Raw genomic sequence first — 67,269 nt, forward strand, 5'->3', positions numbered from 1 at the left:
CACCACCAGCGCCTGTAAAGAAGAATTCTCCTATCACACCTTCCTCTAGCAGCTCTTCTAAAGTTGTGTGCCACCGCTGCAAGGGCATGGGACATATTGCTAAAGAATGCCCCAGCAAACGCGCATATATTGCTACTGATGATGGTGGGTATGCTAGTGCTAGTGATGAAGAGAATGAATTTGCACTTGCAACTGATCTTTATGCAGATTAATTTACGGATAGTGCTGAAGATCCTGATGAGGTAATTGATAGTGTGGCATGCACTGCAGACTACAAATCAATCCTTGTTCAGCGTGTTTTGAGTACACAAGTTGAGCCAGTAGACAAGCTACAACGCCATAATTTGTTTCAAATGTTCCTCATTGTCAATAATTTCCATGTCCGTGCTATAATTGATGGAGGGAGCAGCAATAACTTGATAAGTTCTGAGCTTGTCAAGACTCTTGGTTTATCTACACGTGCTCTTCCACATTCATACCATGTTCAGTGGTTCAACAATAGTGGTAAGGTAAAGGTAACACGATCTGCTCATGTGCAATTTTCTATCGGGTCATACCATGATTATGCTGATTTTAATGTCGTGTCTATGCAAGCTTATTCACTTTTGTTAGGCCACCCTTGGCAATATGATAATAATGTTATACATCATGGTAGGCAAAATAGATATACTTTTATGTTTAAAGGAAAGACCATTGCTTTACTTCCTTTATCACCTGCTGAAATTGTGCAATATGAAAAGGAACTTGCTGAAAAAAAAGAGACCATGATAAAGACTTTAGCAAACCAACAAATGAACCATCAAGTAACATGAAAGAAGTTTTATTTGCTCTTAAATTTGTTCTTGTTGATCATGATGAACCATGTTATGCTCTAACTTGTACATCGCCTATATGTCCACTTGATCCTACTCCTAGTGCTATGCCTCTTGTTGGTACTAACCTTTTGCAGGAGGAGGATGAATTCCCAACAGGGAAGCCACCATGGCAGCCGCCTTTGCGAAGGATAAGGCGCCAAGATGAATGTCTTCTTCTAGAACCATCGTTGCTGTCATCCAATGGAGGAGACGATCTACTTCAGTTGAGGACTTCAATTCAAGAAAGGGAGGATGATGAGGACATCACTACTTCATCGCATACAAGCCAAATAGAGGAGGAGGTCCAGCATGGGCGTCCAATTCATCTATTTCATGGTGGAAGCCCAATCCAACTCAAGTTCGAGTCCAATTCGGGCTTCAGGACCAGTCTGCCTTAAACTGGTCACCCAGGACGTATCCGGACTCCGTTTTCGACGATCCATATATGGTTGGAAAGCTAATTTGATAAGGAAGTCAATCCAAGTAGTTTCACGTCAAAAGACCTTCGGAATCAATGGGAATCGTCAAAACAAGTCAGCGTCCAGAATCTACCAGGATGCTGCGACATCGTCTTTTGGTCCGTTGGACCGTGTATCGTGTTTGGGCCCATTAGGGGGCGCGTCCAGGGGGTGACGCCCAAGACTCTATAAATAGCAGCCGTCGCTCTCCTTAAGGTTTGTGTTTTGTTTAGTTCTTGATTTCCTCATGAAACAGACATCGTTTTGCTGCAACTGTCGCCGCCAAGGCCGCTTGCTGTGAACTAGGGCCCCAGTTCTTGATCTTGTTCACCTATGGCGATTAGCCCTTTCAAATAAAGACTTGAACTCCTTGATTTCATAAGCCTCATATTTATTTGCAATTTCAAATTGCGTTCATCCCGTTCTTGCTTGTGTTCTCAATTCGCTTGTAGGAAAGCCTTCTCGGCAAGGTCAATCGCGTTCGCGTGGTTGATAACCAACGGAGCAGTGGTGTAATGGTTGCGGGGGTCCGAATCAATCTTGGTTTGAAGCCTAGATCGTGAACGTCGAGTCTCCACCAATCGACGCTATCATACCTTTTGAAAGATCGGGTCTAGTCTACATCATGAATTTAAGCATCGATGATATAATGGCAACTTAGAACTTTGAGACTCCCATAGCAATGCACGGGCAAATGCTAGTCAAAGGAAAAATCAAAACCTAGTGTAGTCTTCAGCTGCTCCACCCTCGTCTTGTGCACTTAGTCTCCTTGTCGGGGACCAATACTAGGGTACCCGAAGAAGAAAAGTTGATACCCATCAACACTAATTCATCAGAGCGATTAAGAACACGACTACATTTCCTAGTGGGGCCCGCCTCGTCCAAACCACCAAGGCCGCAGGCTCCGTTTCGTCCGACCCCCGAGGGTTGGGAACGCCTCAGGCTGACTCCTAAGGGATGGCTCCGCCTCGCTCGACGTCTGAGAGCTGGCTCCGCCTCGCTCGACCCCTGAGGGGTGGCTCCGCCTCGTCCGACGTCTACGTGTGACTCCTTCCTAACACCGCGCGTAGTTAAGGCAGGGCACTCAAGTCAACCGCAATACCGAGGACCATACCCTACACGCCTGTAGGAAAGAACCATCAGGATATGACAAGAAGGGCGCTTTGAGACCTTCCAGGCATGTCAGAGCCCAAACAGTGTTGTAGGCGCCGACATTTGTCTTACAGTGTTGTGGGCGCCGCCATTTGCCCTTGGGCACGGATCCTGACGGAAGCTCACAACAACCACTACGGTCCAGGAGGAAACTCGCATCACCTACAGTAACGGACGTGCAGTCACTGCGTCGTCTGCTCCCTGTATGGCCGTAGATCAGCACCCTGGTCCACCGCGCTACCTGCCAGGGCGGGATGGGACATGACAACTTGCTGACAATGCCAGGACATGGCATCATCAGTGGACAGACGCCCAGCGTGGCCTTAACAGGATCAACGGACATGCACCCAGCGTGGAGCTATCCCTAGCACCGCCTGCCATGTCAGCGGGGCCCGCATAAAGGAAAAGAAAGACCTGGCATCTTCGAAGGACCTCATTTGCCTCTGGTTTTTCTTCTTTTTCTCCCATATCTAATCCCTGCTCTCCCTTGGCCTATAAAAGGAAAAGCAGGGCACCCCACTAAGGGGATCAAAAAAATATATCACGCATCACATCACACACAGCTGAGCAGCAACCAAGCTCTCAGCACCCATTCGACCTTTCCATCAGAGACTTGGGACATGTCCCTCTCTCGCCCGTTTGTAACCCCTACTACAAACTTTTTAATGCTAATAACACGAGCAGTAGCCATGAACTGGACGTAGGGATATTCTACCCAAACTAGTATAAACCTTGTCTTTTTAGCACACCATCTGGGCCAGACGCGTAATAAAACAAATTTACTCGTTGGTGTTTACTCGAAACACCGACAGTTAGCGCACTAGGTAGGGGCCTTTGCGCGTCCTGACATTAACATCGGGCCTCGGATGGCTAGTCATGGCATCAGCTAGGTCCTGGGCGCACACATGTGCTTCGGGGACCTAGACTTCATCATCACGGTGGGAGGAGAGTTGGCATTGGCTCACGCCGCCATCCAACCTCTCCCCTCCATCGGCCTCGACACGGTCGACGAGGTGGTTGAGGAGCTGCATCTGCTTGCACCGAGGGCCCGCGCCCCCGGAAACAACCAACTCCTCAACCACGAGAGGCTTAAGCGCTAGCTCGGCGTCTTCTTGGGACCCCAGCCACCCCGGGAAGACCTGCGCCACCTCACCTTCTCTTACGCCAACTACATGGCTTGGTTCGCCGGAGGGGAACCCCTCTCTCAGGAACACCTCATCCGGAGCGCCCCGACAGTGCTCCTGTTCGGTCTCCGCAACGCTGCGAAGACTGTTAGGCACCTTGTGGCGCAACGCAGGATTCCACCTCCCACGAACAACGAATTCGTGGGGGTGATCGAGCACGTCGCGGAATCTTTCCATGACATCCTCACGGAGGAGCCAGAATCGCCCTCTGGCTCTAACTCTAGTAGGGGGAGTCATCACACCTCTCACGAATGCTTCATGATAGGTACCCCTAAGGGACACATCGAAAGCATCCATGAGGATGAGGCTACCCCAACAAACGACCTCAACGACGAGGCCGAGAGGGAGACAGCAACCCCACCATGCATGCGGGTGGAGTAGCTGAAAGCCCAACACCAAGAGCTCGAGGAAGCGCGACTCCAGCTCGAGCAGGAACGCACGGAGCTTGATCGGGAGATCGAGCGCCATGGAGACGATGGGCACGCACGCGCCATGGACCGTGATGTGAATCGAGGTATCATCACGGACTATGAAACTCTCCCTCACTTCGTTCGGGCAAGCCAGAACATCGCCGCCACGATGGCCTTGCTCCATGGCCTTCTAGAGGTCGCGATGCCTGAGGATCATTAGGCCCACCGCGAGATTCGCACGCTGCTCGAGCGTGCGGTGGCACAGCACGCCGAGAGCTCGTTGTCTCGGCGACGTGAGCTCGACGCCAGCCAACGCACGCTTTCTGAGCGCCCCGGCAGGGACGTGTCGGTCCACAAGGCGGCAGGCAGCGCGCCGTGGTCCTGGTGCATCAGCGTCTTGGCCATAACCATGACGCACACGACACCCTCGATGCTCGCAGGCGTACCCACGACGACCATGGAGATGGAGCTAGCCACGGCTATCACCCTTGCCATGGCGGACGCTACGACAGCGGTGAGGACCAAAGCCCGAGCCCAGGCCTGCCGGGGCCTCAGGCCTTCGACAGACACATCCTCAATGATGCCTTCCCGCCAAGGTACCGACCACCAACCAACATCCTGAAGTACTCTGGGAAGACGAACCTCGGACTATGGCTCGAGGATTATCGGCTTGTCTACCAAGCCAGTGGTGCGGATAATGACGTTTTCATTATCCGCAACCTTCCATTATTCTTGGCCGATTCGGCATGAACATGGTTGGAACACCTGTCGTCCAACAAAATCTAGAGTTGGGCGGATCTAAAGGAGATCTTCGTGGGGAACTTCCAGGGCACATACAAGCGCCCTGGGAACCCATGAGACCTCAAGAACTGCCGACAGAAGGCCGGTGAAACCCTCCGTGGGTACATCCGGCGTTTCTCTCGGCAGTGCAATGAGCTACCTAACATCGCCGACGCCGACGTTATAGGAGCTTTCCTGTCTAGGCCCACCTGCGAGTCCCTTGTCCACAAACTAGGATGCAAGGGCCCGTGAACCACCAAGGAACTCCTAGACATCGCCACCAGCCATGCCTCGGGCGAAGAAGCGGTCGGAGCGGTCTTCGACTGCCTCAAAGGCAAGGCGGGACGGGACGAGGACGTCGACGAAGGCGCCTCCAAACGTCCCACTAAGAAGAAGAAAAAGCAACGGCGCGAGGGCTCACTCGTGGTCGTCGCTGACCGCAGGTGTGGTCGGAAGCCCGCCGAGAGTACCCCAAACCACTTCGAAAAACTACTTGAGGGGCCATGCCTGAACCATGCCTTCCCCGTCAAGAATCTATACAAGGATTGCGGCCTCATGAAGCGGTTCTTGTCCGGAGACTCCAACAAAGGGGAGCACGGGAAGGATCCTAACCCGACCACGGACGACGCCGAGGGGAAAGACGGTGGCTTTCCGATGCCGGATGGCTGCCTCATGATCTTCAGAAGGTCAGTGGCCTACGACTCCAAGCGTCGCCAGAAGGTCACGCGCCGTGAGGTCTATACGACCGAACTGGCCATGCCTGCCTTCCTCCGATGGTCAGAGTCCGCCATAACCTTTGACCGTACCAACCACCCGAAGAGCGTCCCGCAACCGGGGAGATATCCACTCGTGGTCGACCCAATTGTTGGTACGAAGCGGTTCACCAAGGTACTAATGGATGGGGGCAGCGGCCTCAACATCATGTACGCCGAGATGCTCGACGCCATGGGCATCGACCGAGCACGCGTCCGGCCGACCAGGGCACCTTTCCACAGGATCGTGCTTGGAAAGCAGGCCTTGCCACTTGGGCAGGTCAATCTGCCCGTCACCTTCGGGGGTCCATCCAACTATAGGACAGAGACCCTCACCTTCGAAGTGGTTGGGTTCCACAGAACCTACCATGCCATCCTAGGACGACCATGCTACGCGACGTTCATAGCCGTCCCCAACTACACCTACCTCAAGCTAAAGATGCTGGGCCTAGGCAGGGTCATCATCGTCGGCACCTCTTTTCAGCGCGCCTACGAGTACGAAGTCGAGTGCTGCGATCATGCCGCAACAATCGTCGCCTCTACAGAGCTCGTGGCTCTCAGGAAGGAGGTCGCCGAAGAAGCACCCGACCCCAAGCGGTTGACCGGGTCCTTTGAGCCAGTGGAGGGCTCCAAGGAGGTCCTTATAGACCCCAGGAGCGCCAAGGGCAAAACGGTGTGCATTGGTACCACGCTTTCCTCCGAACAGGAAAGCGCACTCGTCGGCTTCCTCCGCACCAACAGAGACATCTTTGTATGGAAACCCTCGAACATGCTAGGCATTCTAAGGGAAGTCGCCGAGCACGCCTTGAAAATCCGCCCAGGCTCCAAGCCGACGAAATAACGCCTGTGTCGCTTCGACGAGGGGAAACGCAGGACCATCGACGAGGAGATCGCAAAGCTTTTGGCGGTCGGATTCATCAAGGAAGTGTACTACGCGGAGTGGTTAGCCAATCCCATTCTTGTACAAAAGAATAGTGGGAAATAGAGGATGTGTGTTGACTATACGGGTCTCAACAAAGCGTGCCCAAACGATCCATTTCCTTTGCCACGCATAGACCAAATAGTTGACTCTACCTCAGGATGTGAAACCCTCTGCTTCCTTGACGCGTACTCCGGATACCATGAAATCACGATGAAAGAGTCCGACCAGCTCGCGACATCTTTTATCACCCCTTTCGGATTGTTTTGCTACGTCACCAAGCCATTCGATCTGAAGAGCGCTAGGACTACATACTAGCATTGTATGCTTAAGTGTTTTGGGGACCTCATCGGGCGGACCGTTGAGGCCTACGTTGATGACATCGTGGTCAAGTCTAAACGGGCGGACCACCTCATAGCCGATCTTGAGCAGACCTTTGCAAAACTCTGACCAAACGGCATCAAACTCAATCCTGAGAAGTGCGTTTTTGGGGTCCCGAGGGGCATGCTACTTGGTTTCATCGTCTCCGAGCGTGGCATCGAAGTGAACCCGGAGAAGATCTCAGCCATCACAAGGATGGGCCCAATTCAGATGAAGGGAGTACGGAGAGTTATAGGGTGCCTCGCCGCGCTCAGCCGCTTCATCTCATGCCTCGGCGAATGAGGTCTCCCCCTTTATTAACTTCTGAAGAAGGCCGACCACTTCGAATGGACATCCAAGGCCCAGGAGGTACTTGACATGGTCAAGCTGCTTCTAACGAAGGCCCCGATCCTGGTTCCTCCTACCGATGAGGAATCTCTTTTGCTCTACATTGCGGCCACCACACAAGTGGTCAGCGCCGCCCTGGTAGTGGAGCGGGAAGGAGGGGCACGCCCTCAAAGTACAGTGCCCAATGTACTTCATTAGCGAGGTCCTATCCGACTCAAAGACCCGCTACCCCCAAATCTAGAAGCTTTTGTACGTCGTCCTCCTCACCAGGAGAAAGCTACGCCACTACTTCGAGTCGCATCCGGTGACAGTCGTGACGTCCTTCCCCCTCGGCGAGGTCATCCAAAACCAGAATGCCACAAGAAGAACCACGAAATGGGCACTCGAGCTAATGGGTCAGGGCATTGTGTATGCCTCTCGGACGGCCATCAAGTCCCAAGTGTTGGCTGATTTCATCGCGGAATGGACCGATGTCCAAATGCCACCAGCAGTCGTTGATCAAGAGTACTGGGTATATTACAAACTAACAGATCAGCCCAAAAAAACTAAACTTTACAACACAAGAACCCTATGTAATTGAAGAATGGACGTGATGCATGAAAATTTTAGTAGAGTTACCATTCGTAAAAACAAAATTCAGCAATGACAGAGAAAATATGACCAACTTGAAGAAATTTGGCAATGGTCTGCAGTAAGGATTATATATTTCGCTTTTAAGGTTAGGGGTTTAGCATTGCAACCACATGAAGCAACCCTACAGGCTACAAAACCATCGCCCACAGGATAAACATTAATTAAAGATGCCCCGAATAAAAAACAGCAAGCACTAAAAATATCCTTGAAGTGGCTGCAGTAATTGATTTTGATCATCGTATTTGGTTATTACAAAACCACACAAGGCTTACCCATGTGAGCTCCTCAAATGCCTCCACCTTGTTGGTTGTGAAAAATGCAAACTGTACTTACAAAAATAAATAAAGAAAAATCATCAACATGGCACTCTTTCATAGCTGACACAGACTCATCAAATTTAGAAGTTAGAATAACTTACATGATAATAGTGATGATCTGGCGTCTCCACTTCAACAGGGATCTCAACTAAATTTGCATCATAGCATCTAGGTAACGTAAAGAAAAATGAGGGGGGGTCAATGGCTCATATTTGCTATCATTTATTACATTTAGAATAACATCACAATGAACAGGTTGAGAATAATCAGAATCAGACAACACCTGTGGTTGATGAATCTCCCAACATTCCCACAAAATGTCGCATCCAGGCATAAAGCTTCTTCATCCTTCAGCACCCCAACCAGCATATAAGAGCACTGAGTACCTAGCACTGTGCATGTTTTGAGTAGTCATTTCATGTAGCTTCGTATTTGTTAGCAACTCCCCAACATATTCACAGACAAAAGCTCCTTTTAGAAGTTCATCAAGTGTGTGAAGCCCCCACCCCTTCCCTTCCCGTGTTGAAAACACCTTGGTAAAAAGAACAAGAAAGTTATGACAATTCAACTAACCAGCACAAGTATAACATGGGGGATGCACTGCACAAGACAATAAAGCGCACATGCCACCCCACTCCAAAAAAAGGGGGGAAAACAAAAAATAGAAGGCAGCATCAGATATTACCTGCAGATTGCATGTTATACCAAGGCCCTGTTTAGTTCCACCAAATTCCCAATTTTGACACTATGCAAAAAGAAGATTCCCCATCACATCAAACTTGCGGTACATGCATGGAGTACTAAATGTTGACGAAATAAAAAACTAATTGCACAGTTTGGTTGTACTTTGCGAGACGAACGTTTTGAGCCTAATTAGTCAACGATTGGACAATTATTACCAAATAAAAACAAAACGACACTGTACCTACAGTGACACGGTTACCACATTCCTTGTTACAACCACATTTACTCCAGCATTCCTTGATAAATTTCCTAATAATATGGCCCCTGCAAAGCTCTGGTGAAGGCTGGTTCCTGATCCTCTCAAGTGGACAAGATTTACAAAAGAACATATTATGTTTTTCTGGAAATCGGTTCATAGAGACACACTTATCAAGGAACTCTGTCCTAACCAATCCATCTGGTGTATATGCAAATTCACCACCAGTTTTTCTTGCACAGGCACATAGTTCAGGGGCATATAAGCAGTTGCCAAAGCAATCAGAACAACAGTCCTTGTCGCCAATTGTTTCAACAGAGTTAACATAGGACTCTTGGGAAACAAGATTTCTTGGTATATAATAAAAGAAAGGTAAACAATTCTCACTACCAAATTCGTTTACTGCTGATATACTTGATCTTTCTTTTCCCTTTGATATGTCAGATAAATCATGGGTAGACCCATTGGGAGAAAGTGCCCAATGGGCCTGCTGATCGGTAGTTGAATTTGGTGGGCCATTCTCTGAAGCTTCCATATTCAATGATTCTTCTATATCTTTATATTTCTCGCTTCTGTTGTTCATGCAATCAATTGGTTCCAAGGATGGGGCACTACTCGTTGTTGGCTTATTCTGCGAGCTTCCCGACATTTCCAAAAGCATCTGATTGTTTATTATGTTCTGCAGCATGATCACTGCCTAGTTGTGCGACACACTGGCATATCTGCTTGATGAGACCAGCTATGGAAAAATCAGGTGGGAGGCTCTTGTGTGAGCGAAGGCATTTTTCCTCAACCATCTTGAAAACTGCTTCTAAATCAGGCATGTGGAATTTTGATGGGTCTATGCTGCATTTGATTGACATCTCGACCTCACCCATAGCGGATGAAGCTACAACAGTGTGTAAACAAGGTGCTTCCTGAGTTTTTCCACCTGCAGATCCTGTCCCAGATTTGTGCATCACAGTTGCATGGTCCAACCCATTTCCCAGACTTTGAGGTTGCTTCGTCATGCTATTTATAGGTTCAACAAAGGAAGTAGACACCGCACTTCTTCTATAATGCTGGACTGTCCTGCCATTAGCACCTACATAAGGTTCAGCAGAGTCCAATCAGAATAATGACGTTGGACGTAGAAGCCAAACAGCAAGAAAGCAGTAGTTCCACAATCAGACCGATTGATAAAAAAAATAAACGAACTGATCTTGCAACACAATAAGTCAATATAACAAACACTGGAGTTTTATGGCCTACAATATATGAAATATGAAAACCTCCACAGCACAAAAACTTGAGTAATAACAGATTAGCATGATGTACGGAACCAACCTGAAATCTTTAATGGAGCGTGAACAGGTGGAGTATCTGAGGTGCTAGCATTGAACGGATGGGAAGTAATGTGGCCAAGTTGAGCATTCTGACAGCTGGATGCAGGGGCACTGCATTGTAGATCATCAGTATCAGGTTCAGGTTTAGGCTCTCTCAAGAAGACGGCATGTTGGAAATCTTCATCCATCATCTGTAATGCCCTCTTTTGTGCAGCATTCCCCGGTGAAGGCACACCATCTGCAGTGGGCCGATGATATCCGGTTGAGGCCCCGATTTGTGGATGGTTCAGCTCAGACGAAACGCATATAGGTCCATCTAGCACTTCTGCAGCGGAGGCAGGAGACTGGGGATCAATAGATCGACCTGCTGTGACACTAGTAGCGCTGATCCTGGGCCTCTTGATGCGAAGGGCCTCGGTCCCACTATCCAAGTCCCAAGGACCGCCGTGGATGGCACGGGAAGTAGAAGGCCGGGGCCGGCAGTCCTCCCCCTCCGGCGGAAGCCGAACCCCTCTTGTACTGTTGCTGCAATGCTCCTGGTCCCCATCAGCCTGAACCCCAGCCGCAAGTGATGCGATGGAATCGTCATAATAATTAGTAAGAAATCAAAAAAAGGCGATCTTAAAAAAAAATGTCTTCTCTATTCCATTTGGGAATGAAGAGTGGATGAAGGAGGAATACCTGGGGGCGGTCGCGGGCTTCGAGGATGGCGTTGGCGAGGGCGCGGTAGCCATCATCCTCGATGAGCTCCCAGGAGTTGTCGAAGAGCTGGAGGAGGTTCTTGAGGACGGGGATGACCTCCTTCTTGGAGCAGCCCAGAGGCTTCATGGTCTCGAAGGCGCGGCGTGCCCGCTCCCTCCGACTCTGGGAATCCATCCTAGCCCTACCGAGAAACTGGTGCTCAGTCCAGCAACCTGCCGGGGCGGGTGCCGGCGCCGCGAAAACAGAAGAAGAGTGTCACTCGAATCAAGGAGGGGAATCTCCAACTCAGGCCTTGTTTAGATACCCTCAAAATTTCAAGTTTTTTCACTCTCTCTTCATCACATCAATTTTTAGCCATTTGCATGAAGCATTAAATGTAGATAAAAAAAATAACTAATTGCACAGTTTAGTTGGAAATCACGAGATGAATCTTTTGAGCTTAGTTGGTCCACGATTGGACAATATTTACCAAATAAGACGAAAGTGCTACTATTCATCGAATTGAAATTTTTTTCAATCTAAACAAGGCCTCAAATAGCGTCCTTCAGTAGTTCGGTGTTCTTACCAAATAGGTCTGTGTACCGATGACCTGTTCGCTTGGCCTGATTTACAACGGGAGAAAATAGAGTTTATTAGCTGAAAAATTACGGCTTATAACGTAAAGACGTGGAGTTCCACTCTCAACATATTTATTGCTACAGTATCTTACCAAAATTTTAAGTTTTTTTTTCAACACAGTGTCTTCTGAATTTTTAGTTTTTTTCCTATTTTTGTAACACAGTGTCTTCTTCCATTCTTCATTTTTTTTCTATTTTTTGCAACAGTCTACTGAGTTTATGGTTTTTTTTGTAACAGTGTCTTCTAAGTATATATTTGTCAATACACAGAACAACTTCCATTTTTCGGTTTGTTTTCTATTTTTGCGACACATAGATAGTCTTATGAGTCTATAGTTTTTTTTACTTCTGTAAGAACCTTCTTAGTTTATATTTGTCAATACATAGTACAACTCCAGAACAAGAAGGTAGAAGGTGGTGTTAATCTTTAGAGTCACACTCCTTCCATCCAGCAATGATCGCCGCCTAAGCAAAAACGGAGCCTAGCGCCTAGACACGGCTCCTATTCGACGCATCCGCCGCTCCCCCTCACGTAAATCAAAACAGAATTGCGTCCGCTACGCCCGCGTAACAGGAGAACGCACCCGCCGCGCCCACGTCACCACGCCCCTGCTCCCAACCGCGATGTGTGTATCCCCCTCCGAGCAGCGCCTATCCCACTCCGAAGGCAGCGTCCGTCTGTACGGAGCTCCCTTGCTTATGCTCGACGCTGCAGCTCCCTCATCCCGTGCCCATCGCCCATCTCTTGTTCGTATGGATGCCCTGCTGGCTCCGGGAGAGACGATGCAGTAAAAGGTGGGAGGAGAGATGCAACACTCGATCTACTTTTGAAACATCCAAATACAACAGTTGCAACATACGTCTAAAAGGCAGTTGAAACATGCTTCTGAAACATTTGAAAAACACACCTGAAACACACTTGAAAACCATTGCAACCATACGCAATATCCGAATAAAACACATACAACATATGTGTGAAACATATGCAACATCCAGATAAACACAATTGCAACATGCGTCCGGAAAACACAGATGAAACATTCCTCTGAAACATCTGAAACACTCGAAACATAGTTTTGCAACATGCCTCTGAAACAATTGCAACATATGCAACATGTGCAACATCCCCTGATCTACTTTTGCAACATTCATATGAAATAAAAGCAACATGCATCTAAAACATCTAAAATAATTGAAACATACAATTGCAACATAGGGAGAGAGAGAGCCTGGCGCGGGGGGAGTGCCATGGCCGCTGGATCTGCGGGCATTGGGGGCTCCCGGTGGGGGAGGACGCCGGTATGGGGGGAGAGGCGTTGCCGGGGTGGGGGAGGAGCTGCCGGAGGTCGGCGGCGTCTACTCCAGAGCCTGGCCATCGCCGGTGGTGGCGACGAGGACCACCGCGATGGTAAATGGCGACGGCCCGCAAGCTGCCGTGCTGCGGCCACCGCTTCCACATCGAGTGCCGAGGTAGAGGAAGGGTCCGCCAGGGTGGGAAGGAGAACGCCAGGGTGGGGGACTACGCCGCCAGCGGCCAAGCTCCAGGGAGGCGGCCATGGCCTGGCGTCGGGGTAGCGCGAGGGGCGCAAGCCGTGAAAGGGAGAAAGTGAGGGACTGAGTGGATGGATGCGGGAGTGAGCGAGTGAGGCGAGTTGAGCAACGATGACCGCACATCGATGTTGGGCCGATCAGCGCACAGGCCCAGAGCGATGTGTCCGGCGTGGACACGCCTGGACCGGCGACCTCACAGAAGTATTATCGAAGTAAAAAAAATGAAAAACCCAACATTGTCCCTTTCGCATGCCAACCAATGGAAGGAGACCTAACAATTACTTGAATCATCTTTTATTGTTTCTCCCTTGTTGATTAACGTAAATTCAACCTAGTGTAACTTTCTCTCCTTTTTTGGAGGACCGTCTCCAAAGACGGCCAACGGAAGCGGAGACGACGCTCAATGGCCCAGGAGCCAGGACCATGACGAAGCTCGCGATTGCTCTGGAAGCTGATGACGAGCTCCGTACGAACGTTGCCAGATCATGCCCGCCATGGATCGGAAGTTGTCAGATCCGCTACTACAGGAGGCAAAAGATTCGACTATACACAAACCAAATAGCCAAAGGATTCGTAAAACTTCATGAATTCAAGTTCGTTCCGTAGCCACAAGGATTACAACACCAATTTATCACCTTAGCACCCATGACCATCAACTGCCTACAGGTGCAATGCCATTTAGGCTTGCTGTAGCCTCAACCTAAATATCAAACAACACATGTGGCAAATAAATTTCCCCAAAACTTGTAAGGAAAGGTAGCAAACCATGTAGTGGTCAGAGGACTTACTTTATGCCATATCATTCCATCAGTGCCAGCATTCAGGAGTAGCATCGGTTTTTTCTCTCTGTAGTTAACTATATACTGCGTCCGTTAAAAAACATGACAAGAGTCCAATCTGCAAGTTTGGCCCTCATATTGTACCCTCTCTTTTCCATGCCCCCAACAGTTTGGATGGCTTGCTACATGGTATCATCCATATCCCTCAGATTCAGATCAAAAGGTCTACCATGTTCCTGCAGTACCCTTTTGATGTATACCAAACAGCTTAGATTGCTTCCTATCATGACTTACTTTGAAAAAGGATCGAATGTGTTACACTTTGTACATTAAGCTTCGTGGTGTACAAATACATCCTCTATGTTCAACGTGCAAGCAATATCAACTCAGGTGTTGCATATGCTAGTCAGTTCTGTTTCAGAATTAGACTCACCACACACGATCACCCTATCTCAGGAGAGCACTTCACCCAGGAGAGACAGAGTCTTAGCATGGCCTCCATAACTTCAAATTTTCTCGATGCAGAACAGAATAGATCAATCTGTGGTTTCTTCAACTTTGCTCAATCCATATTCTTGGATGCCTGCCTCATCCCATTTCCCAACAGTCTGGTGAGAACTTACTGAGAAAGGAGCCATAGTTAGTTTGTCATCTTGGATTAATACCTTAAAAAAGTGTTGCATTTCAAGCCAAAGCAATAAGAGGGTGCTTAGACAAATACAACAACAACAACATAGCCTTTCAGTCCCAAGCAAGTTGGGGTAGGCTAGAGTTGAAACCCACCAAGAGCCCCAAGTCACAGTTCAGGCACTTCAATAGCTGCTTTCCAAGTACTCCTATTCAAATATAGATCTCTAGGTATATCCTAAGCTTTCAAATCTCTTTTTATTGCCTCCCCCCATGTCAATTTCGGCCTTCCTCTACCTCTCCTCATATTATTAGCTTGAATTGAGAATTATATATCAAACACTCTACAAACTAGAGCTGGTGAGTTACTGTTATCATGCTGTTAATTTGGCCGTCTGACAGGCTACTCATGTCAATTGGTTTGAGCTTCATCCCTTTGAACTTTGTAACAATCCGGTGTAATCTTAGATGGCACATATACCATTTCATATACCTTTTGTTTTGTTCCTTGGTTAACGAGTGGCTTTTTTTTTTGAACGCCAAACGAGTGGCTGTCAGATGTCCTCCAGGAGAAATTGAATTCTATAACTTTATTATAAGTATATGTTGAACATGTGTCCAAAAAGGAAAATAGAACGGGTTAGCTATGGTAACATGGTTGAATGGATATTTTGATAAACCAGGGTCGCATGTAATAAAGGAGTGGGTTGAAGGTACATCCGTACAGCCCTTATGCAGAGCAAGAAGGTTTACAACTTTACACATACTTGAGTGGGTACATATGTAGTGCAAGCCACTAATCAGATGCTGGGAAAATTCTAAGAATAATGAGAATTAGCGTTCGGAGTGCAACTAATATGACTCAAGTCCAAACTAAATCCGTGCTTAAAAGGGAAACCATAGTAAGGAAAATGAGTTAAGTTGCAATACAGACACATTGCCAAACTTACAAGAAATAAAAACACCACAGACAAACTCCTACAAGTACCACAAGTGACAGCTAATGTTATAACAGAATGTTGCCAAAGATTTGCAAATACCTTGAAAAAGATGAATGCATACAGCAGCAAGCGTTTGAATGATTTTGCTGCTACAAATTAAGTTGAGCCATGAGGTGGGAAGACGAAATTGGCCAACACAAAGCAGCTAGTGTCGATGGAGGGCATGAGTCCAGATATTTTGTGTGTAAGAATATCACACTTCCCCAACAGCTACCTGCAGAGCATAATACAGGATAAGTTATCCTTATAATGCACAGAACTTTAGCTAAACTTGGAGGACGAGATACAAGAACAGCATGCTTCTGGTAAACAAAGTAGTACTAATAAGATTTGAGCTTATAGATCACTAAAATTGTAAATGGACTGTATGCCTGCGCAAACCCCACAGGTTACCAGTAAATCAGCACAGCTGATCTGAAATGGACTACATGCAAGTGCAAAGCTCACAAATGTATACAAGTAAACCGGTATAATGGAAATGGATATTTATGTACAACCATCTGACTATATTTTTTTATATAGGAAACATCAATCCTTTTCTTTCAAGTGTAAAAAGAGCTTAAAGTCTCAAGGGTTGATGTACCAAACCTTAGTAGACTGAAACCATGCTGCTGAACCGCATTCATGTTTCAGTGTTCTGAATGGACCACTCATGGAAACCTCAGCTTTAAACTCTGTCCCGGACAAGTCAAGGTCATGGAGTTCGAAATGCTCACTTGCTTTCCCATTAGGCATAAACTTTTTTTCTCGAACACGCAGGAGAGCTGCGTATCAATATATTAAGAAGAAAAAAGGGTAAAGCACCCAGGTAGTACACTGTTTTTTTTTTTTTTTTGAAAGGAGAGAAAACCAGACAAAAAAACTCCAACAAATACACACACTCTAGATCACCTATTACATCCAGGAACTAAATTAGGCATAAACTTACCATTAGGTACTCCAGAAACTTCATGTATATCCTTTTCCTCACCTGCATAGTTTCAAAATTATGAGTATTATGGGCACACAAGCAAATGGAAGGAGGTCATGGTATGCCCAAATCCATAAACCACAAGGCACAAATGTGGCTAGTGGTAAGCAAGCAGATAATGAACCTGGTTTTGTGGCCATAATAAATCCATCCAATCTCTTTGTTAGTAAGGATGTTCCAGGAAACAACATCAAGTTTACATTATGAAGTTGTTTCCTTTCAGCATCTTCGATAGGTTTGAAGCCAAATCCTGACACCCATGTGCTAACCAACTCTGGGATGGCAGAAAGGACCAACATCTTAACATTAAATGAACGGAGCATCTGCAGTAGAGGAAATGAGGAAATCACATAGTGACATGTAGATAAAAGTTATTAGCAGTAACATAAAAAATAATATTGATTCAGTAAGAAATCAGGTATTAGCAAAGAATGGATCCGACAAGTAGATGGGAGGAAAACCATATCTTAACATTTACACACAGCTGAATTCCAAGTTAATGCGATACATGGTCATGGGAAACCATAACTTGTTTCCGTACTGTTGTACAGTTTTGTACTTTTGTCTGATTTCCTATTCCAGTGTACCTTTTCAATGATGTTCATTAGAATTCGGCACATTCCTTGCCGTCGATAGTCTACAGAAGTAGCAATAAAAGGCAGCTCAGCGGCTTTAGTCCCATGTACTCTGCATGAGAGAAAAAAAAAGATTTAGTTATAAGTATTTTTTTCTCGAATACACAATGAAAATGAAAGAAACAGATAGTTATTTTTTATTATTATTGTTTATGGTTATCTCATTATGTTATTCTATACTATGTGGAATTTTTTTGAAAGCTAACATGGCATATGCTGAAAACATGCATGTTTTAGTAGTAAAAGATTATATTAAACTGATAAAGCCAAAACGGCAGTTAATGACAAGCAAATTGGTAGAAATAACACGCATAAATTCATTAAAAGAATACTTCAGACAGAAAAGTAGGTTCAATTTCTAACAAAGACCTGATTAAAAACAATTTACCTGATAGAAGCCACACATAAAATTTCATCACCTTTCTCCAGGATTACAGTATAGAATCCCTGATAATCCACACGAGCAAAGTTTGATCTGATAAGAAGTGAACCATGTAAGTAAACCTTGAAATTACTCAGTAAAATATATATACATATTCCAGTTTCTTCTATAATATCAAAGAGAGAGAACCCTATATGAATTGAAGTAGATTTGAAAAGAAAGGGTATAATAAAACTAGCTAATCATTCAGCTGATTAACAGAACATCCCAAAGATTGTTTCTTCTGTATTTAGCATAACAACAATTTTGTCAGTTCAATTTTCCAGTAAAACATGAATGAATATTATAGAAGAAGAAGAAGAACAACAACAACAACAAAGCCTTTAAGTCCCAAACAAGTTGGGGTAGGCTAGAGTTGAAACCCAACATAAGCAATCAAGGTTCAGGCACGTGAATAGCTGTCTTCCAAGCACTCCTATCTAAGGCTAAGTCTTTGGGTATATTCCATCCTTTCAAGTCTCCTTTTATTGCCTCTACCCAAGTCAACTTCGGTCTTCCTCTGCCTCTCTTCACGTTACCATCCTGACTTAGGATTCCACTACGCACCGGTGCATCTGGAGGTCTCCGTTGCACATGTCCAAACCATCGAATATTATAGAAGAACCCTAAACCCTAAACCCTAAACCCTAAAATTTTCAAGATTGTATCCCCATAGTACCATTGTTCATTCTTAGACACACACGCGCGTATCATTTTGACTTGTGCTTTGACAAATCAAACCAGAAAAATATAAACTGAAAAAGAATATGTAATGAAATAATGGGTAAATTAAAATCATAAGGATAAGGAATGAAGGAAACTTACCCCTTGTTGTATAAAACATGGGGTATCATGTCCACACCAGTTCTAGGATCCACCATACGAATGAAACATTCCTCCAATAGAGTAAGAGCCACTGCTAATTTCATATTACATTCTGCCAGACAGGCAATCTTCTGAACAGAGTGTAGCTTCTGCCCGTCATTGTTGCATCTCAATATGGACCATGAAAGCTCACTGCCAAGAATATTGTCTGTCCCGACATGACTGCATAGCCCTATGAATATCTATTAGCAGCAAAGGTAGAAAAACACATTAATAGAAAAGAAAGAGAAGGATAAGGAAAAAAAATATTTGGAACCAGGACGCGGAGTATGTTAGGTGCACAAAGAAGTAGTTAACATAAATGCTGTCTAGTGTTGCATGGAGTGCTGATTGCTTCTAACCTAAATAGCCATAAACATTGACATCCAATTTTGAGGATTGAAAAAAACTAGCGATCCAAGAGGTTAACCAAATTTAATCTGGGAAGGTTTGATTTTGTGAACCACGCAGTGTAGATGTACTAGTATCAGGTGGTCCCTGGTGCTAAATCCTAAGCATTCAAACATACGAATCCATTATATCTATGAGACTATGACGAGGAATGAGGGTCACGCGAATTACAATTTCTGCAGGTATGATAAAAACACAAATGGACTATGTTCACTAAAGCATCTTGCAACTTTCAACATCATCTTGACAAACTAAGTTAAATAAGTGTTACCTCTTTACAATATTCCCCACAAAACCATGTCTGAGATATTTGATCCTCAAGAGGTAGCTTCTCTAGTTCAATGCAAGTGTCATGGTCTGCCAATGGAAACAACACTATTCAAATTGAAGTTACAGATAAGAGCATTGGAATAATTTATCTGTAATGCATCATGAAGAACTGAAGAGTGGCTAAGTTAAATAAGGCATTAAACCACTCTATGGATTTTATCAATTTATTCTTGGGCCTTGCAAGAAATTATGCTTCAGCTCAAAGCTGCTAGAAGCTTGATAAGAAGTCAATAGGGCACAGCTAGAGGGGGTCTTATTTGAAGCATAAGCTCTTTTACAATGAAAATTTGAAGCCTCCTTGAAGCAGCTCCTGTGAGAGTTGAAAAAAAATTCTAGAAGGAGCTACATTTTTACCAAATGGGGCTTTTCAGATCAACACAGGCTAATGGAATCGTTTCGTAAATGAAGTAATGACTATTGAAGTTAGGCAGCAAAGTTAACATAAACTAACCCACCAACTTTCTGCTACAGCACTGCTAAGCATCATAAGGCAATAGCACAGTAGGGGAAATGGTGCAAATGACAAGACAAAGTGGAGGGAAGATAAGGTTTTACATGCATCTCCGCATTGGAAACATTTGAAAATAGCCGAGAATGTCGAAACCTCCTTTTCACTAACTGGTCCCCCACATATCTGACAAGTGCAATTATGGCAGTACCAACTACCTTCTGGAAGCTCCTGCATATGTAAAGGAATAAGCAAAATTAATTAAGTAGGAAACAATTTCACATATAGAATAAGTATTGATTCATTTAATATCATATCGAGCTATCGACACATGTTCTGGAACAAAGCATTGCAACGTTAAGGACAGCAACCTCAGAATGAAATGTATCTTTAAGCAATGTACACATAACGGCACCATGAAAAACTGGATAATAGATACCTTAGCAGACAAGCAAGCTTGATGATATGTTGATGGGCAATTGTCACAGCAAAGTAATTCACCACCATCTCCACAGAAACCACAGGTGTCATCGCTTTCATCTATTGCCTCAACTTTTCTACCCCATGCATTGCTTCTCCTGCTCATAAATTCAGCAGACCAAGCCTCAACCTGGCACAAAGTGTATGACTTGCCAGACTCTAGAAAGAGGCCCAATGAGGACTGTGGGTGACTACAACCAGCATGAGCCATGAAGCCAGACACGGATAAGGTTTTTTTGCAGCAATTGCAAACAACACCTTCCCAGGTAACCAGCCCATCCTTTATAACTTCATTACTTTTTGGATCCCGGTACTGTATCACATCTTTTACGGTCAGAAAGCCAGTCGCAAGCAACCAGCAGATTACAGTTTTGCGGGCCAAACTTACTCTCTTTCCACCCAATAGGTTTGTGCCAGCTTTCCCGATTTTGGAAATTAGCTTGTTGCCTTTTTTGTGGCTCTTCAGCTTCTTGAACTTCTTTGCAGCTGAAAAGCCTGAAGCAAATTTATGGCAGGTGCCAAGATCATTGTTTTTCACTATAGCTGTGATCAAAAGGTCCTCATCATTGATCCACAACTCACGAGGTCTTTTCTTCATGTACTTCAACCAACCCTTTGGTTTCATTTTGGCAGTGCCTCTCTTGCAGATTTGTGAGTCACATGTTAGATAAGTTCCCAGAACATCAGCACTAGATTCATGGGATAACTCAACAGGTACAGTATTTCCCGATGGATCACTTTGTGAATCCTCATAAAATTCTCCATGGGATGGGAGTATCTTTTTCCAGACCTTGCCATCATGGCAGAACGCTGTGGCATCTGACTGTGACTCCCTTGTAGTACAGTGAGTTTCTGGGAATGTATTGTAATCCTTAAGTTGCTTGCTCACTGAAGAGAGGAGCATGTCACACTTCCTGCTTTGGTCATCTTTATCTAGCTTTTCTGATTTTGTTTCAGCTTTCATATCGTCTTTTAGTGTGCCAAAACCTGAACACATACCGTGCTCCTCAAAGGCATTGGTATTTCCTGGGTCAGCCATGTCCATGGTTGCTACATTGGTCCCATCCAGTCCAGCTGAGCTAATATCAAATGTCCTTTTCGATTTGTTCCTTGACTTTTTTACAGAGCTATTAAGAGCATTTGGTTGAGCATAAGTTTGCCTTCCATCATCACTTGCATCGATGTGATGTTTTGTCTGGTCACTTGCATCGATGTGATGTTTTGTCTGGTCACTTGCATCGATGTGAAGTTTTGTCTGGTCAGTTGCATTGTAATTCAGACTCTCGTTGCAGGAAAGCTTTGGGTTCGTATCCCTATCGTTGCTGTCTTCCACATCATGACAGCTTTGTAAAGACTGATGGCCATTGTAGCTCTCAGTTGCAAGTGTGCTGCAATCAGAGTCTGTGATCAGTGGAGTCAACTGAATCATTCGGCTTGCCAAAAGTTCACTGGCTTTGTGCATGGTCTTACTTTCCAATGACATATCTGAGCTGCCATCAAGAACAAAAGTTGAACTGTCGACAGCTCTAAGAGTTTTATGTTGCTGCAGAGCAGTGATTTTCCTACTGATGAACACAACAGCTACAAAAGGGTCCAGGATCTGCCAGCGCTGAAGAAGCGTGAATGCATTTTGCTGGTTCGCAAGCATCCTATCAACATAGGCCATTGTATCTGTGAGATCCTTCCAAAACGCATCAACATCTGACCACTCCTTTGGATACCTTCCCCTTTCTGAATCTGGGGAAGCTTCATATAACTTGTTGCCACAAAACTTCCAAGCCTGGGTTAGTGAGGTATGAACCGCTTCCCTGTTTGGAGCTGTGAAGTAGGACGCCATCTTAGCCCTGTCATTCCTTTTCCGTGGCTTAATAGTCCATCCAGCGTCCTTGAAAAGGCGATGTGCATGTGCTTCCAGCTGGTCAGGAATATCCCTGCCCAGTGCCTTCTTGGAAACAGCAGCTGCCGGGCCAGAGTGCACTGCGCTGCCGCATCCATGAACATCAATTTCATCCAGGCAACTAATATTCGCATCATGGGTGCCGTTCTGGCAAATGGCGCCATCGAGCTGGGTGAACTGACCAGGGCTGAACCAAAACCGGGACTGCTGAGGTATTGCCGGAGTACTATGAGCTTCTTCGCTATAAAACAGATGCTGCTCTACTCCCCCTCTGTCAGAGAAATCCTTTGTACTTGCACATAGGGGATAAGTGGTGTCATCCATCAGGCCTTGATCATAAGCGAAGCACGCATTGCTAGGGAATTGCTGCTGATCCTGGAGCCACTGATGCAAAAAGGGATCTGAAAGGAGAGTGGCACTCTGGAATTCAGAAATCTCCGCTAGTGCTTCTATGTAGGAAGGCATGGGGTCATCGACCGCGCTAGTGCTGCTGCTGCAACCCAGCCCGAGCGCGTTGCACATCCCAGCTCCAACATCTTGCGTGTGCACATCCAAAATGCTGTGAGCAGCATCTGCGCCGACGAATTGGTTTTGGTCATCGGAGAGGCAGAATTGGTGTTGGTCATCGGAGAGGCCGAGTAGATGAGTGGCACACTTATCCCCAGGCTGCCAGGAACCCATGAATCGCTGCAAAAACGCAGCAGCATCCAGGTCGGCCCCGTTCTGCTGCGCACGAGGGTGTGCATGCTCCTGAACCTGGAGATGAAGGTCGTGGTGAGGCCCATTGTTTGGCTGACTACTATGATCCATTCTGGGGTGTGGATCAGCAGTGGCAGCGGCAGGCTGGTGCTGGTGCTGCGCATGGGAGGGAAAGGGAACGGGCGACGTCTCCGTGGCCTTGAGGTGGGCAGCGGTGGCGGTGTGGACGAATCCAAGGTCCATCTCGGCGGGCAAATGGGTGGTGGCGGCGTTGTCGCAGAAGACCTCCTTGAAAACCTGAAGCTCCAAGAGCGATCTGTCGAAGGCGGCGTGGTCCTCCATTCCCATGGTATCCTCGCCGAAGATGAAGCGCATGGCGTCGTCCTCCTTGAAGCCCAGCATGTCGTCCGCGTGGCCTCCCGCGGCGGCCATGCTAGTGGTAGTGGTAGCTAGCAGCAGCTAGGGTAGGGACTAGCAAGCCTGCAGAGTTGAATTGGAGAGCGGAGTGAGCAGCTAAAGCTTGGTCGGCCCCGCGGGGGAAGAAGAACGTGAGATCCAGCCATTCCAGGCAAGTGGTCTGTACCTGAGCGAAATGGGCGGTCGGCGGTCGGGTCGGATGCAGAGGGCAGCAGCTGAGTCTCGAGTGGCCTGCGCTGGATCGAGAGAATAGTGGTGGGGAGGAGCGGGCGGAGCAAATCGGGGGCGAGATCCGAGGCGAGCGAAGGGGGGAAGCGGCCTGCTGCCTCTGCCTTCCTGTCAAGGTTTGGGCGCCCCGCCCCGGCGAGGCCGAGGAGAAGAGGAGAGAGGGCAGGGGACGGCGGCTTGGCTTGGCTTGGCTTGGTAGCTGAGCGCCGGCGGCGGGGCGGGCGTGTGGGTGTGGAAGTGAAGCAAAAGCAAGCAAAGCAACGGCGGCCCGCAGTGGAGCTGGGGGAAGGAGAAGAGGTCAAGAGAGAGCTCGCTTCCCTTCCCTAGGCTTGCTGCAAGTTGGTTCCCTTGCGTTTGTTTCGTGATGAGTGATGCCGATGATGCGAAGGATGACAGGCAGGCAAGGCAGGACACACATGACATGCGGCTGTGTCCAATAGCCAGCGGCATCTGGCCCTCTTGCTCATTTGAAACATTTTGCCTCCAAAAACCAAACACCCAAAATGCAACCCTACCCCTACGCTGTCCATAGGCCAGAGCAACATGAGGGCCTCGTTTAGATCGGGGTTAGGAATTAGTATTTGGCACTGTAGCACTTTTGTTTATATTTGACAATTATTGTTCAATCATAGCTTAACTAGGCTCAAAAGATTCGTCTCGTAATTTACAATCAAACTGTGTAATTAGTTATTTTTTTATCTACATTTAATACTCCATACATGTGTCCAAAGATTTGATGTGATGGAGATAAAATGAAAAAACTTGCAATCTAAACGAGGCCGAGTTTATTACGCATGCATACTCGATTTGCCTTTTTCTTTCTTTTCTCAATCAATCAGGGAGAAGACTATCAGCATGTTCGTTTGGCTGTGGCTTGTCGTAAACGATCGTAAATTTTCAGTCGGAATAGTATTTTTCTCTCACATAAACCAGCCAGCAGTACTTCTTCACAAACCAGCAACGATACGAACCAGCCAACCGAACAGGCTGTATTCTGCCCGTGTTCAGTTCCAAAAAGAGTTCCAAAAAAGTGCTACATTACCCGTCACATCGAATCTTGCGACACATGCATGGAGCATTAAATATAGACGAAAAAAAAACTAATTGCACAGTTTGGTTGGAAATCGCGAGACGAACGTTTTGAGCCTAATTAGTTCATGATTGAACACTATTTGCCAAATAAAAACGAATGTGCTACAGTACCCAAATTCCAACTTTCCCTCCAACTAAACACAACCTCTATCTATCAGCGTGTTTGGCTCGGCTTGTCTCAGCTTGTTTCTGTTTATTGAACTAGCCGGAACAAACTAGTACACAGTAGTCTTGGCTTCAATTTTCTTTTTCTCTGCTATGTTAGTAGTATTATTTAAGGCTCATCAGTTAATTTTTTTTATAATCTAGAAGAATGGCTGAAGTAGTGAAGTGAGATAACTAATAACCTTTTCATTAGTCTGGTGGTTTAATAGTTCATAAAATACTCATTTTGTTCCAAATTATAAGATGTTTTGGCTTTTCTTGATACATAGGTTTTGTCATGCACTTAAATATACACCGTGTCTAGACTCTAGACATATAAGAAAAGTAATATATATGCAGAAAAGCCAATATATATGTCTTATAATTTGGAACGGAGGAGTAATTTATAAGCTGAACTATAAGGTTGGTTGTTGGAAAATGGCTAGAGCTTTTTTTAGCCATTAGCAGTTTAATTTAGTCAGTACATATATAACGTAAGCCTAGACGGCGTTCACATACACGCTGTCAACTATTAAAACACCCACCTAAATGGGGAAGAAAACATTGCACAAGAGCAGGTACTACTCGTGTCACGGTAATGAACTCAGCCTTCAAATGCCGTTATTAACGAGTCTAGGGACCTGAATCTACAGTTTGATACTTTTTTAAGGTTTTCTACGGTTTGATACTCGTCTGAGCCTAATAATAAACAAATTCCTAGTCCTAGAAAAGGAATTAACGCATGGGAAGCCCAATGGGTGGGTGGGTGGATGGTGCAGCCCAGCTGAAGTAGAAATTTGCTCGCTAGAGAAAGAGGTGCTAGATTGGGCCAGTGTTATTGCAGTGGGCCGGAGTTTGGATTTAGGCAGGCAGGCAGGCCGTGGGGCTTTGCTTTGTTTTCCCAGGCGGCGAGCGAGCGAGCGAGCGGCTGTGAGCTACCATTATTACTAATTATTAGTAGTATAGGATATAGGAGGAAATGGTACATGGTCGGCCCAGTAATTTGGATTGGATTGTTCTATTTATTATTTCTAGAGTAAAATCCACGAGGGTCCTGAACTTGTTCGGCTGTGTCATTTCGGTTTCTAAACTCGCAAATCGACCGTTCAAGTCCTTAAACTTGTTCGGCTGCATCATCTAGGTTCCTAAACTTGCAAATCACCTGTTTAGGTCCTCAAAACTTGTTCAGTTGTGTTATCCAGGTCCCTAAATAGTATAAATTTGTAAATTTAATATATATTTATAGAACTATCCAAAAAATTATAAATCTTATTTTGTTGGACTCCTGGTAACATGTACTTTAAATTATAATAAAAGAAATCACCATGTACTTCCTATTTTTAACTCTAGAGTTAAATGATTAAATAGGCATGTATATTTTTATAAATCCTAAAATGTACGTGCCTATTTAGTTATTGAACTATAGAGTTAAAAATAGAAAGTATATGATGATTTCTTTTATTCTAATTTAAAGTACATGTTATCAGGAGTCTGACAAAATTAGATTTATAATTTATGGACAATTCTATAAATATATATTGAATTTACAAGTTTATAGTATTTAGGGATCGGGATGACATAATTGAACAAGTTTGATGACCTAAACGGGTGATTTTGCAAGTTTAGGGACATAGATGATACAGTCAAACAAGTTTGAGGGCCTAAACGAGAAATTTGAGAGTTTAGAGACCGAGATGACACAGATGAACAAGTTTGATGACTTAAACGGTTGATTTATGAGTTTAGCAACCGAGATGACATAGCCGAACAAATTTGAGCACCGCCGGTGCACTTTACTCTTATTTCTATGTGCTTGCCGACTGTGGAGTCCTGAGGGGCAGGTAGCCCTACCCCTACTATATACCTGAATAATTGCTTTGCTTTGCTGCAGGTAAACACATCCGTCGGGATGTAGCTACAGTATCATCCGGTCCACGTAATAATGCAATTATTATGGTATCCGTGCCGACTCAATTTTGAACGATGTTATAGTAAAAATAGTATTAGTATTTGTGTCTATAAATAAATTTATTATAAAAATATATTCTATAACTAATCTAATGATGCTAATTTGATATAAAAATGTTTGTATTTTTTATATAAATTTAATTAAAGTTCAGACTATTTAACTCGTTAAAATCTGATAATTGCATTCTCTTTCGGATGGAGGCAGCAGCAGTCGATGGATGGATGGGACTGAGGCATTCACTCCCTACTACAGTAGTATCTCCCTTCCCTGCTTGCAAGTTGCAACTGAACTGATAGATGGGGAGCCATGACCATGGCTCTGTTTGCTGCTCGGTTTCTGATCTAATAAGCCCGGTTGATGTTGGTTTAATATGAGAGGAAAACACTGTTGACGGACTGATAAGCCCTGGCTGAAACCAACAAGCGAATAGGCTGCTTACTGGTCAGGTTAGTAGTCGTCTCTGTGGGGTCCTAGTAGTCCCCCACCACCATGTGCACCTGCTACCCACCCCGTCCCTGTGGCCTGTGGGTGGTGTGTGCTACAAGCCTGTTCGCTTGGTCGTAAATGATCGTAAATTTTCAGCTAGAACAGTATTTTTCTCTTACACCAGCCGAACAGGCTGGGGAGGGAAGCCTAGCCTGCATCTGTAATTCTACTGTACATTGCATGATTGGGGATCAGCCCAAGGAGAGGAGCAAAGGATGGGATGGAAGCTTCCGAATCATTGCAGATGCAGGCAGATTTGTTGCTTGCTTGCTTCAGATATACTATGGATTGGACCAGGACCATACTACTCAGAGGGAGAGAAGCAGTGACCAAAGCAAGTGCAAGTGCAAGTGCAAGTACTCCTATATGAGTAGTTTTTCTTCTCTAAATTCTCCAATTATCTCCTCCCTCCGATCTTGTCTCGTGTGGCTCAGATTGGATAGAGCCGCTTCCGTCTGAAGCTGCTTCTCGTGCTTCTGGTTGCCTTGTCCGACTTCTCATCTGCTTCCCATTGGCTTCTCTAGCTTCTTCTCAGAATCCGAAGATACAAATATATACTCGAGCTTCTACTTCTCCTTCCAGATTCTTCTTCGCTCTCTCCCAAGAACCGATGCGAGTATAAGAGCGACAGCGGCCGGCCCGAGCGGGACGCGGCGGCTGCGGCCGCCCTCCGCTTCCTCCTCCTCCCCCTCGCGCCCTTGGTCGCCGGCGCATGTCCCCCGGTTCACCGCCTCCTCCCCCTCGCTGCCTCCTCCCGCCGGTCCGTGCGTGCTGGACGAAACCCTAGCTGCTCCTTCATCGCTGCCAACGGCGGCGACGGCGTCTCAGCTCGTCAGCTCGATCTGGTGGTACGTCACCCCCTTCTCTTCTCCCTCATGGACGCGCGGTTGCCGGCATGCGGGTTGTGGCAGGAATCTGTGCCGCCATGGCTAGCCTACAGTGTGTGGCTGCCTGCGCTGCGCGCCTGCGTTTGCCCGCTGGCCCCTGTCCGTCGATGCGCTATGCGCGCCTGGTCAGCGTGAGGAGGCAGCATGCGGACGGCAGCAATAGGCAGCGGCTGCGTGTGGTGCCTCTAGCCCTGCTGCCTGCAGTCGGCTGGCCTGTTGTCCTGCCCCTGCTTTGGAGATTCCTTTGGATTTTTTTCCACATTTTTTTTGCCAATTTCTTGGGTGAATTGATGTATCTGAACTATGTGTGCTCATGGACGGCGGCATGGGTCCAAAACATGAAGTTGAAGCCGGGCATGGGTCCAGCAGAGGTGTGGATGTGTAACGAAATGATGCCATGTAAGGTGCTCCTCTTGGTTCTCAATCGAGGTGTGGATGGGGAACGAAATGATGCCATGTCAGGTGCTCCTCTTGGTTCTCAATCGTGCCTTGCTTTATCAGCTTTTACTTTTAAGCGTTTCCTTTTTTACTAACTCAATTTGGTTCCATTTAATTTCATGGTAGGTTTTCTAACATAGGTAAATGCAATGGAAATGCCCCAACAAAAAATATATTAGAATATAGAAATGGTCGCTCTAATCGTTTGTTGTCCATTGCAATTTAGTGTACCCATTTTGGCATGCTTCCAATGGTTCGTACAGTTATTTGCTATTAACGTTGCAGCATGATCCTTATCTTCTCAGTATGAATATTGCAGTACTACCTATATTGTTGCCGTCAAAACTGCTCGCTGAGATGGAAGTTGACGAAACTACGAAGAGAGAGCGACTCTTGACTGGAATAACTAATCTACTGGTGCCTACACAGTTTCAAAAATTAAAGGTGACCAATTTAGTATGAAGAATGAAAACCTATAGCATGTGTTGCCAGCTTCATTTCTCAGCTATCTATAATTAGAATGAACCTGGTATCGTTCCTTCGAGGTTAGAATAAACATGATTAGAAGTGCATGTGAAACTACTGACAAAATAATTATTGAATTCCTTAAGCGTTATGGGTTGGGAACCCGTCACGGATTTGTTCTATTTGTCATGACATAAATCATCTCCCCATAGTGTTCGTAGGATAGTTATATATCATAGGTGTTGACACCAAAGTTTCACTTTTTGCCATCGAGAATAGGAAATGACAGTAACCAAACTTAGATAAATATTTGGTATTTCTGTCTCAGTTTTGAAATTTGTTGCCTTCATACTACTTGCAGGCATCAGGAGGACAGTTACTTCTTTGTCTATCTTCGTATTTTACCTCTTTAGTCACTCTGCATAATTATGTTCCTTTTTTTTAGGCGAGACAGCTCGACATACCTATCTTCTGAACCAATAATTAATATACATCATTCTGCCCATGACAGACCCTACAGCCTGTCGATATGCACTTACCTTTATGTAATCAGTGTTAATGTTATATTTGTTTGTGTGACAGTTATGTTCCGAATTTTTTGTGTTTCTTTCGGTAAAAAAAAGTTTCAGATCAAGGTTACAGCGGCATTTTTCATTTCCCTTCATCGACTTGATGTGTTTGATACAAATGTGACTGTAATAGTTTAACAAAGGCCATATCTAAGATTCAATTTTAGAGACCTATGCAGTGCCTTCATGAAGACGTAGAGTAAGGTATAACCACTTAAAATAGATCTTTCTAGAGTTCAACTATGCAGAGCAAACAACCATATTAGTTCACTGATTCATACCTATTGTGACATATCAACTGTCTCAGACATGACCCATCCGGCTACACATTATTGCAAACTATCCATATGTTAATCAGCCAATTCAAAAAAGGAAGATTGGATTTGAACTCTTGCAGTGTCACCTTTGTTTCCTTATGAACACAATAAAATATCCCAACTTTAGACTTCCAATGTGCTGCTTACCAAAACGCTAGGCTTATTTTCATAAATGACTGCACATTCCCTGGATCACCAAATTTTCTATCATTCTCTTCACCTGCTTATTCAGAATAACAGCAATAGTCTTTTTGCTAATATAGAGTAGTAATTCTTATATTTGTTATTTTTGTCGTCACTTATGCCTGCAACATCTAAATATTTGTTAGTTCGTCAATTCCTGTAGGTTAAGATTTTCAAAGGCAACAATGAATGAGCATTCAGACAAGGTCGAAGAACTTGCTGCAATGCTTGCTATTGAAGTGGTATGATTTTTTGTTGTCCTACTTTATCTCCTTACAGGTCACTCACTACCTAGGTGGTGAAAAAAAGAGGGTTACCAAACTCTTATGAATATTGGTATGAGTGAGGCCTATTTTGCTAATTCCTTTGTGTTTTTACTTTGTGACACAATTTATTTGCTAAATTCCTTCCACTGCAAAGCTTCTGCTACTGAAACAACCAGACAGATTGCAGCTACTCCAGCACCTGTACTTGGCATAAGAGATGGTTCAGATCATTTTGCAAAAAACCAACCAAATGATTTCTGTCAATGATACAATCGATTATGCTGGAATTTCGGTACAGACTGTCTACAATTTCGTGTTAAGACAGATCGTTAATGACTCGATCTGTGCACAAAAAACTAAATAGCTTCTATTTGGCAACCACATATTGTTAAAGAGAACCACTGATAGTCCCATACATACAACGAATCTATGTGGAATGCCTTCAGAAAGCTAACCATTTAGAAAACCATGTCTCCTATATTTACAGGAGAGTGCAAACGGTAGTACTTATCATATGTAACAGTGAACAGGTAATCCAATCAACTCCCACACTGATTTTTTTTCAAAGTTCAGCACATTTGTTGTCCAACAATAATGTGCCTATTTAGATGTGATTGCTTCAGAGTTTTTTCCTTCTCCTTTTTCCATGTCTTTATATGGTATGCACTTAATCTAAACATCCTGTTTCAACTATGCAGGACAAAGGAAGCGCTGAAGAAACATATACAACAAAGGCTACCCAAACCGGGCAAAAAAAAACCATGCTTCCTTCACATAATCCCCCACGAAGAAGTAAGATCCTCAAACGTTATAATACACAGCTGCATACTATGGTACAGGCAAACATATAAACAAAGAAACATATTTACTTCTACGTGGATGTTCTTAATTTTACATATCATTTACAGATTCATAGCCAAAAGGATTTTTTTTACCTATAGATTTCATCGTGTCATACATCATTTGCAGAGCCACGAGCGTAGAACCTAAACACCATATCCAACCAGCAGCAGAAGTAACCAAAGGTCCACTCATATTTCCTACATTATCACTTATTGTTTTTCTTCTTCTTTGACTCTGCTTACACAGCGCCATAGTAAACAACTTGTTTGCCTGTTAACAAGTATGAATATTTGGAACCAATATGAAAATAGCTCTCTTTCTAATGCTTCAAATAGGGATAATAATATCAAAATGACCGTGTTCCTAATGCTACAGATATGGATGAACAAAAGCGTCTCGTCATTTTGCAACATGAACGAGGCTATATTCAGTGCACCAACAGGGCATGGCAACACGTTTGTGGACTTTTAAACGTTGTCACTCCTGTGTACACTACATGTTTATCTCCACGCTTTAAAATATTTGTGCTCCAAGTCAGATCAGGGTACCAAACAAATCCTTTATGTATAAGTATAGTAGCCATATGTGCAATGAGTCAATGACAGTAAGTGATGCGCATTATACCTTCAAAAACTTTCTTATGGCTACCACTCATATTGCAGTATATATATTCAAAGCATTTTCTCCGTCTTTACAATCTCTCCGATGCCCCGCCTAAGCGTGTGATGGCATTACTGTGGTCCAAAACTCCAAAGTAAAGTAATCGGTCCGGTCCAACAACACGGGCATGCTGGCCCATCGATACCAAAGCGGAATACTCCAGTGAGGCGAGGTGGGGTGTGCCTTTGAAAATGGACGGAAACGAACAAAATCGCTCTACCGTTTTCGTTTCCATATTTTTAGACGGAAACGGGAGCGAGAGCTGGATAACCGAGAGCGAAAACAGTTGCTGGATAAACGGTAATATGAAAACGGGTAAATATGATCGGAAAATAGACAGAAACGAATGGTAAACGGAAACATAAGACGAAATTACATTTTCAAATATGATAGCCCCAATACATAAGTAAAGGTGAATTAGTAGATATTAAGAAATCTCGTATGATTAGTCAGCAAGTACTATGAATCATTGCTCTGTCTAAACTGCTTAGGGTTTGTTTGGAATGCAAGAATTTCACAGGAATAGCGTAGGAATTTTACAGGAATCAATTCAATTTCACAGAAAAAACATAGAAATAGAAAAAAATTCCCGTATTCCAAACATACCTTAGCTTGGCTGCTTCCTGGCTGCTAAGTCTAACTGTACACATACTGCCCACATGCAGGCTCCGGCCACAGCTACATGCCCAAAAAACAAGGCGCCAAAGCTAATTACAGAAGACAAAAAAAGCATGACGGCTAATTACATAAGTTCATTTGATGTGGCTAGGGGATGAAAATTGCATAGTACTGTACGTAGGATGCATGCAGCTAGCAGCAGCCTGACACGCTGCAATTCTGCAGTCCTGCATTCTGTCGAATGGCTGGACGGAAAGCCAACCGGGAGGCAGCAAAGTACTGGGCTTATATCCCGTTTACAAAGAAAACGGGATGAATACGGGACCATCCCGGTAAATACGGTATACCGTAAATATGGCCGGAAAATCTATCGTCCCGTTTTTGTCCCGTCTTGGTTCATCCCGTCCCGTTTCCAATCCCGTTTCCGTATTTTCCCGGAAAAACGAAAACGGTCAGGACAAAACGGTACACGGTTGCAGACGGAACAAGATTCATTCCGTCCGTTTTCATCCTTAGTGACTCTACCATCGTACCACCAGACTGTCTGTTCCGCTAAACGTCTCATAGTAAGAGGTTAAGAGCATCTCCAGCAGACTACCTATCCTATGTTTTAGCTGCTGTTGTCCGTTCCACTAAACGTCTCATAGTAAGAGATTAAGAGTGTCGGGTTCATAAGACCAGGGGTCCCTCGGGGATCGGCTTCCACACCAAGGCTCGGCCCAAGAGTCTAAAACGACAGGCCAGAAGGACGGCCCAGTCACCGACCGGAAGGTCTGGCCAAAGAGGAACAACGCTCGCTCGTCGGCTACTTCGGCCCACCTCTTCGACCGGAGCGTTCGCTTCGACTCCAGCAGCCTCCGGACAGCCTCTCCGATCGGAAGGCCTGGCTCAAAACACTACTTCCGACTCCGACCCCGCGTCTCCGACCCGGGTTCGTAGGAACCCTGCTCACCGCTCTTCTCCGACCGGCGCACTCAGAGCCGACTGGAGCCATCCGACCGGGGACGCCCGCTCGGTAGGAACCAGGAGACGTGCGGAGAAAAGTAAGGCAAGGCTCACAAGTCAAAATCACTGTATCAGGGACCATACCCTGCACGGAATAGTACTCTGCAGCCATCCTGACACAAACAGTATTGTAAGCGCCGCTAAAACTCGCATACGGTAAGGCCCCTCACGTGCCTCTGGGCATCGATAGCGTTATGGGCGTCAGGATTTACCATACCGGGTGAACATAGTGAGACTCCTCACATGCTTTTAGGCATCAAACAGTATTTACAGGTACCGACGTCTACCATCCCTGAAAAAGGCAGCACGACCTCCCGCATGCATCTGGCATTCTACAGCGACATTAACAGTGTTGTAGGCATCTACCATTATCTTGTACCCGCCGGCATGGGCAACAAGGCTCGGTAGGTGTGGGCAACAAGGCTCGGTAGCATACGTACCCTCACCCTCTCACTTGTAAAGCCATACCCTTTATCTATAAAAGGGGACGCGCCCCTTCCAACAAAAGGAGATCCCTTCTTGAAGATAACAAGCACCGATCAAGTTCACTAGCTCACAACCACAGAACCGCTGGGTTCGGACTCCAAGCACACGCTTGAACACTTACTCATAGCGTAGCTCCCGTCGCTCTCGGCCCTTCCGACCGGACCTCTTGTATACCCCTTCTTCCTCCTTCTCGTTTGTAACCCCACTGCAAACTTCGAGCACCTGGGCTCAGGAATAAAGTCACTAACCGGCCCAAACTGGACGTAGGGCACGTTGCCTGAACCAGTATAAATCTTGTGTCATTGAGTGCTAGGCCACCTCCGATCACAACGTACGGCAAAACTACAAATATTCACTAGTTGGTCACTTTCTGCACCGACAAAGAGCATCTCCAGCAAACTACCTATCCTATGTTTTGGTAGCGGAGGTCAACGAAAAAATGTCTCTAGCATACTACCTACTTTTATTGGCCTAATAAATTTCTCCTCCCACTACATCTAGTGGGCCAACTACCTATTTTTTTCATTCGTCTTTTTCCTCCCCCCAGCACTCGGAACCGCCCGACGCCACTACAGGGAGCGCCGCTGGAGAGCCGCCGCCGGTCCACCCCAGAGAGCCATCGCCGGATCCGCCCGCTCCCGGGCGGCTACTCCATCCTTGGACCTCCCCCACCATCTGCTCCCATCTCCGGGGAGACATCTCCCATGCCGCCCTTCTCTCTCACACCGCCATCTCCGGCGAGCCGCCTGGCATCCCCACCTTCCCCTGTGCCGGCGTGGATGCACGACGGCGCCCCTCCCCGCCATGGCCATGAGGTTCCTGTGCGACTCCGGCGGCCCTCCCTGTCCGACTTACCCCTCCCCTGCAGGCGCCTCTCCCCACCATGTGCCGGCAGTCCTGTGCGACCCCGTCCGACACGCCTCACCGCCATGGCCGAGCTCCTCTGTGACAGAGACACGAGGAAGAGGATGACACGTGGGACCCACGTGTCATTCTCCGCTGGGATTAATTTGGGTAATCTGGTTTAGGTAGCGGTGCTAGAGCTGAGAGCAAAATATAGATAATAATAGATAGTCTTAGTATGAGATGCTCGCTTCGTCCTTCTACTTCTTCCTGCCTCCCCTTTCCTTTCCTTCAAGGTAACAGCAGCTGGTGACATTTGATGCATAGAAGATGACAGGAATGAATGACAATAAAAAAAAATGGCTGGTCCATGAGAAAACATCACCTACAAGTAGATAGTAGAGTCAGATTACTAGCTTACTACTTTATATGCATGTCTATCTCACTCGATCATAAACTGCTGCCGCAAATTTACCTCTGGATTAAGTTAAACTATTTTTAAGTTTTACTAAGTTTACATAAATTAGTATCAACAATTATATATAATTCTAAATAGGTATATTATGAATAATATACTCGATCCATATATATTACTAGAATCTAATGGTACTTATTGATATCATGAATAGTTATTATTATTACAAACCACACGCGTACAAACCTGGTGCAAATTTATTCATTATATATGACCAGCATACATTTGTGAGAGAGAGAATTTATATCTCTTATAAAGCTAATCATCACTACGCGTTCTATTTCAACATGCAAACTATCCCAATCACCTTTCACTAAGTATCCCTATTGTCTCCACTAATAGCTATACCATTCCACTAACTTTGAAACTTTTAATGCAACCAAATTTAATAAGAATGGGTGCAAGAATATGTAGGTGATTTATCTCATATATGAAACGGTTTTATTTTTGAGAGAGCCCCGCAGCAACGCGCGGGTTATTATCCTTCTGATTATATTAACTAAGCAGGTAGCCAGCAGCGTTTAGAAATTAAGGACGTGTTGCATCACAGGATAAATAAACGGTGATTGTTGACAGCCAGCCGCACATCTCCGTTGGCGTTGCCCTTGCTTTGCATCGTTTTGTTCTATCCAGGATCGATTGTATCCTGCACAGTGCCTTGTAGATCATGAATTAAAAGTTTGGATTGTGGAAACCTGAGCTAGGGTTCAATGTACTCAACCAATCAAGTCCATGCATGCATGGCCTATCAATAAATTATTATAGTCGTCGGTCCGCATGTTGGTGCATGATATTGGTAATAATTAAAGGCTGTAGCTAGAAACATGTGTTGTTTGCTCTATAAATGTGATCGACCTACTACTCCTTATGGAAAAAGCATGTCATATTATTAACAGGTTGATGATATATATGGATGGTGTGTTAATAAAGGGAGACTTGTGTGAATATAATAAGCAAGATGTTGTGAATTAAAGCATCTAGGAGTGCAAGGGCACATGATTGAGCAGCTTGTGTGGTTGGTTGGGAGATATATATATATATATATATATATATATATATATATATATATATATATATATATATATATATATATATATATATATATATATATATATATATATATATATATATAGGGAGAGGCTATTCAGCAGCCGGCTACAAAATAAGTTATTCTGTAGCCACCTCTATTTACCATAATTTTATATACTAATTTACCATAATGTCAATACATATTTACGATAGTTGGGTTACTATAACACATGGGAATATTTACCATAACGTTATAGTAAACCACTTAGTAAGGAGTTACTGCAAATCTCGTAAATTAACATAGTAATTATCGTAACTCAAAGTGGCTACAGAATAAGTTATTCTGCAGCCAGCTATAGGATAGTAGTTCTATATATATATATATATATATATATATATATATATATATATATATATATATATATATATATATATATATAAATACATATTTACGATAGTTGGGTTACTATAACACATGGGGATATTTACCATAACGTTATATTAAACCACTTAGTAAGGAGTTACTATAATCTCGTAAAATAACATAGTAATTATCGTAACTCAAAGTGGCTACAGAATAAGTTATTCTGTAGCCAGCTACAGGATAGTAGTTCTATATATATATATATATATATATATATATATATAACTGAATAATGTGCCGCGTTCCCTTTCCATGCTTGCTGATCGAGCGCATATGATGATTGTGCTGTTCTGCTGGTGGTATTGGTAGGTACGTAGAGTACAGCTGGTAACTAGTAGCTATACTATTTGAATCCGGCCGACTAGTATTAAAGCATGCATGCTGCATGAATCACTCTATAATGATAATATACTTCGATCACCCTCCGCAAGGATTAATTCGAATTTCGAAGAGAATGCATGCCTGGAATAATTAATCAGATTGAGCGAGAGAGGTATTATATATATATAGGGACACACACACACCAAACATCGATCACGTAGCACTGCACCATTGCATTGGATGGGCATAGTACAGATCCACTCAACAAACCCGATAAGACCTTTTCTTTTTCTTGACAAAAAGAAAGAAAGAAAGAAAAAAGGCAGACTTTTTCTTTTTCCAATATATGTATAGCTATAGATATCCAAACAAGCGTGACGACGAGGTTAATCAAGTACATATACACTACTATACTATATTATATTATATAATAAATACATGGAGGCGGCGCCGGCGGAGCAGCTGCAGTGGTGATGGTGTGGTGCCCAGCTGACAGTGACAGGAGCACAAGACAACAACTAACATTGTGCTAGCTGATGAGCATATATACAGGTAGAACAAGCAAGCACACAGCACAGACAGTCGCAGACTGCCCGGCACCTGCACACAAGCGAAGAGAAGAGAAGAGAAGAGAAGAGAAGGCAACGCCAGCCAACGGACGGAAGGTTGCGAGTCGCAGTCGTCCGTCCCAGACAAACCGGGCCAAGGTTCTGAGTCAAGTGGAGTCGTGGTGGGACGCCACGCCACGCGAATCGACGCCCATCGCCTTCATCACGCACGACGCACGACGCGGCCGCGCGCCTCTTCCATCTCGCTCCACTCCACTGCTGTTTCTGCTGCTCCCAACCAGCAGCAGCAGCAGGAGTCCGTCGCCGCCGCCGCCGCCAGCGGAGACCCCGAAAGGATCGTCAGGTCCGCCTTCGCACCATAGCAGCAGCAGCAGCCGGTGGAGCAGTCAGAAGCCCAGGGGCAGGGGAAGAGCGGCGGAGGCCCAGCAGAGGATGAGCACGAGGCACGGCCTCGCATCTTCCTCTCCGTGCCAGCCTCAGGAGGAGGAGGAGCCGACCAGAAGCCTCGCCGCACCCTCCACGCCGTGGCCGCGCCTCCTCCTCCGCCCGGCCAGACGGTCGTCATGCCCAAACCCGCGGCCTCCGCCGCCGCCCCGCCCGGCCCCGCCTTCGGCCTGGTCGAGACCAAGCCTCCTCTTCCGGCCAAGATGGGCCCGCGCGCCGCCGCCGCCAAGATCGCGTCCACGTACGACATGGTGGAGCCGATGACGTACCTGTACGTGAGCGTGGTGAAGGCGCGCGACCTCCCCAACATGGACGTCACCAGCGCGCTGGACCCATACGTGGAGGTGAAGCTGGGCAACTTCAAGGGCGTCACCAAGTACCTGGACAAGAACCCCAACCCGGTGTGGCGCCAGACCTTCGCCTTCTCCCGGGAGCACCTGCAGTCCAACCAGCTGGAGGTCGTCGTCAAGGACAAGGACATGATCAAGGACGACTTCGTCGGCCGCGTCCTCTTCGACATGACCGACATCCCGCAGCGGGTGCCCCCCGACAGGCCGCGGCGGGCGTCACCGCCGCCAAGGCCCTGGCGGAGAAGACGACCTTCTCCAGCAAGATCCACCTGCGGCTGAGCCTGGAGACTGCGAGTCGACGCACTACAGCAGCGACCTGCAGCCGTCGGCGAAGAAGCTGCGCAAGTCGTCCATCGGCATCCTGGAGCTGGGCATCCTGAGCTCCCGGAACCTGGTGCCCATGAAGGCCAAGGAAGGTCGGCTGACGGACCCCTACTGTGTGGCCAAGTACGGGTCCAAGTGGGTGCGCACCCGGACGGTGCTCAACACGCTGGCGCCGCAGTGGAACGAGCAGTACACGTGGGAGGTGTTCGACCCCTGCACCATCGTCACCGTCGCCGTGTTCGACAACGGGCACGTCCTCGGCGGCGGCGAGGGCAGCAAGGACCAGCGGATCGGCAAGGTGCGCGTGCGGCTGTCGACGCTGGAGATCGACCGCGTCTACACCCACTTCTACCCGCTGATGACGCTCACCCCGGGCGGGCTGAAGAAGACCGGTGAGCTGCACCTGGCGGTGCGCTTCACCTGCACGGCGTGGGCCAACATGCTGGGCATGTACGCCAAGCCGCTGCTGCCCAAGATGCACTACAGCCACCCCATCTCGGTGCTGCAGCTGGACTACCTCTCCGGTTCCAGGCCATGCAGATGGTGGCGGCGCGGCTGGGGCGCGCCGAGCCGCCGCTGCGGCGGGAGGTGGTGGAGTACATGCTGGACGTGGACTCGCACATGTTCAGCCTGCGGCGGAGCAAGGCCAACTTCTACCGCATCACCTCCCTCTTCTCGGGCGCCGTGGCCGTGGCGAAATGGATGGACGGCATCTGCAAGTGGAAGAACCCGCTGACGACCATCCTGGTGCACGTGCTGTTCCTCATCCTGGTGTGCTACCCGGAGCTGATCCTGCCCACCGTCTTCCTCTACCTCTTCATGATCGGGGTGTGGAACTACCGGCGGCGGCCGCGCAAGCCGCCGCACATGGACACGGTGCTGTCGCACGCCGAGTCCGGGCTGGTGCACCCGGACGAGCTGGACGAGGAGTTCGACACATTCCCCACCAGCAAGCCCGGGGACGTGGTGCGGATGCGGTACGACCGGCTGCGCAGCGTGGCCCGGCGGGTGCAGACGGTGGTCGGCGACCTGGCCACGCAGGGCGAGCGGGCGCATGCGCTGCTGAGCTGGAGGGACCCCAGGGCGACGGCCATCTTCATCATGCTATCGCTCGTGGTGGCCGTCGTGCTCTACGTGACGCCGTTCCAGGTGGTGGCCGTCGTGCTGGGGCTCTACCTGCTGCGCCACCCGCGCTTCCGGAGCAAGCAGCCGTCGGTGCCCTTCAACTTCTACAAGAGGCTGCCGGCCAAGTCCGACATGCTGCTCTAGCTAGGATCGATCTAGCCGAGCGTCCCCTTGTGGAACTGGAACTGGAACTGGAATTGGAATTGGATCCCAACTTCCCTTGCAGCAGCATCAGCAAGACAGCAAGCAAGCACGTTTTTTTTAGTTTCTTATTAAATTACTATTTATTACCACGAATCACAAATAAATACACTCCTAGTCCTAGATAGGAGGAGCTCGATCAGTAGATGTATGTACATGAAGCTGGCCACCTTTTCGTGGTTTAGAAGAGAAGAGTGATACGTACAGTAGGTACTACTCTGAATAAGGAACAACAGCATTTTCATTCAGAATAAGAAGCTTCCTTTTCTTGTTGTCTCTGAATAAAGAACAAAATATTTATACTCCTGCTAGTACATTCTGAATGAGAGAATTCCTTATTTGACACTGGGAAAATGAGTCGTTCCTTTCTTGGCCCTGAAATTTTCTTCGTTCCCTATTTGACACTCACTTCAACTTTCATCCCTAATTTGACACTACCATCAAATCCGTTAGCTAACGGTGTTAACTGGCTGTTAAAAAGACGTTTTTGCCCCTAGGAAAAAAAAGCGGCGAAGCAAATTTGAGAGGAAAAAAAACCTGCGCCTTTTTTTTCAGCTGGGCGCATGCATCAGAGGCGGGCGCATGTTTTTTTTCCTCTCAAATTTGCTTCGCCGCTTTTTTTTCTAGGGGCAAAAACGTCTTTTTAACAGCCAGTTAACACCGTTAGCTAACGGATTTGACGGTAGTGTCAAATTAGGGATGAAAGTTGAAGTGAGTGTCAAATAGGGAACGGAGAAAATTTCAGGGCCAAAAAAGGAACGACTTATTTTTCCGGTGTCAAATAAGGAATTCTCTCATTCCGAATCATCCAGATTATAGACATCGTCCATTCTTCATCCAGAAGCAGCAGCAAAAGCCGGCAAAGCAATCATCAGTCTTGTGGGGATCAAGATCAACTAATTAAAAGGTGGTTGATGCATTCTTTTCAGCCCCCTTTTCTCTCATCATCAATCATGTGATGTGGCCTGTGCCTGTGGGGGAGGGAATTGCAAGTGATCTATGAACAGGGCAGGCAGGCAGGCAGGCAGGCAGGGCAGGCTACATTACATTTATTTGGCACTGAAACAAATCAATGTTTCGTATTTGGCACTCGAAAATTTAAACTTTCTTATCTGGCATTATGTTGAAATTTCCTTTCGTAAATGGCATTGTCGTCCATTTTCATTGATCAATCTGTTAGTTGACTGATTTGACTATGTCAGTATTTTTCCTTATGTCCGATGTACCCCACTGTTAGATACACAGAAGACTCCCACACCGCTACGCCTCTACCTCCCTCCACGCCGCCCATGCAGCCGCCGCTGCCGTCGCAGTTGCTCCCATCGCATCCCCTTCCTCTCTCCCTCACCCTCTCTCTCCCTAGGTGGCGGCGCTATGGCGGGCCCTAAACGCGACGGCCTCCATGCGCTGCGCGTGGCCGTGGGCCCCGCCGCCGGGTGAGCCTAGCTCGGCATGGCGTGCCGCCTCTCTCTCTCTCTCTCCGCCCTCTCCCAGTGTGCCGGCTCACCGTCCAGGACCGCCGCGCTGGCTGTCCTCTGGCGAGGTGGCGCGCCGCGGCGGCCTGGCCCGGCACGGCCGCCCCCCCCCCCCCCCCCCCTCCCCTCTCCCTCTCTAGAGCGACCTCGTGGAGGTGATGCTGGAGCTGGACGAGGAGTCCATGGTGGTGCGCAACGTCACGCCCACCACCGCGGCGCTGTACGGGACGCCCACAACGTCGTTGCCCGGCGCGGGGGCGGCGCCGCAGGCGGCGCACACACTGGACGGCCCGCGGAGCCTGAGCCGGTGCTCGTCAACGTCGTCGTGGATCCGCAGAAAGTTCTCGTGGCTGCGGTCGCCTTCGCCGTTGCTGCGCCGTCCCCCTTCCCCGCCCGAGGCCGCGACCGCTACGGCGTCCTCGGACCAGCAGGTGGTGCAGGAGGCCGCGCTGGCGGCCCGTGAGTGGCGGCGCTCCTCTTGAACCGGTCGCGGTCCGGGGCCCGGCGCGCGCTCAAGGGCCTCCAGTTCATCAGCCGCACCACCACCGACGTCGACGGCGCCGCCGCGCTCTGGCGCCCCGTGGAGGAGCGCTTCAATGCGCTCGCCACCGACGGCCTCCTCGCCCGTGACGACTTCGGCGACTGCATCGGTACACACGTTCGTTCGTTCGTCCGTCCGTCCGAACTAGCCATGAACTGCTGTAAACAAGGGTATTCATGTCTTTTTGCCCGTCACTTGACACGTTACTGTCCTAAATGGACGGCAGTGCCATTTATGAAAGAAAATTTCAATTTGATGCCAGATAAGAAAGTTTAAATTTTCGAGTGCCAAATACGAAACACTGGTTTGTTTCAGTGCCAAATAGATAATTCTCCCTTGTATTGTATTAGCCTGCTGAAGCAGCAGTTGTTTCGCCTGACAAAAGTGCGAGGCACCAACCGAATTCGCCTAATTTTTTACTATTTAACCCTTTTTTTAATAAAATTTACATTTAGCCCCCTGAGAGACTTAAACTCATCTTTGGACTCTGGGGGTCGGCGCCATGAGTCCTGGCGTTGAGGTAACACGTCTCGGCACCACAAATCTTGGCACCGAGATACCTGGCCGTGCACTGAAGAAAATCCTACGTGGTCGGTATCTCGGAGCCATGTATTATGGCGCCGAGGTCGGCGCCACAGATCTTGATGCCGACCTCGCACACGCTGATGCCCGGCAGACTGGCGGCCGCGTTGCCTCGGTTCCCGTGCTCGTCACAAAACTAGCTGGCCGAGCAGTGCTGGTGCAGAGGCGTGGGCGACGGAGTGGGCAGCGATGGGACGAGGCAGCGATGGCCAGAGCAGTCTCAAGTCCTGAACCTGACGTGAAGCTAGTCACTTAACCTGTCTCTCTCTAACGGGAGGGGTGTGGTACGAGGAGTCCAGCGCTCCAGCAATAAATCCACACGCGGATCCAACGACGCATGTGGAGCCGGCGCCTAGTATCCCGAGACAACTCAAAAAAGTAGTTACGCCTGCTATCCTGAGATGGAGGGAGTAATATACCCAAAAAAGACAGTTGCCACTTGCGCCTCATGTAGGAGCACAGCTAGAGGGAGGGGGTGAGACCTAGACGGAGAGAGAACAAGTGGGTCCCATAAGAAGCCTCGAATTTTGAGCGAGACTAGCGTATATAGGAGTAAGAGACAGACTTTTTTTCTCTCTCTTATGTCTTCTCTCTCTTTCATGTAAGCAAAATGATGACCGTGAATTCTTGCTCAAGTGGGCATTGTTGGGACCCCCCCTAAATAAGAGCAGGAGTAACTAATAATGACGATTAAAGGAGGAGTAGGCTCTAAATCAAAGACTTGTCCAAGTCCTAATATAAATAATACAGTAGCAAATATTAGTGGATTGTAGTGTGCATGCATGTATGTATGTGATAGCAGGCCCGCAGCCCAGCCAGCATGGGTTGGATCGGAGAATGACATGTTACCAAGCAAGCAAGAAACACGAGGGAAGGAATGATACGTTGAAGGATGATCATATATAATTCTATTATTATTATTATTAACAGCATATAGCATAGCTGTGTTATTAAAATTTGGGTATTCAACCGAATACACTTGCATATAGCTGGGCCCGCCCCTGCGCCTGGGTGCTCGCCTCCTCCGGCAGCTGACTCCCAGGAAGCGGACGCATCGCTGGTGAACTCTCGTTCTCCGACGAAGGCTGTCCAGTGGACAACAGACTCGTCGCCTGTGCAGGAGCAGCCACACGTCACGCCACCTCGGGGGGCGGGGGGGGGGGGGGGGGGGGGGGGGCACGATGTCTTGGATGCTGAGGCGCTCCCAGACGGTGCAATCCCCCTAGGCGCGGACGCGGCCACCACTCCCCTACCAGCTAAAGGTGGGAGCTCCATCGTCTAGAGGCTAAAACGATTCACTGACAAGATCCTATGTAAGGTGTCAGTGTCATCGCCGTTGCTCCCTCAGTCGGCTTTGGAGGCACAACCAAAGCTACCGACCTGCAGCAGGAGGACCGTCGTCTAGGCGCTCTCACGCGTCCCGGCTTCTAAGCGAGGGGAGGTGCTGGTGATGAAGCGGATGGGGATGCTCGACGGATAGATGACCACGACAGCTAAGAACACTTACGATAGTATCTTCGTCGAACAGCTCAACCCCTTGCATGTTGAGGCAATGCAATAGCTCTTCCCTGACTCACAAAGAGAACGGACGAGACGCCGCGCTAGGTAGCACGATTAGCGAGTAATAACCATGATCTCCTTCTGCTAGGAAGGGCAAAGCCAATTGTATAATACTAACCCTCCTAGTGTGTCATGTTTGTGGCACGTTGTTATAACTTTTACTATTTCTCAATCTTAGTACAATGATACACAAATCTTTTGCATATTAAAAAAAACAATACTAATTATGTACTATAAATATTAATATTTTCTAACGATACTACTACCAGTGATAAAGGCCGAAGCGGATCGATGGATTCTTGCGGGTGCCAACGGCTTAGGATGCTTAGCGAGTAGCGACTGAGGGGTGGCACACCCTCAAGGACGTTGTCGATATTGTGTCACCAAAATGTAGCTTTCAAGGTGTCGGCCAGGGAACAGGCTTATTGTAAAAAAAAACTTCTTTCTTCTTAATATAATGATAAGCAACACTCTTGCATATTCGAGAAAAAATATTTTCTTATATATAATTGATCAAAGTTAAAAAAAAAAATTGATTTCTTGAGAAGTGAGAATGACACTTACTTTAGGACGGAGGAAGTATCTATACTTAATATTAAAGAAATTAGTAATATACTAGTATGTGGTACATTCTACTTTAAATTCTAATTGGTTTATTGTATCATCAGTGACTCACAGACCTAAGATTATACGAGTTAGAATACAACGAGTACATATTTTGTGCTCCCACAGTCCCACCCCTTCCCATGCTCTCGTACTCCCATTTCGAAAAGAACCATCCAAATGTGTCCACAAAAAAGTAACAAAAATATATGAATAGATATATGATGAAAAGTTCTATGTTCATGTCTGGTCCATAACCCACAACCGTTCAAATCGCTGATTTCACTTTTTCTTATCTCCTTGCATAGATTTTTGTTGCATCTTAAATTTTACATGAACATAGAACTTCATATATCTACTCTGTTTTTGTTGGAATTTTTTGGGCATATTTGGATGGTTCTTTTTGAAATGGGAGCATGTACAACCACGATTCGAAATCTGGTTCAAAAATATATTAGAACAAATGACACAAAATATAAATTCCCGTTGCAACATCCACGAAACATGCTTGCTAGTTGATAAAGAGAAAGAAAGTATTTTTTCCTTGCCAAACTGTTGTATGATCCTCCATGTTTTCTCTTTGAACTTATATAAATTCCGTTGCAATATTCACGAACATGCTTGCTAGTTAATATAGAAAAAGAAAGTCCTTTTTTCCTTACCGAACTATTGTATGATCCATGTTTTCTCTTTGAGCTTCAAGACTGGACAATCAAGTTTCAAAATCGTTTAAGTCGCCTTCCAACTCTAGTTGGAAGTGATTTTCAGGGTAGTTTATGCCATTTTTAATTCAAAAGTTTTGGAAAACACTTAGTGGGGTTTTTAAACCATGAAGGTGGTCTCCAAGCTCCTAAAAGTTTGGAGAATGTAAAAATATATCTAGAAGCTTATAGAAATTAGATTCAGCTCTAGAAAAAAGAGAAAAACACCCAAAAATATATATATGAAAACCCCTATCTAATCAATCGTTTTAGAGACATTCCATAATAAAAACACATGATGCAATCATATATGGATATTTATTAGCATTATGTGCTTTTGTTGTTGGAATTTTTAAAAACGTGTTTATACATTGATTACAATATTTTAGAAAAATTCCAAATTTTTATGGACATTTTCCATTTTCCAAGAGCTAAATCTTTTTTTTGAAAGCTCTAGATATATTTCCACGGTTTATAAATATTTTATTAAAGCTTGTAGATATACATTCATGATTTCTAAACATTTTATTTAGGTTTAACGTATCCCAATCTATATCTAGAATTTTTCTAAAAAATTTTACAAGGTTAGTGATATTTTCATAGTTTAGAAACCTTATTTAGTTGTTCATTCATTATACATTTTTAATTAAAATAACGACAGAAACATCTTGAAACCCACCTGTAACTGAACCAGGTAGGTACTAATTTAGAGTGCTGAGAGAGACGATTTGACTGATTTTAGAGTTGGAAGGAAGAAAACTGAAGGATCTAGAGCCGTAGTTCACGATGAAAAGAAGTTTTTCATTCCCTTATATACAGATGGATCGATAGCCCAGAAGGTAGGCAAAGACACACACGATCCAATGGCCTAGCCAGTACCCAGTAGCCAGTCAGAGAGAACAACGGGCCGGTCCGGCCCGGCCCAATAGAATGACTGCCGGTGCACGCATCGCATGCTGGACTGTACTTGTTCACTGGTTCCACTCAAAAAAAAAAAAAAAAAAACTTGTTCACTGGTGGGCTGGAGGACGAAAATTCAGCCAACGGTGGCAGAGTTACGTTGCACTTGCACCCTCAACTCAATCCTTTTTTGTTTTGTTTTGTTTTGAACATAATCTCAACTCAAGAAATCAACATCTCGCCGACGAGGTGTGTGACACTGACACTGACACTGACATGGACTCCAAGGGAATTTCCGTCATCATGTATCATCAGTTGAGCTCCGACGACTCCGGTCGATCCACGAGGTGTACATGTGTCATGTGCCTGCACACGTACGGCATTGTTATTGTATTGTACTAATCCTGTGCCATGCATGCATCATTGGTGGTGGTGGTTTCGTTGAAGCACACGCTTTGCATGAGTACGTGGAAAGGCCACGTCGACTTTTATTAACAATACTAGTACGTGATAACGTGCGCGCTTAGAGAAGATCAGATACTCCAAACTGCTTGCATGTTCATCATCTGCTTAATAGGTGGCAAACTAAATGCAATATATCGATCTGACATTGCCTATATCTATGTACCATTGCATCTATAACTTAACATGTCATCCAGAACAATATGACATATATACTCCCTCCATCCTAGAATGATAATCATATCACAAACAGAGAAAGGTCAATTTAATTTATACCAACAACTATTAAAAAAAACACTCTCTTCATCCCAAAATATTTGACATTTTTTATTTTTAGACATCTCAATTTTTTTATAAATATTATTTATTTTGTTAGGACTTATTTTATCATCAGATACACTTTAGTAATGACTTATATAGTATTTTATTATTTAAAAAAACTGAATAAGACAAATGATCAAATATGATATCTATATAAAAGTAAAAAACGTCATTTATTTTGGGATAGAGGGAGTATATAAGTTTAGACGACATAAAACTTGTATTGATTGATCTGAATATTCAAAGTACCTCTTAAGATTATTATATTGATTCTTTGGCAAACATGCATATTTATCTAGTCTACTTGTTTTTCTCCTTTGACGGCAAACCAATCTTTTCTACACACATACAAATCATTTGCATACGATTTTTTCCTATTTCATCACAATTCGTTTGTGCTCTTTCCTCTGTTTTTATTAGTGAATATGCTCATCACAACATTAATTGTCAGACTTGGTCATGTGTGGCTGTTGAGAGGCCAATTTTGTATACTTTTTTTCTTTTTTTTTAAAAAAAAAGTATCTAATTTTCAGATGGGCGCATGTGCACCTTAATTCCGTTGTAAAATGAGTGACTATGCACCTGGACGGTCGTTGCGGTGCAAGGAGTATATAATAATATATATAATAAGTATGTTTTAATTTAGAGACGTGACAAGAGTAATTCAGTAGATGAACGAAGAAGACACGATGGATAGATGAATGCTCCGATCCTAGCGAGGCGAAGCTAGCCAGAGGCAGGCATGCGGTTGAAATAATTAACAGTTATAATAAATAAATTATTAATGATCGATCATGGGTTGCATGATTGATTGGTCGCTTTCTTGTCCATGTGAGCTAGCGAGTATGCCGGATCATACATGCCCTCTCACTCATCATCTGTCTCTCGCAGCTAAATTTTGTCCATCATCATGCATATCGATCCATCCATCGAGTGCGTCTACATGATGAATATGTGGTGCACCGTGCACCTCTCCACCTAATAACGCAGATTGCATTTATTCACTCTATCTGATTATGATTTTTCTAAGTCATCGATGTCACAGCGATCTTTGTGAATTCTACAATTCTAGATCAGAAACTCTTTTTCTTTTTTATAATGAACCTTGTTGAAGCTATGTTTTTTTTTTCCTGAGCTCCAATCTTATCTTACAGCTACTAATTAGAGACTCCAAAAGAGACTATGTTAATCTTATTATTACTAATTAGAGGCTTCAGGTTAATTCTCACACTATATATACGCTAGATAAAGATAAATTCTTAAAAATTCTCATGACAGTCAAAGATAAATTCTTAAAAATTCTCACAACAGTAAAAAAACATTAGTCTTTTTAATTGGTTAATCTAATAATCACCATTGACAATAGTTACTGGATATATTATATTTTATAAAAAATATTTGCCTCCATCATTATAAAAATACATAAAGTAACCCCTTTTAACATCTGAATTATCCACCACAACCATTATATTATGAGAGATAATTTGAAATAACATCTAAATTTTACATTTGTCCCAGCCCTAACGTCATACTAATACTGGTACTTTAATTTTAAGTACTCTATATATTTTTATAAAACAATATTACTAGATATATGATTCTTCCAAGTCATGGTCTTGATTCTTGAGTCCTGCAAACTATTATGATTGATTTGAATGATGCTGTTTAGAGTACATCATTGCGGAAAGCAGCTACACATCTGAATTGAATGAATCGGATGGAACATAATATAGCTACAATAATCTATCGGCAGCTTAAAAATAAATAAATGCGAGTCCTACATCATCAGTAGATGATGACTGGTGTGTGTGATATAGCTACAATAATCTATCGGCAGCTTAAAAATAAATAAATGCGAGTCCTACATCATCAGTAGATGATGACCGGTGTGTGTGTATATATATGTTAAGTAGTCAGCTACAAAATAAGTTATTCTGTAGCTACTTCTATTTACGATAATTTTATATACTAATTTACGATAATGTTAATACATATTTTTGATAGTTGGGTTATTATAACACATGGAGATATTTACCATAACGTTATAATAAACCACTTAGCAAGGAGTTACTATAATATCGTAAATTAACATAGTAATTATCATAACTTAAAATGGCTACAAAATAAGTTATTTTGTAGCCAGCTATGTATATATATATATATATAATACAGGAGCTTGTTATTATTGTATTTGTATGGTTTGTAGGTTATGAAGCAGGTTTGGCGATGCATGGATGGCGTGAGCTCCAGTCCTCTGGCTAGGCGCGCGCGTCATGATGATTATTATTTTTTGTTACAGGTGGCACGTCCGCGTAATGGGTTGGAACGAAACTTGCTCCGTCCGATGCTTTCAGGAAGTCAAAGTATTATGATTGCATCCATTTTTTCCACGTACCCGTAGAAAAATTGTGTATTATTCTGGTTGTATAAGAAAAATAATATCTTTTCTGTATGGTGTCAATTAAAGATACTTTTTACATTAAAGTTGTAGCTCAATGAAATATTTAACTTTATAGTTTTTTATTTTTATATTTAAGGTTGTTAAGATGCTTGAAAAAATAATATAAAACTTTAACAGCATAATAATCGCGCACTCGTGCTTGTCGGGTAGACCCAGTGCCGGAGGCTCCCACATGAGTGGGGTCTGGGGAAGGGATAAACCGAGACATGCCTTTCCCCCGCAAAATCTACGGAGAGACCGCTTCGAACTCACGACCTGGTGACTCAGTGAGATAGCTCTCACCACTGCACCAGGCCTGCCCTTCGCGTACTAGCGCTTGTCACATTAGAAAAAATAATATCATTTTTGTATGGTGTTAAATAAAGGTACTTTTTATATCAAAATTGGAGCTCTCAATGCGATCTATCGGAGGAACCATCCACGCTACCTCCAAGGATCTAGTAGAGGTAGGGGGGCTCGAGCCCCCCAACCCCTCCCCATCGCTGGATCTAGCCCTAGCCAGCGTGGATGGTAGCATTGTCGGAGGTAGCGTCATTGAGGAAGTGGTCTCCAGCTAGTTCCTCATCGGTGTCCTCTGCGACGAGAACACCTGCAACTCGATGTCACCTTGGCAACTCCCCAATCTCTTTTTTTGTACCGAGAGTAGCAAAACCAACAAGCAGCGGCAATTGCCAAAACTACTAAGACAGACAACAACGGCGTGATGATTATGAGCATGATGCTGCTACTTATATCTTCCTTCCAGTTAGGTGGGGGACGTGGAGGTGGAAATATAGAAGGAGGAACCAGGCGAGGAGGAAAGCGCCATAACAATATAACTTCACTATGACATAAGACAAGTATAATAGTTTGAAGTAGTCTCATATAAACATCGTTGAACGATGAAAAAGACAAAATACATCATAAAAAATAAAGCATACAACCAAATTACCAAACTAACATGCGACGTGTGTGACGGTGATACCCATTATTCGTCCCGAGAAGCAATCTACAAAAATATACAAATTTAATTAGTCAAACATACATGGACTTTCAAATTATGAGTTTAGAGGAGAATAGCACGTACCACTAATTGTTTAGGCAATAAGCCAATAACATATGGTCTCAAAGGGTCTGGTAGCGGTATGGGGGCGCGAGCTCCCCGACCCACCCTAGCATTCGCCCCTAGGTAACAAGACTTTGCACTTGCAGTATGGGGTGGACGAAGAAAAAATTGAAATTTATATTACAGTAATACATGTGCTATATAATTCTAGACTCCTATTTTTCTATTGTTCATGCTGCATATTCTTCTACTTAATAGAAGTGTAGTCATAAATCATGCTAATATTTTGTCAAGATCTAATTTTTTTAGAAAAAAGTCATACTTCATTTGTGATTTAAAAAAAATAATCATACTTCATTTGTAAGTCTCTAAAAAAGTTCTTCGAATTTTTTGAGAATTTCAATAATTTTAGGGGTGACCGAAAAACAATATAATATATCAAAATTAAAAAATCCCATGTCAACCACAATTAACCACACCAAAATGCTTAGAGGAAGAGGCCAGGCAGCATATGTAAAAGTGTATCTAGCCATTTAGTGGGTTTTGGATGATTGAGTGACAACATGATTAAAGGTCTAAACCTTTGCTAAGTGTTGGACAAGAAGTTGATTATCTCACAGGTACTTGATGGAAGCCAATAATATATTGTTGTATAAACAATCTAGTTCAAGCACAAGACAACAATGCAAATGTAATTTATGCAAGGATTATTCATTGTGAGATTCCTATGGTTTATGAGAAAGCAAGTATGTTGAAGAATTGATTAATGAGACATAAGGGATTGCATATGGAATGGTCTCATATTTGAAGCTTGCTACATTGAAATGAAAATACTTCTATGCAAATGAGCTTTATGGTTGATTCAACACAAAGTGTGACTTGATGGCTTGAGATGATGAAGATATCAAGGAAAGGCTTCGAGGTACTAAGCAAGGGTGAAGGGCAAGCAACCGCTTGATGACCGAGGAACCTAGCTAGGGTGAAGAAGAGAGTAATTGCATTTAGTTGATGTACTAATCAAACTATGATGGTCACACTGAAGTGGAGGATTAAATACAATTGGATAAACTGTCAGAAGTAACTTGATACATTTGAAGTTAATTCTCATCTATTGAATGGAATCAAGTCACATGCTCAAGATGGCTATGCTCAAGAAGAAAATCAATGTTGACACCCTCACTTGATGAAAAATTAAAAGCTGTGGCATTTGGTTTGAAGGAAATCAACTCAAGCGATTCAAACTCTGTTTTCATTTAATCTTGAGTTAATAGGTATGTCGTACTATTAAGAGGGATGCATCATGTTGATAGATGATTATTCATAAGTGTTCAAGCCAACCCATGTGAGGTTTGAGTGAAAGAGAGACACACGTCCAGTACGGGGTCAGCCACAACAACTTTTTCAGTGCTCTCAAGTTTGGTTCGTCGGAAGTTCTGACAAGAGTCGGGAGTTCCTAGAGTCAAAAGTCCCGGCAAGCATCGGGAGTTCCGACAGCTCGCGTAGCTTCTAACGGTCATATTTTTAGTGCTGTGCTGGCAATACCGGATGTGTCCATATTCCAACGGCTAGTTGTTGAGTAGGGTCTCACTAAAAGCTTTACCGCCATGAGAAAAGGATGTCGACTCCTATCAAGTTAGAATTTGTGCTTCTCCAAATTGATGGTTTAAACTTTCTATCTTGGTCAATTCATGTACTTAATACTTTTAGGGCTATTAGTCTTCTTGTTGAGCGTATTGTGGATGTAAGCATCTCTCTTCCTATAGTTGATTGCAACAACTACAAAGACATTCCAAAAGAGGAAGAGACATGTGTGCAACTCAATGCTCAAGCAATTAATGTCATTTTTTGTACATTGAGTACAGATATTCTAGATGAAGCAATTTTCAATGGACAAACACATTTGGAGAGTGCACATCTTATTTGGACTAGACTTATTGATTTATGTGGAAAGTCCAAATGTGATGATGCATATGAGTATAAATCAATGGAAGACATATCCATTGAATCTTCATGCAGTGGAGAAACCTTAAGGAACCAGTGAAGCACCAAGCCGGAGCAAGAAGTGCAAGTTGTAGGTGCATGATGTGCTATCTGACTGCTCATATGTTCGAGGCAGCAAGACAACTAGCAGACTCTTGCGATGATGATCAAGCTCGGTGGCTACCAAGTGATGAATCAAGCTCATTATCTCAAATCACTTGTGTCTCATGGACAAGAAAAGCAAGAAGAAGGTTACCAAGAAAGAACAAGTAAAGGAGATAGCACAAGTAGATGATCAAGGTGAGAAAGTCATGTCAAGCATCGGGAGTTCCAACGGCTCGCATAGCTTCTAACGGTCATATTTTTAGTGTTGTGTTGGCATTCCAACAGCTAGAAAATGGCTAGTTGTTGAGTAGGGTCTATAAATACCCTAAGCCTCCACCTATGGAGGCTACTGATTCTGCTGACAATCATACATGTTTTTGAGCCTTAAGAACACTCTTCAATCCTCTCTTAGTGGGTGATTGATCCGATTTGCAAAATTCAACTTGTGGGTTGAGTGAGATTCAAAATTGAGAACAAGCCACCACTTGAGCACTTGTGCATATTTGTCGATCTCGTGATTTGCATTTGTTACTCTTGGACTCTTCAGTCCTAGATGGCTAGGCGTCGACGGAGAGCACCTAAGAGATTGTGATGTGCCTCAGAAAGTTTGTAACTGTTCGATTCCACCGTCGCAAGGGAAGGAATCAACTAGTGGTAGGAGGAAAATGTAATACCCTCGGTGTTACCCTATTAATCATCTACTAAAACATGTCATGAGCATCATACATGTATATTAATGCATGTGGTGAAGTGTGTAGATTAATTTTTGTAAGTCAAAATGATCAATAAAAATACTAAACGAAAGTTGGTTCGAGGGTTCATGCATATCAACTAGGGTTTAAAACCAATTTTTACTAAGCAAAAATACTATAGAACATGTGTGTGATACTTAAATAAAGTTGGAAGTGCAAACTTTGTAGATGATAATGAAATTCCTACTGTTGAAAAAGAATATTGCTAAGTAATATTTTCAGTAGCTTAGAAATGCAATATGAAATTAAGATTAGCTCAAACGCTAAGAAAAATTCTAAGACTGTGGACAGCTAGACGCTGCTATGTTTAGCAATTTATTTGGAGAGATTGGGTTAAGGAGTGGTGTAGTGCTATAATTCGATTTAGTAGTTCCATCTTGAGTGTAGTGAAGCCGGTTTAGGTCTAGGAGCAACGGTTTGATCGTGATCAGCGCTTTAAAATTCATGCATATCACAGCTTTGTGCTGCCTAGCGCCGTGCACGTGGTCACCACGCATGGCCGACCTGCGTTGCCATGTGGTTGTGCCGTGCACGCACATGGCCACGCACCGGCTGGCCGTGGCTGCCATGGCCTTGCCGCTGCTTGGCCGCTCTGGCCACACCGCTAGGCTGCTGGTCCGCTCTACGCCTGACTACCCCTGCCACAGTGGCTATCACTGGTGCTACTGCAGCCTCCACGCCCACACCGCGATGACGCCACTGCCGCCACCGTTGCATCACCACGCTGCACACCTACAGCTGTGCTGCGCCGCTGGCTCGCCTTGACGCTATGCGCAAGTGGCTGTGTCGCCGTCGCCTTGCCATTGATGGCACTGTGGCACACGGGCCACGCCGGTTGTGAGCATGCGTGTCTGTTGGCTAGTGCCTGGCCGTGGACTACGCCGGTCATGCCAACCGCGTCCTGTCAAGGCACGCCCTTGCCGAGTTGCTGGCTGCCCCTCCCCCACCGCTCCCTCATGCTCTCTCTCTGTTCTTGTCTTCCTACCGTCGTCGAATCACACCGGCACCGTAGCTGTGAGGGGTCACCTCTCATTAATCCCTCTTGTCCGCACCTCCGCCCTCACATCCTCTCTCTAGCCGCCCCACCCTACTTTGATTCTGGCTCAGCCGAGCCTCAATTTTAGAGCTTCGCCCACGCCGTTAAGACTCGTCACTGCCCGCGCCATGGCCAGCCTTCACCACTTCACCCCGCGCAAATTCCTCTGCACCACTAGCTCACCTTGGCTTCCTCTCCATAGTGCGCACGCTAGTGGGAGCGCTACCGCCTCCCCGCCGCCGCTGACGTGGCCATGTCCGCCGTGGCTCGTCGTCGTGCTCGTCGCGTGCACATGGCTAGCCCTGCTCAGGTAGTCATCGGCCGAACCACCACTTCGGCCAGGTTTGCGGTGTGCCCCTAGCGCTTATCCCCTATCTCTACCATCCTGTTAGCATTGTAGCTCGCCGAGATGACCGCGACGCCGTCGTGGGCGACTGCGCACGGTGGCAGCTCGCTCTAGTGCGCCCTGTTGCTCCGTATCGCCGCTTAGGGTAGGTGTTAGGGTCTTATATGGAGTTTGACTTGTTAGTTGGGTCGGTGCGAGCCTCGAGTGGCCGGCGTATAGCCTAGTGCCACCGTTTGCCGCGGCGGCGAGCACGGGGCATCTCTAGGACCTCTCTAGTGTGAAGGTGAAAAGATACGATGGCTCCATTGCAAAGTCACTGTCTATAGAAATAGTACGGGTAGTGTTCACGCTATTATCTGATAACGTGAGGGCATTTTTGCAAGAGTGCCAGTGCGCGCACAGGCTCCCCGCTGCGGGCCGCCTCCGCGCATGGGCCGCGCCCCGCGTGGGCCGAAATCAGTTTATTTTTTCGTCGAAAATAGAAATAGCTTTTCATTTTAATTCTGAGCTAAACTTTGGTAATTAATATAAAATAATATAGATATCCAAAAATTCTAAAACTAATTTTGTTAGGTTCCCAAAAACATTGTCTACCTATTAGTATAGTTAGTTCATACATATCTGTGTGGTTGCTAAGGAGCATTAAAATAGTTGAGATGCTTAGTATTATTTCGATTAATAATTATAGGAATTTTTGTGGTAGATTCGTGATAACAAAAACTCTAAAATTTTTATAGTAGCTTGATTGTATTATTATGTGCTCACTATAATTTTTGTAGCCCTAAAATAGACTACTTAATATGGTAGCTAAATACCCATTAAGGCTAAAGGAATAATGGCATGATATTGGTTTATAAAAGTTAAGCATTTGTAGGGTGAGCTTAAAATCTATTTGGTAGAGATAATGATTAGCTTAGTATCTTAGTCATTAGAGCTAGCTTAGTAGCTTAGCATGTGTATTCTTATTTTTAAGAGTTGTTGTTGCAAAAATACAAAGTGTTGCATCATCATTGCATGCATGTAGAGAACGAGTTGGTGGAGTTCGTGACCGCCGGAGAGCAAGAGTACGAGGAGGAGATCAAGGAGTATGAGGAGGAGGTTCTCGTACAGGAGGAAGCCCCATAGCCATCGATGACTGACATAGCTGACAATCCGCCTGCCCAAGACAAGCCCCGGTGCATAACCTTTATTTTGAATAATCACTGGATATATGTATGTAATGTGCATTTACGTTATAGGATTTATATTGAAACTACATGCATAGATAAACCTACATATGAGTCCTACTAGCATAGGTTGAGTAGCTGCTATGCTTAGGCTATCGATAGCGTGAGTAACCTGCCGTTACTCACAATAGGTGATTATTAATATTACTCTCATGGTAAAATGGTGAAAGGAAATGGAGACCGGGTAGGGATATGGTACGGGTATTGGTGGGTGTAATAGGTTGTGTCCCACGGCCAACGGGGCATAGCTTGGTTACACTGTTTTCCCTGTTCGTGTCAGTTAAGGACCGTCCGTTGCTGTGGATGGTAGTCAGGTCATAGACTTATTATCCTGAGCACATACTTGCTTATAGGAGCGGGAAGGCTCGTTGCTCTCTTGTTGTGGGTTTCGGCTCTTTTCGGACCGACTGATTGGAGACGAGGATGGTGGAGGTCTAAGCACCACACTGAGTCTGAGACTCAGGAGTGAGGACTTAGAGTCCAAGTTTGGACAGGGACCTAGACCCCTTGACAGGAGAGTGGGGGGTTGGACTTGCTTGTGCTTGGGGTATAAGCGGGGCATGTCTTTTGGGGTACCCAGCTAGGATACATTGGTTCACGAATCGTCGTGTGATACGGTACAACTTGGCTATGGTCTAGCACCATAGTAAGAACTAGAAGATGAAAGGGGATGAATGGATTTGATTGCTCAACTCTTGCTTGAAAGTAGAATAGGTGCTTACATAGCATGGTTAGCTAATGAACTAATCATGACTGTTAATAAAACACATACATAAGGATTCACTACTAGTAATACTTTTCACAAAAAGAAAACCCAGCAAACCATAAAGCTTATCATATCATTTGGAGTTAGGAAATTATTCCCACTAGTCAGGTAAGTCTTGCGAGTACATTGTGTACTCAGGGTTTATTTATCCCTATTACAGGTGCAACTTGAGGAGTGGTTGTTATGTGGAGGATTCTTCTGGTGGGCACAGACGGATCCTTGTATCTTATCGTTAGATGTTTATTTCAATTCCGCTGTTTAAATTCCGCACTCTGAACTTGGTATTGTAATAATGTATTTCTGAGAACTCTTGTTGTATGAAATGGACTAAGTATTGTAAACTTGTTCTCGTTATTGGATTATGGATGAAAAACGTGGATTGTTCGAGTTCTCCCTTGGGGTGTGCTCGACGGAACCGCCTGGTGTAGCTTACTTTCGGGGTGCTTAGTGTCTAGTGGAAGACGAGCGGCTCCGAAAGCGTGTTATTTCAGACGGTTCTGTCATAGAAAAGGAGTTAGAAAAGACTCTAGCTAGAGTGACCTTCGTGGGTCCTCTAGAGCTGACCTTTGCTGGGTCGCTCGCAGCTCCCTCAACGGAGAGTAGGTCTCAACAGAGTCCGAACTTGGGCAAAACAAATATCGTGTCTCAATTTGTCTTCATTCGATATTTGTGATTCACTATGGTATTCAAGCTATTGTGCAGGTTCTCTGTGCTCCATTTTATCTCTAGTAGGTACCTGCAGCTTGGATCCAAAAGCAAAATCAAAAGAAGCAAGTTGGGGCATTGAGCAGACGAACTCGTGAATACCGAACCTGTCCTGTATCAATACCAGACGTGTCTGATATTTGGAGCATGCGCTGTTTTATCTGTTCTTTGCTCTAACTCTTGTGTTGCAGGATTACAGCTCCTAGATCTTTTCTATATCACTTGTACACTTTGTGTCTAACTCTTGAGGAGTTTATTTCTCAGAGTTGGAATTTTCTAGTCATAGGAAATTCCTATTCTAATCATTTTTGTATTTGAAGGTGCTAATTTTAGAAATACCTATTCACCCCCTCTAGACGGCATCTTTGGCCCTTTCAATATGAGCTATTTGGATGGTAGCCATGTTAAATCTATCAACAAAGAGTCCCTTAACCATGTCTAACAAAACACGTAGGACTAGCATCAAACTAAAATAGATTTAGGGTACGTTTGATAGAAGAAACGTTTTGGTTGTGAGAATGGAGAGAAACATTTCACCCGTTTCTACATATGCACGTGGAAACACGAGGAGGCTGGTTTCGCGCAGATTCTCATCTCATTGCTTCCATTTTCTTTGTTCTTTTTTCAGTTAATTAGCTTTTTAGTGCAACAAGTAAAAATGAGTTGTATTTAATTAAGTTGTTCTCCGTCCACAAAAAACTTAGAACTTTTTAAGCATATTTCTAGTTATAGATTTTTTTTGGAAGAAAACATTTTCTTATGAATCAGAATCCGGAGATCCACTAGTCAAACAATTTCATGAAGTGATTCTTATTCTACACCAAAAACGTTTCTTGAGAGAATCCGAGTCTGAAATGTTTGTACGAGAATCTGGAGCCCTGCCAAACACACATGTGGCTGTACATTGTGAATTACTACGTGAACTCGATATTTAACAAAATTTCTATAAGAAAAATAGGTTGGAGCTAAAAATGCCCATACACATAATCGTAGAGCCATGGATGGGATGTTGCCAGTTGCCACCTCAGTAGGGCAAAGCCACCAAGTTTGAACCTTAACCCCCTCGTAAGCAAAGTAAAAATTTGCCTTGGAGGATATATACTCTCATGGTGTGCATCCTTGGATGTGCACGTTGAAATGGGTACATTTAACGATGCACAATAAGAGAGCATGTGTTGTCATTATCAAGAGGTACAAAAGGTAAAAAAATCTCTCGTATTCAGGTTTGAGCTGATGCAGGGACACGTGGGTGCTGCAGATGGGAGTGATCATCGAGCTGCAGATCGATCGATGCTGTGCTAGCTAATCATGCATGCATACACACGTGGCATGGCGTTTTCCTGCATCTCGTATTATCTGTGTACTGTATGAATCGGAATGGATCCATATACTTTGCTGTGATGCATTGCATTATAGGCAGGAGGTGGAGTACCTAGAGCGTCCTCAATGATTCCCAAATAGCTAGCGACTTCCAAATAGCTATTCTAGCATGATCTTCCAAAAACACATCTCTCGTAACCAGGGATGAAAACGGATCGGATACGAACGGATATCACTCATATTATATTTGTTTTCATATTTTTGTTCGGATTCGGATTCGGACACGGATAGCGTTCGGATACATATACGAATACGGATTGACTCGGTTACGGATATGAATAATGAGTATCGAATACGGTATGAATCGGATTCGGAGAAGGTCGGATACAAATATCTATTCGGATATTGAGTAAAAGCAGCATATATATAGTTCATTTTTTCATTTGAGAAAGTTTGAACAAAATGTAGTTCAAATTTCACAAGTGTATGACATGGTTTCAGAAAGTCTATATGAGATTCAAGAATTTGTGACTAGTGTTTGATAAAACTTTCTCAAATGGGAAAATGAGCTATGTAACAATTGTAGATCTTGCTGAGATGATCAAACTTGGTATTCAGAGTTTTTTCATCTGAGGTCATTTAGTGTCTCATTTGAGCAAGTTTGACCAAGTCAAATTTGGTCAAATGAAAAAACAACACTTTGACTCTAGTATTATGAACTCTAAATGACTTCAAATTGAAAAGTTTTGAATACCAAGTTTGTTCAACTCCTCAAGATCTACAATTGTTGTTTTGGTCAACTTTCCATTTGAGATAGTTTGGACGGTTCAAATTTATGATTTTTAAATTTCGACGCCTACAAACTAGTTTTCAGAACCCTAGATTGTCTCAAATTGAAAAGTTTTGAATACCAAGTTTGTTCAGATCATCAAGATCTACAATCCTTATATAGGCCATTTTTTCATTTGAGAAAGTTTGAATAAAATGTAGTTCAAATTTACAAGTGTGTGACATAGTTTTAGAAAGTCTATATGAGATTCAAGAATTTGTGACTAGTGTTTGATAAAACTTTCTCAAATGACAAAATGAGCTATGTAACAATTGTAGATCTTGCTGAGATGATCAAACTTGGTATTCAGAGTTTTTTCATCTGGGGTCATTTAGTGTCTCATTTGAGCAAGTTTGACCAAGTCAAATTTGGTCAAATGAAAAAACAACACTTTGACTCTAGTATTATGAACTCTAAATGACTTCAAATTGAAACGTTTTGAATACCAAGTTTGTTCAACTCATTAAGATCTACAATTGTTGTTTTGGTCAACTTTCCATTTGAGATAGTTTGGACGGTTCAAATTTGTGATTTTTAAATTTGACGCCTACAAACTAGTTTTCGAAAGCCTAGATTGTCTCGAATTGAAAAGTTTTGAATACCAAGTTTGTTAAGCTCGTCAAGATCTACAATCATTATATAGGACATTTTTCATTTGAGAAAGTTTGAATAAAATGTAGTTCAAATTTCACAAGTGTGTGACATGGTTTCAGAAAGTCTATATGAGATTCAAGAATTTGTGACTAGTGTTTGATAAAACTTTCTCAAATGAGAAAATGAGCCATGTAACAATTGTAGATCTTGCTGAGATGATCAAGCTTGGTATTCAGAGTTTTTTCATCTGAGGTCATTTAGTGTCTCATTTGAGCAAGTTTGACCAAGTTAAATTTGGTCAAATGAAAAAAACAACATTTTGACTCTAGTATTATGAACTTTAAATGACTTTAAATTGAAATATTTTGAATACCAAGTTTGTTCAACTCATCAAGATCTACAATTGTTGTTTTGGTCAACTTTCCATTTGAGATAGTTTGGATGATTCAAATTTGTGATTTTTAATATTCGACGCCTACAAACTAGTTTTCAGAACCCTAGATTGTCTCAAATTGAAAAGTTTTGAATACCAAGTTTGTTCAGATCATCAATATCTACAATCCTTATATAGGCTATTTTTTCATTTGAGAAAGTTTGAACAAAATGTAGTTCAAATTTCACAAGTGTGTGACATGGTTTTAGAAAGTCTATATGAGATTCAAGAATTTGTGACTAGTGTTTGATAAAACTTTCTCAAATGAGAAAATGAGCTATGTAACAATTGTAGATCTTGCTGAGATGATCAAACTTGGTATTCAGAGTTTTTTCATCTGAGGTCATTTAGTGTCTCATTTGAGCAAGTTTGACCAAGTCAAATTTGGTCAAATGAAAAAACAACACTTTGACTCTAGTATTATGAACTCTAAATGACTTCAAATTGAAAAGTTTTGAATACCATGTTTGTTCAACTCATTAAGATCTACAATTGTTGTTTTGGTCAACTTTCCATTTGAGATAGTTTGAACGGTTCAAATTTGTGATTTTTAAATTTTGACGCCTACAAACTAGTTTTTGGAACCCTAGATTGTCTCAAATTGAAAAGTTTTGAATACCAAGTTTGTTCAGCTCATCAAGATCTACAATCCTTATATAGGCCATTTTTTCATTTGAGAAAGTTTGAATAAAATGTAATTCAAATTTCACAAGTGTGTGACATGGTTTTAGAAAGTCTATATGAGATTCAAGAATTTATGACTAGTGTTTGATAAAACTTTCTCAAATGACAAAATGAGCTAGGTAACAATTGTAGATCTTGCTGAGATGATCAAACTTCATATTCAGAGTTTTTTCATCTGAGGTCATTTAGTGTCTCATTTGAGCAAGTTTGACCAAGTCAAATTTGGTCAAATGAAAAAACAACACTTTGACTCTAGTATTATGAACTCTAAATGACTTCAAATTGAAAAGTTTTGAATACCAAGTTTGTTCAACTCATCAAGATCTACAATTGTTGTTTTGGTCAACTTTCCATTTGAGATAGTTTGGACGGTTCAAATTTATGATTTTTAAATTTCGACGCCTACAAACTAGTTTTCGGAACCCTAGATTGTCTCAAATTGAAAAGTTTTGAATACCAAGTTTGTTCAGCTCATCAAGATCTACAATCCTTATATAGGCCATTTTTTCATTTGAGAAAGTTTGAAAAATATCCGGATAATATCCGTTTTAATAATCCGGATATATCCGATACTTATCCGGATTATCCGATATCCGCCGGATATCGATGATATTACATCCGTATTTGATATCCGCCTAAGATATCCGTTTTATTATCCGTATCCGAAAAAAATTACGGATGTCCGAGTAACTATCCAGATAAGTGTTCATATTTGTTCGGTCGAACGGACGGTCGAATAAATATCCGTACCGTTTTCATCCATACTCGTAACTCACAAAACTCTCCACTACAGTTTTTTTTTTTTTTTACGTTTCATCTAGCTAGCTATTTGTAAATTGACATTGTGGACGCCCTTGCAAGAAGCTGATCTGATCACTGATGGTTGATGGAGACGGCTAGGCTAGACAGCGAAGGAAGGCGATCGATCATGTATACCGTACACGTGTCAGCATGCATGCATGCCTTGTGTCCAACTAGCTAGATCCAGAATCGCCCGCATATATATGGGTTCCACATACATACACTCATACAGGTGGACAATAATTCGATACCATCTCTTCGTACTAATTAATATACTCCTTCTTTTGTGGAATATATGATGAATGAATTTATTTATATTATATTAATCAACCAATCAATCGATAATTCGATATTAATTGATGCCAAAGACCTGGCATCAAGTCCAGTTCTAGTATTTCCTTTCATCTGTCCCGAACGTTTGCTCCTCGCTTTCCTTCCTTCGTAGCTGCTGCGGCTGCTTCTGCTGCTGCTGCTGCTTCTTCCAGAATCCTCCAACCACGTACATAACTCCAGTTCATCGTCGTCGGTCCATCTCTAATAATCATCCATCATCAGGGTTCGTTCCCTCCGATCCGTAGGTGAGTCGTCTGCTAGCCGGACAGATATATCGATGCATGCATGCGTGCTAGTTTGTTTTAAAATCTGTTGAGAAACCCATCGATTTGTTGGATTGGATGCAGCATGCATCAGTATACATAATCGATTTCAATTCATCACAAGTAAGCTAAGGATTTCTTGGAGGGGATCGGAGGGGCACACACCAACAAAACTGCATGCTGCCGTTCTTTGGAGCTCCATTATTACCATGATTCTGCTGCACACAAGGTACTGCCCCCGACCCAGTACTCTCTTAGCTTGTGCAAATTCATGCAGCAGATCAGAGTTGTTGCCTCCCTGCGTGCACTCACAGGGATGAGGACGATGCCCATGCCCTTGCCCTTGGTGGTGCTAATCCAAACCATCTGCTGCATGCCTGCCCATCTGGAGACGATGGGGCTCACAATAATCACATGCCCAACGTTGTCGTCGTTACCACTGAATCGGATGACGACGACGACGACGCCATCTGGATACCGCCTGATGAGGCAGCTGCTGCAGACAGCATGGAATTGGAAGACGACGACGACGATGATGAGCCCACCTGTTACGATGCCCGAGCCGGAGGTAGTACATCCTACTGCACAGATGAGGATGACGTATCCGATGATGACGATGATGCTACCACCAGCAGCAGTATCAGGTGGTGCCATGCTGATCAGTCCGCCACCAACGCCGCCCTTGCTGCCGACAGGGAGAAACGGCAGAAAGCCATGCTGAGAGCCATGAACGGGCAGCTCAGGATGCTCGCCGCTCGCTTTCTAGAGTCGGCTGGCATTGGCATTGACACCACCAGCAACAGCAACAGCTGCTGCTGGCTTGACATCGTCACCTCCCTCTCCTGGGAAGCTGCCCTTGTGATCAAGCCTGATGTTGGCACTGCTGTAGGCAACCAAATGGACCCGTCCTCTTACATCAAGGTCAAGTGTCTAGCATCTGGTACACCCCGCCAATGGTACGTATGTATATAATACACAAATTATATCTATGTTATAATAAACTACTGCTTTTCTTGTGTGAACACAGCAAGGAAAGACAGTGCTGAAAGGCTCTCTGCTGTGATACTGTAGCCGCTACAGGTGTAGGCGCCGCACGGCTCACCTACAGCACTGTAGCCACATGCAGAGGCCGGCGCAGAGTCAGTCCTGTATGTTATTTAGTTACTGTTACAGCATGTACGTTGTACTAGGACTAGATGGATAGAGTTGTATAAATAGACTACCACAACAACTCAGTAAAGAGAGTTCAGATTTGCCACCCCATAGACAGAGCTTCGGCCAACGCTGGTGTCTTGTATTGTGCGTGCATACTCTGTTCTCCCTTCTTCCTCTAGCTTCAGCCATAGCGTGTGGGGATGGACAACGCCTGTTCGTGATCGGCACGGCTAGTGGGTGCTCAGCAACACTAGTGGGTGCTCGACAAGACTAGTGAGTGGTTCACTCACATGAGCCGGTGATCCTGTGGGCCAACAAATGGTATCAGAGCCGTACAAGCGTCGTCGTCAGGCTAACCGCTGGCGATGATGGGCCGTTCGGAGTTGGACGACGGCAGTGGCACTACTGTGGCTGCCCAGCCACGATCGGAGGTCGTTGTTTGTACGGTGCGGGAAGTCAGCGGCACCAGTTGATCGATGCTGACTCGCACCAACTATGGAGAGTGGTCGGTGACCATAAAGGTCAAGCTCAGAGCCCGACAGCTCTGGAATGCCGTTGACAAGGGCATCGACAATGAGGAAGATGATATGTCAACGTTGGGGGCTATCCTCGCTTCTGTACCGGCGGAGTACAGGGAGCCGTTGGGGGCAAAGAGCTTGGCTAAGGAGGCGTGAGAGGCTATTGCGGCGATGCGTGTCGGTTCCGACCGCGCAAAGAAGGCGACGACCCAGCTTCTGAAGCAGAAGTACGCCAACCTCAAGTTCAAGGATGGTGAAACAGTGGATGACTTCTCCCTTCGCCTGCAGACGCTCATCAGCAAGCTGAAGAGCCATGGTGTCACCATCGACGAAGAGGAGGCGGTCTCCAAGTACCTCCACTCCGTGCCAGCAAAGTACATCCAGATCGCTCTCTCCATAGAGACGATGCCAAGGTGAAGAGGTCCCTGAACCGATTGTACCTGCTCGACCTAAAGGTAGAGCAGCCGGTGTGCCTGGTGGCAAGGCACTCCGAGGAACCATGGATGTGGCATGCCCGGTTCGGACATCTCAGCTTCGACGCGCTTGGTCGGCTAGAGAAGATGATCCGAGGGCTACCCCACATCAAGAACGGAGGCGAGCTGTGTGACAGCTGTCTGGCTGAAAAGCAGAGGAGGCTACCATTCCCAAAGGCGGCCAAGTATCGCGCAAAGGACGCTCTCGAGCTCGTCCACGGCGACCTCTGCGGGCCGATCATGCCAGCTACAAACGGTGGTCGACGGTACTTCCTCCTACTCATGGATGATTGCAGTCGCTACATGTGGCTGCAACTCCTGACGAGCAAGGATGAAGCGGCGGCAGCGATCAAGAAGTTCAAGATGCGCGTGGAGGCCGAGAGCGGCAAGAAGCTTCGAGTGCTGAGGACTGATTGCGGCGGCGAATTCACTTTGATGGAGTTCGCTGCGTACTGCATGGATTAGGGTGTGTGGAGCGACACCACACCGTGCCATACTCGCCACAATAGAATGGCGTGGTGGAGCGACGGAACCAGACGGTGGTCGGCATGGCCCGATCCATGATGAAGGCCAAAGGCATGCCGGCAAGGTTCTGGGGGGAGGCGGTGACCACGGCGGTGTTTATCCTCAACTGCGCTCCGACCAAAGCCCTGGCGGGCAAGACGCCGTTCGAAGCTTGGTATGGGCGCAAGTCGAGCGTGTCCTTCCTCCGGACATTCGGCTGCATCGGCCACATTAGGAAGACGAAGCCGAACCTCACCAAGCTGGAGGACAGGAGCACACTGATGGTGTTCCTGGGCTATGTAGAGGGTACCAAGGCGTACCAGCTCTACGACCCACGCGGAGACAAGGTACTTGTCTCGGGCGATGTCATGTTCGATGAGAAGGTGGCTTGGGACTAGAGCAGTCCGAGGATGGGGGAAGCTGGCAGCTTCACCAACACCTTCATCGTCGAGCACTTGGTCATCCACGGTGGTGGAGACGCTGGGGAAGAGCTACCGAGCACTCCAGCGGTAGAGCCGAGCACTCCTGGGGCAGTGCCCAGCACTTCGAGGGGGGATGCCAAACACTCTGGGAGGAGTACCGAGCACTCCTGGAGGGATGCCGAGCACGCCAGGAGTGGTGCCGGGAGGTTCTATATTGGTGGCGACCACTCCAGGACGGGTGCCGAGCACTCTCGTGGCGAAGCCAAGACGTCTTACAGTGGTGCCGACCACTCCAAGACTAAGGCTGAGCACTCCTACAGTAGGGCCAAACACTGTAGGAGTTATGACGAGCTGTCCAAAAGTAGTACCGAGCACTGCAACCAGGGTGCCGAGCACTCAAGGTGCTATGCCAAACACTCCGGTGGAACAGGGAACTCCATCAACGTTGATCGAGTTCGCCTCACCTCCAAGTGACATCACTGAGTTTGTGGACGCCTACCACGAAGGTGAGGAGGTGCGGTTCCGCAGGCTGGACGACATCATCGGCGGCACAGGACCCTCAGGACTGGCTGGTCGGCTGCTCAATGACGCAAAGCTGCTGCTCGTCAGTGCAGAGGAACCGCCCACGTTCACGCTGGCCGAGCGGGACGGAAACTGGCGACGGGCGATGCTAGAGGAGATGAAGGCGATCGAGAAAAACAAGACATGGCAGCTCGTCGATCCACCTCCAGGATGTCGTCCGATCAGCCTGAAGTGGGTGTACAAGGTCAAGCGGGACGAGCTCGGCGCCATTGTCAAGCACAAGGCGCGCCTCGTCGGTCGAGGTTTTGTTCAGTGCGAGGGCATCGACTTCGAGGAGGTCTTTGCGCCAGTAGCGCGCATGGAGTCGGTTCGTTTGCTACTAGCCTTGGCAGCAGTAAAGGACTAGCGCGTCCATCACTTGGACGTTAAATCAGCCTTCCTCAACGGCGAACTAGCGGAAATGGTCTTTGTCAGGCAACCTCCAGGTTTCGCCGTCAAGGGAGAGGAGCACAGGGTGCTCCGACTGCGCAAGACGCTCTATGGGCTGTGGTAGGCCCCACGAGCATGGAACGCCAAGCTTGATGCCATGCTGGGAGAGCTTGGGTTTCAGCGGTGCACAACCAAGCACGCGCTCTACACGCGGCGATAGGGGAAGGAGGAGCTCGTCGGCGGCGTGTATGTGGATGACCTGATCGTCACCAGCACGCGCACGGAGAACATCAACAGCTTCAAGCGTGAGATGGCAGCTCATTTTTGAATGAGCGATCTCGGCGCACTCTCCTACTACCTCGGCATTGAGGTGAGACAAG

At 45.1% G+C, this 67,269-nt stretch overlaps 2 protein-coding genes and 2 pseudogenes across 6 annotated transcripts; 2 read left to right on the forward strand and 2 right to left on the reverse strand.

Moving 5' to 3' along the window:
- Positions 1-7,923: 7,923 nt before the first annotated feature.
- Positions 7,924-11,381, reverse strand: LOC136494255 (probable inactive histone-lysine N-methyltransferase SUVR2; annotated as a pseudogene).
- A 2,480-nt stretch (positions 11,382-13,861) lies between these two features.
- Positions 13,862-23,865, reverse strand: LOC136492852 (increased DNA methylation 1-like). 4 transcript variants are annotated; one of them, XM_066488905.1, is made up of 13 exons: positions 23,448-23,865; positions 20,228-23,344; positions 19,896-20,019; positions 19,282-19,367; positions 18,561-18,802; positions 17,703-17,789; positions 17,267-17,366; positions 16,804-17,002; positions 16,638-16,679; positions 16,298-16,473; positions 15,749-15,923; positions 14,515-14,703; positions 13,862-14,327 (listed from the first exon to the last, which is right to left on the reverse strand). In XM_066488905.1, the coding sequence occupies exons 2-11, from the start codon at positions 23,294-23,296 to the stop codon at positions 15,903-15,905; spliced, it is 4,146 nt and encodes a 1,381-aa protein (XP_066345002.1). In that variant the 5' UTR covers positions 23,297-23,344; positions 23,448-23,865; the 3' UTR covers positions 13,862-14,327; positions 14,515-14,703; positions 15,749-15,902. The 4 variants fall into 4 exon arrangements, with proteins under 4 accessions (XP_066345002.1, XP_066345001.1, XP_066345000.1 ...); XM_066488904.1 differs by having other exon boundaries at positions 13,862-14,002; positions 14,091-14,703; XM_066488903.1 differs by having other exon boundaries at positions 13,862-14,703.
- A 14,159-nt stretch (positions 23,866-38,024) lies between these two features.
- LOC136494256 (multiple C2 domain and transmembrane region protein 6-like) lies at positions 38,025-40,306 on the forward strand (annotated as a pseudogene).
- A 22,381-nt stretch (positions 40,307-62,687) lies between these two features.
- LOC136494257 (putative 1-phosphatidylinositol-3-phosphate 5-kinase FAB1D) lies at positions 62,688-67,263 on the forward strand. Of its 2 annotated transcripts, none has more exons than XM_066490429.1 (3): positions 62,688-62,848; positions 62,951-63,095; positions 63,181-67,263. In XM_066490429.1, exons 2-3 carry the CDS (start codon positions 63,076-63,078, stop codon positions 63,836-63,838), a joined length of 678 nt encoding a protein of 225 aa, XP_066346526.1. In that variant the 5' UTR covers positions 62,688-62,848; positions 62,951-63,075; the 3' UTR covers positions 63,839-67,263. The 2 variants fall into 2 exon arrangements, with proteins under 2 accessions (XP_066346526.1, XP_066346527.1); XM_066490430.1 differs by having other exon boundaries at positions 62,991-63,095.
- The last annotated feature ends 6 nt before the right edge of the window (positions 67,264-67,269 follow it).

This window comes from Miscanthus floridulus, chromosome 11 (genome assembly GCF_019320115.1).
Source record: "Miscanthus floridulus cultivar M001 chromosome 11, ASM1932011v1, whole genome shotgun sequence".
In the NCBI taxonomy this organism is placed as follows: domain Eukaryota; kingdom Viridiplantae; phylum Streptophyta; class Magnoliopsida; order Poales; family Poaceae; genus Miscanthus; species Miscanthus floridulus.

Excerpts from the sequence above, each read along its gene's own strand:
- LOC136492852 (XM_066488905.1), bottom strand. The coding sequence starts at position 23,296 with ATGGCCGCCGCGGGAGGCCACGCGGACGACATGCTGGGCTTCAAGGAG. Across the intron at positions 20,020-20,227 it reads AAGCTTGCTTGTCTGCTAAG|GAGCTTCCAGAAGGTAGTTG; the intron begins GTATCTATTATC and ends TTACATATGCAG. Across the intron at positions 16,474-16,637 it reads AGTTTCTGGAGTACCTAATG|CTCTCCTGCGTGTTCGAGAA; the intron begins GTAAGTTTATGC and ends ATTGATACGCAG.
- LOC136494257 (XM_066490429.1), top strand. The coding sequence starts at position 63,076 with ATGATTCTGCTGCACACAAG. Across the intron at positions 63,096-63,180 it reads ATGATTCTGCTGCACACAAG|GGATGAGGACGATGCCCATG; the intron begins GTACTGCCCCCG and ends GTGCACTCACAG.